Below are 62,460 nucleotides of genomic sequence, written 5' to 3'. Positions count from 1 at the left end.
GGACAAGGCTTGACGTGGTCCCAGCTGTGTGGTTGGGTTGCATTTGGTGTGATTTGGGCAAAGCCCGTTCTCTCTATAAACTGAAGCTTTCCTCTGAGGTTCTTTTAAACACGACTTACAAACTTAAGCTGGGTGTCAAAACCTGACACCTTTTGTGCCTATGAGTGCCTTTACTCCTGACCCATTTCCATTCTGCTCTTTGCTTAGGAATATGCTATGTCCAAATTGCTGCCCACATCACTTTGGGTGGAAAAAAAGGTTTAATTGCATAGCTTTTAGCTGTGGCCAAAGTAATAGTCACTGGATTCAAAAATTCTCATTTGTATGTTTAATCAAAACTATCTTTCATAATGGATAAAATTTTCATTCATTTGTAATTTGAAAAAGAAAGAGAATATTTTCAGATTGTGGAGAAACTACTATGGAATGCCTACTTTCTAAAAATGTAATTGTGTTCTTTGAACTATGTTTAAGAATGTCCAGAGAGGACAATGAGCAGTGTCATTACATGTGATCTATATTCTGCTAACAAGAAGAGATCTGAGGTCACCTTAGACAGAGAGCTCTGACTATTCACTTCTCATTTACCTATTCTTTACCTCCCTCCCACCATCCCTCCTCTCTTTCTTTCTTTTTTTCCTTCCTTCCTTCCTTTTCTCCTTCCTTCCTCCCTCTCTCCCTCCCTCCCTCCCTCCCTCTCTCTCTCTCTCTCTCTCTCTCTTTCTTTCTTTCTTTCTTTCTTTCTTTCTTTCTTTCTTTCTTTCTTTCTTTCTTTCTTTCTTTCTTTCTTTCTCTCTCTCTCTCTCTCTCTCTCTTTCTTTCTTTCTCCTTCTCTCCTCTTCTTCTGGTTCTGTTTCTTTCTCTTTTCCTTCCTTCCTTCCTTCCTTCCTTCCTTCCTTCCTTCCTTCCTTCCTTCCTTCCTTCCTCTTTTCCTCCTTCCTTCCTCCTCTTTATCCCACCTGACCCAAGGGCTCTGGGGGAAGAAGAGGCTATTTCTAAAAGGAACCTTTTATAAACCTGCCCTGATTCCTTTCACAAATAGCCTCCTATTCCCCCAGGGGCTCTGGGGTTGTTTCCTAGAATGAAGAGTTCACCATAGGTCGTTGTAGCAATCAGTGTTTTCCAGAGAAACAGAACTGATAGGATGTATATATGTATGTATGTATGTATGTATGTATGTATCTGCATATGCACAAGTATATATAAATTTATTTTAATAAATTGACTTATGCGATTGTGGGGCTAACAAGTCTGAAATGTGCAGGGCAGCCTGGCAGGCTGGCAACTCAAAGAAGAGTTGACACTGCAGTCCTGGGGTAGAATTACCTCTACTTTGGGAAACCTCAGTCTTTGCTCTTCAGGCCTCTCAGTTGATTGTGTGAGACCAACCCACATCATCGAGGATGTGTCTCTACTTTACTTCAAGTCCACTGGTTGTAGATGCCAACCACAGCTACAAAATGCCTCCACAGCAACACCTAGACTAGTGTTTGAAGGAGTCACTGGGGACTAGAACCTGGCCAGGTGACACATAAACCTGACCATCACAGTGGTCTAATCAGTAGGGAAACTGAGGGAGAAATGGGACTTAGAAGGTGCAAGGCCTGAGGCCCCTGGGAGTTCTAGTGGCTGCAGTCAGGTCCCACCTCTCTTACCCTTCTCTCCCTTTGTTCTCATGGCTCCTGCCTAGTCTGACCTACTTCAGAAAAAGGCTACCTCCCATGTCTGGGGACTCTGGATGGGGGAGGTAGGATATGCTCTCCAGAGAATCCCTTCTGAAGGTGTGGTATGGCCTGGATTGCTAGGACCTAACTCTGCTGTAGCCACTGCCTGGCTCTTGGACCCTGTGCCAATCCCTGTTTCTTCATAGAAATGATGGAGGGTAGACCCCACCCTTCCCCCCATGGGCTAAATATGGAGATTCATGAGCCAGAGCAGTTCTCACAGTCAAAGGCATGGAATTGTATCTCTTCTCCTAAGTTGCTTACAGAGTAGCAAGGAGAAGGCCACGGACCTAGCCAACAAGATACAATAGAAACAGAAAGTGCTGAGTCCAAGGCCTCAGCCTAGAGAGGGAGTCTTGCTCCACCCCCAGGTCTGACTATATCTTCCTTGAGCTCCTGTTCCAGGAAGAGGTGATTTTCTGAGTGTGACTCCTCTGTTCCTGGCACCCTGTACATCCTTAGCCATAGCTTACAAGTGAACAGCTGGTTGTGATGGCAGGAGGCCCTCCCAACACCAAGGCAGAGATGGAAATGTCCCTGACAGAAGAACTGAATCATGGACGCCAAGGGCAAAACCAAGAGCACCTGGTGATAGCGGGTGAGGATCCCCTAAAATACCCCTAGGCTACAGCCAACTGTGTAGATACATGTCTGTACCTGTGCATGTGTGTGTTGGGAAAGGTGCATGTGTGCATGGAAGTGTTTGCACATCTGTGTGTTGGGCGGGCTTTGAGGATTTGTGGGTTGATGGTAAGGGATCTAGGAGAAAAGGGATAGATGATGTGAGCATTTTGCCCTGGGAGGGAGGAGGATGGGAACAACAAGTGTGGTCCCTCTGTCTTCCCCTTGTCCAAGCCACCACAGTGTCTGTTGCAAAATACTCAGAGGGCTCAAATTATGAGACCAGAGATCAATTCTCTCTCCCAACCCTCGAATTCATTTTCCTGCCATTTGGAGGAAAATCCAGACTCCATGATCTATAAGATTGTATCAGCCTCCTCAAACATTTCATACTATGATATAGACAGAAAATACCATTTCTATAGCACACAAAGGGATCCAGATCACATTGCATTTATGTTTGTTCTTACAATGCTCCAAGCCTGCTTCTTCCCCAAAGACCTTGCATTTGCTGTTTCCTCTGTCTGGAATGCTCTTTCCCTCAATTTCCCAGGGCTGGGTCCTTTATTTTTTTCAGGTCCCTGCCTCAATTATTGTCTCCTACTTTTCTAGAAGGAGCCCTTTCCTTCCACTATGTTACCCTGTTTTGATCATTTATGGAGCCTGCATCTCTCTGTCTGCATTTGCAAGGATAGACCTTCTGTTTTACACCTGTCATTCACTCTTATACACAAAACAGATGGTCAGTTCCTTGATAGCTGGAATCTTGTTCTTGGTCATTGCTCTCTAGATTACTGGAGAGTAACCTAGTCTCGAGCTGAGCCCTCAGGAAATTCTTGTTTAACTTTTGAACAGATGAACAAACTGAGACCTGGGATCAGCTGGTGGACAGTGGTTAATGGGTGCTGAGTGATTCCCAAGAAAGCTGGGGACTCTGTCTTCTTTTTGGTGTGTTTTGTGCCCAAGAAGCCCTGGTACAACTTCTATGGGTGCTCCTGGGGTCTCTGTTCTTCTCTCTAGAAATGATGGAGCATGGATCTCGGTCCCTGGGTGCCTCCCAGAAGAGGCAGAAGTTGGAACAAAAAGCTGCTGGCTCTGCTTCAGCGAAACGAGTTTGGAATATGACTGCCACCCGATCCAAGAAAATGGTACTGCATGGGGTCCTCAGCACATGTTGGCCAGGTTGGGGTTGGGAGTACTGGTTGTAGGGACTGTAGCCTGACCAGGTCAGGCAGGGTTAGACATTGACTTGTGAGGAGGAGGAAGCTCCTGTGTTCCAAGCTGGCAAATGAGGACAGAAAGGTCAGGGTCATCCTTTCCTATGCTTGGGATGCAACCTTGGGAGTTCAGAATGCCTGAAACAAATATTGCATGGGGAGTACATAAATATTTCACTCTGTAAATCCATTGTGTGAAATAACGCTTCCTGTATTTAAAATTGTGTGTGTGGTGCGTGTGTGTGTATACACACAATAACTCAGGTGAGGCTCCTACGCTTTCTGGCTGTTAAGAAATCCAGTCAAGTCGTCTGGCATGGTGGCTCATGCCTGTAATCTGAGCACTCTGGCAGGAAGAGGTGGGCGGATCACTTGAGGCCAGGAGTTGGAGAACAGTCTGGCCAGCATGGTGAAACCTTGTCTCTACTAAAAATACAAAAATTAGCTGGGCATGGTGGCACATGCCTGTAATCACAGCTACTCAGGAGGCTGAGGCATGAGAATCGCTTGAACCTAGCAAGCAGAGGTTGCAGTGAGCTGAGATCATGCAACTGTACTCCAGTCTGGGCAACAGAGCAAGAGAAAGAAAGGAAGAGAGAGAGAGAGAGAGAGACAGAGAGAGGGAGGGAGGGAGAGAGAGAGAGAGAGAGAGAGAGAGAGAGAGAGAGAAAAGAAGGAAGGAAGGAAGGAAAAGGAAAAGAAAGGAAGGAAAGAAAGAAAGAAAGAAAGAAAGAAAGAAAGAAAGAAAGAAAGAAAGAAAGAAAGAAAGAAAGAAAGAGAAAGAAAGAGAAAGAAAGAAAAAAGAAATCCAGGAAAGTGAATCTGACCATTTTGTAGCCAGTCCTTTTAAGCTACATTCGATATGGGTGAAGGAATGTTTTAGAATAAATAGTGGCTATACTGTTGCAAATGATATTGGGAAAACACAGTCATTTTGGATGGGGAGGGAAGCCTGACTATTCTAGAGAATTAAGTGAGTCCCACAGTTCTGTAGCCAATCATTTTAGCTAGCTAAATTCACTGTGAGTAAGGGAAAGTTTTACAAAAATTGTTGTTATGCTGTTGCAAAGGCTGCTGGGAAAAGGCAACAAGATTGGAGAGGGAGGGAGGTCTGACTGCTCCAGGAAATCATGTGAGTCCCACAGTTCTGTAGCCAATTCTTTAAGCTACATTCATTGTGGGTGTTGAATCTTCTAGAAAAATGCTGGCCACATTGTTGCAAAGGATACTGAGCCATTTTGCAGAGGAGGTAGACCTGACCATTTTAGGGAATCATGAATCCCATCATTGCGTAGCCAATGTTTTTCACCACATTCAGGTGGATGAGGGAAAGCGTTAGAAAATGGTGGTTTTACTGTTACCACAGTAAAGTTTGAAAGTTATTGGGGGGCAATAAGGTTGGAGAGGGAGGGAGACTTGATTGCTGAAATGATTTATTGGGTAGCCCCAGTGAAGAATGAGAAAAAAAGCTTGCAAGTTAGAGATTTCCTGGGAATAAAAATAAGTCAAATATTGAGTTGGCTTTTTGTGTCCAAAGACAGAAGCCAAATCAAGTTGCTCCAGGAAGTCAGGCTCCTGCAAGCCACCAACGTCCCTGAGACTAGAGGACAGGCTGGGCAGGCTACTTTACTGATCATTCCTTTCTTCAGGGGTCCCAGCTGCCAATGCCCAGAATGCTGAGAGAATCAGGCCATGGGGATGCCCATCTCCAGGAGTACCCTGGCAATTTCCAAGGCATGCGTTTCCATTATGATCGGTAAGAGCTGAGGGTCTGTGGGCCCTGGCTGCTCAGACAGGGCCCAGAGTGGGGCGGAGGGGCTGGTGAGCAGCTTGGCCAGGACGGAGTCATGAGGGCCTGGAATGCCTCCCTGTCAGAGACCATGAGCACCCTGGCTCCCTGCCCATTTGGGGCATCCCAATGCTCTGTGGGCTAGCCGAGTTGGGCTGGGCCAGGCTGGGCCAGGCTGGCTCAGGCTAGCTCAGGCTGACTCCCAGTCCTCAAGGCCCTAGGCCCTCTTTACCATGGGAGAGGACTGGAGGCTCATAGTCACTGTCCAAGAAGTTCCTGACCTTACCTGCTTGACCTCATTGCCTTCTTGTGCTCACTGCCAGGTCCTGCCGGGGCCACCAGCAGCTTTGACCCTCTGTCTTTTTTCTCTCCCAGCAACCCAGGTACAGATGCAGTGGCACAGACTAGCCTGGAAGAGCTCAATGTACTGGAGATGGAAGTCATGAGAAGACAGGTGAGGAGGGACCCAATTGGTGGGTGCAAGCAGAATCACAATGCCTTGGAGTAGTCAGGGCTCAACAGCTGGGGTCTTGTAGCCCCTTACAGTCATCTTTCCCTTTAGCGCTGGAGGTAGGGCAGATTCCCTTCCTTTTCCTCCTCATCCCCATGGCTCTGACCCAGGTAGATGTCCAATCTCAAACCTACTGCTGTCCCTGAGATGCTGGCAGGGAATAGGGGCCGATAAAAGGTAAAGGAAGAGGGAACATACAAGGATAAGTGTTCTATGTCCAGAGAGAGAGTGATACCCAACAGTCTGAGAGAGGGGTCGCCTTTGTTCAAATCAAACCCAGACCTTCTCAGGAGGAGACCCTTCCTCCCTTGGCTCCCCGGAGCAGCTGGAATGGGCTGGCCTCTTCCAGAGAATGGAAGTGAGCATCAAGGGAGAAGGCAGAAGTAGGGCCTGCAGACGCAGCAGCCAAGTCTTTGGTCCAGCGGACCTGGCCCAGCCCCCTGCTTCTCACTAGGGGCACTCCCCGCTCCACCGCCAAAGGGCAATCAAGCCCCTTCTTGCTTTAACTTTATGCTTTTCCGATGGCTGAGCTGTGGGCTTCTGGAGAAGAGCCTGGCTCAGCAGTCCTGCCTTTGGCTCCTCTGCAGCTATATGCAGTCAACCGGCGTCTGCGCGCCCTGGAGGAGCAGGGCGCCACCTGGCGCCAGAGGGAGACCCTGATCATCGCCATGCTGGTGTCAGCCAGCATAGCCAACCTGTGGCTGTGGATGAACCAGTGATCGCCCCCGCGCGGCCTCCGTATTGGAGCCCTCCCTGCTTCCTCTTCTTTCTTTCCTCTTTCCCTGGGCCGCCATTGCCCATCCCCCTTTTATCTCCCAGCAGCCCTCAGGCAGCGTCAGGGTCATTTTCAATTCTGGTTAGGCCTCCTACCTGGGGAGGTCAGGTCACTGCATTGGGAGGTCCTGGCTGCTGCGAAGGTGGAGGAGGACTGCATGGGCTGAGATGCCATCCTTTGAAGGGTGAAGAGCATGGCGGCATCTGGACGCCACAGTAACACCTAGTGGCAACCTTGCCTTCCTGACCTCAGCGGCCCTTCTGTTCCATCCTCTGTGGGCAGGGGTGTGGCTTTGTTTTCCTCCCTCGTTTGCTTCCACCTCGTGCACAACGCTCTGCGCAAACATCATGCTCAATAAAAGTTCCGCCATAGCAGCAAAACTCTGTGGCTGCGGTTCCTGTGTCCAGCACTCATTTGGGGCAACAGTGGGGTTGGGGTGCACTGAGGAACAACAGCGCCTCTTCACAAAGACCTTGTGGCTGGGACTGAGCCTCTGCCATTGCCCCAGGTGCCCTGGTTTCCTCCTCCCTTTCACCTTCCCCGCCTCACTGTCCCCAGCTCCAGCTTTGCAAAGTTCTTCCTGTTGGGCTGATGCAAATGGGTGCTTGTGGGTGTGTGGTTCTGGGAGCATGTCTGGACTGTGTTGCAGGGATGCAATCAGAGGAAATCTCCTGAAAGGGACCAGAAACATTCTCATTTGCACAAGAGGAAATTGAATTCCAGAGGGAGGAAACATGTACCTGGGTCATCCAGCGAGACAGGGCCTGGGTGTGAGTTCTGTGGTTTGAGTTTTCCTGAGTCCTACGCTAGGGTTTGGCCTGCCTCCTGCAGACAGACTCACTAGAGATGAGGTCCTGCCTCAGCTCTGCAGGCTGAACAGGAGCTACACATACCCCGCACCCTACCCACCACACACTCTGGGTCCACAGCCCATGAAGCACACCTCAGACAGGGTGAATAGCCGGGTCGTCCAGTGGGGCTGAGCCTGAGAGGTGGAGAATGTTGCCTGCCATATGGGGGCCTGACCACAGTGCAGATGTGCCTGGCTGCAGGAGGCCTACGGAAGAGCTGCAACCCCTTTCCCTGGGACCAAGGGATCAACACACATGTCTCTGACCCAGAACTTTCGATTGGTTTTAGTTGCTAAGTGCACCTTCCCTAATCCCCCAAATCTGTCAAGGATTCTCCATCTATAAAGATTGGGGAATGTGTTAGTCACTAGGTATGAAATGAATGTGTGTGCCTGTGTATGTGAGACAGAGAGACAGTGAAGAGACAGGGAGAGGAGGAGGGGCGAGGAGAGAAGAAAGGATGGAGGAAGGGAGAGGCAGAGAGAGAGATAAAGTCAGAGACACAGAGCAGCAGAGGGAGGGAAGTTAGAGTAGAGGGAGAGAGAGAAGATTGAGTCCCACAGCCTGCTCTGCCCCTGCTCCCCATCTTTCTCTCTGGTCCTCATGGGCTCCTATACAATGAGGGGGTTCTTCCACACCTGACACTCTAGGGCTTGCAATACTTCTAAGATGAGGATGCAGGGCCTCCTGTCAGCTCTGTGGGACACCAGGTACGTGGCCCCTGGAGCCTGGGCCCTGCTCAAAGCAGAGAAAAGGACACCTAGGAAAGAAACAGTTGGGAGATTCTCTCTCTGGTCCCAGAGCACAGAGGTAATCAAGTGCTACAGGAAGCCCCTCTGCAGAATGGGGAAACAGCAGCACCCAGATATGAGTACTTCTGGCCAGGAGAGCCAAGAGGGCCAGGGAGTACCAGGGGTGTTCCCTGTCCTCTGCAAATGGGCCCTGGGGCCCCAGGAGTCACCCATGGGTTAGATGGAAGATGGGGGGACCTCCTTGCAGGCTGCCCCTCCTCTTCCTGCAGCCTCAGGACAGACCAGGACCCAAGATATAGAGGAATATTAAGGGAACCAGGGAGATGGAGCAGGGGCAGCACGTGCAGCTTCTTGCTGTCAGCCCAGGGCTCCCACTGCCATGAGTCCAGCCTTCACACTGTCTACCCTGGGCTGCCCCTTTCTCCTGCCCCAGTCAGGCCTCACAGGAAGCTCAGAGGAAGAGGAGGCTGCAACCGGGAAGGGCTGGGTCTGCCCTTTGGGACCTAAGTGTTTGTCAGCCTGCACAGACATGGACATAGCTGCAGAAAAAGTCTGGCTGAAAATATGTTGTGAAACAAAGGTTCACCCTTGGGAGCAATTTAGCTGAGTTGCAAACAAACAGCATGGCAGTGCCCTGGAGGAATGTCTCCTGAGCCAGATGAGCTCATAAGGAGCCCTTGACTGGGCCTCCACCCTGCCTTTCTGTGTGACCACTTGGCTGGTTCCCAGCAGGGCTGGGGGCCAGTTCCTAGATGGGCATTCTTGCTCTATCTCTAGAACTCCCTGCCCCACCTAGAAGACCTCAGGAAGCTCCTATGAGGAACTGGAGTCAGAGCTGCCCAGGCTGGGCCCCTCTGCAATGTTCCTTAAGGGGCATGGGGACCATATTGTGGGGGCTGGCACATCTGTGATTCCTGAGCCCCTGGGAGACCCACAGAGGCTCAGGGGGCAGAGTGCCAGGAGGCAAGTTGGCACCTCCTGCCTGGCCCTCTGGCTCCGACCCACCTGGAGCATTTGCTCATCTGATTGCATTTCTCTGCCAACCTGTCCTTGCCTTGCCCAACCCCTCCATCCTGAGCCCACCCCTTCCTTCAGCAAGCCATGAACTTCCCCATGGTGAAGCAGGATGCTGTGGGTGAATGAATTTGGGAAGGAACTCATTCTTACTTGGGGGTAGGGGAGGGGATTCTCCTGGCATGCTGTTTATCTCTAGTCTGTGAAGCTTCCCAGGGGCTGACCAGGCTTAGTATTAGAGGGGTACACATCAGTCCTCCACTGGATCAGTAGCTTCTTGAGGGCACAAGGTAGCCTGCATTGTCTTCTGCACTCCTGGAACAAGTAAAGGACTGGCAGGATGGCCTCTGATTTGGGTCCCCAGAGATTGATTCTAGCCCTGGTCTTCCCCTCCTGGCCTTTAGGGCGTGCCTTCTGTTGAAAACCTTTCCCTACCAAAGGAAGTCAGTTCTATTCATTGCTTCCTACGGCACATCTACTCTGTGCCATACACGTTGTATCTTAAAAATGTTTAATTACACAAGTTGTTCATGAACACATTCTCCCCCAAAAGGCAAACATTCCAGGCCTAGCTAACACAGTCCCTTGCACCCCAAGTGCCAAGTCCCTCCACCAAAGTATTTCCCATGGTTTGGTTAGTGCGTATCCTTGCAAACTCTCTATGCTGTTCCATGAAGATTATGCACACCTGTATGTACCCCAGGCTTTGCACGCAGGATGTCATTTAAGCCACTCCTAACAGCCCCCTGAGGGAGTGGCTTGTCTTCCCAGCTGGCTGCGCAGGTGGGCAAAGCTTTAATCCTCCATTTATGTAGTTTCCTGCCCTGCCAAGTGGGCCCCTGGTCCTCCGCCAGTCCTGGGCAAAAGCTGAAACTCAATATTCCAGTTCTTTTGTCTGGCTGGCTTCCTGGCAGCTGGTGGAAGGTGGGAAGAGGAAGGTGGGCGTGTGAGGAGGGGTACATGAGGGTGCATGGAGGGGACTCTGCTGTACCCAGGAGCAGCCTGAAATCCTGGTTTCTTGGAAAGGAGCCCAAAGCTCACTGCCCCAAGGGTCTTGCCGTGTTTCCCTTCCCTAACCCCAACCCTTCTTGGAGGCCAAGTCCAGGGGACCTGGCAGAGGAGGTATGGATTTTCCCCCTCAGGCCAGGCCTACCCCAGGTACCTCTTTTCTCAGATTTCTCCCTGGCTTGACCTCAGGTCAGGTGGACTGGCTGAGATTGTGCCAAGACCTGGAGGCAAGTACTCCAGAGCTGTGAGCTGATGGGGTTGAATCCCCAGACACAAAGCTCTGAGCATGCTCCGTACAAGGGAGGGCTCCTCAGGGAGCTTGGGAGGGGCTGGTTCCTGGATCTGGGCAGGCAAGCAGCTTCCACAGTCAGGCAGCCCAGCATCCAGCCCTCGCCTGCCAACAGCCTGGGGTGTACAGGGCCCACACACAGGCCAGCTTCTCCAGTGGGCAGGTGACACCCTGGGGCAGCATCTTGAGTTTGCCTTAGCTATGGGCATGAGCTCTTCTCGGCCTCTGCCACCTTCCCCTGTTGGCCTCAGGCAGGGTGGGGCAGCTTTCTGACCTGGAGGCTGCAGCTAATTTGTCAGGGGCTCAAGGGCCCCGCTGGCCTGAGGGGCAGGAATGGCAGGAGATCTCTCTTAGCTCCAGATGCTGATGAGCCCCCAGTGGTTTGTCTCTGACTGGAGGTTGTGCAGAAGGACCAACAGATGCTGACTGGTCAGGAGATCCCCTGCCTCTGAAGCCATCTGATTGGTGAGGAAAGGGGCTGACCTTGGGCTGATACCTTTCTGTGACCACAGGCCAGTTGCCTCCATGGGGGTACAGAGCTGGAGTCCGTGAAAAGTGTGTAGGCCCTAGAACCTGGCTTGACATGGGTCTTCATGTGCATGGTCTGCCGAGGGAGCTGAGGAAAGTGGCTGTGTTGGGAAACTTTGTCCCTTGTTAAAGCAGTCAAATAAATTATTTGGGGCTCTAGGAGGGTGGAAGCACTGAGTGCCACACAAAGTTTGTCCTGAAGCAGCTGGGACTTTGTCCTTTCCTAGGAGAGTGGCAGGGAAGGTTGCTGGAGAAGATTTGGAGCAGAGGGACTTAGGGCCTGCCAGACAGGCAAGCTTCAGTGGGAGGAAGTTGGGAACCCATGGGCCTTCACTGCCTGCCTGACTCTGAGCATTTCTGGGCCCCCCAGCCTCAGAACACGGGCAGTGTTCACTTGGAGCCTGTGGCTCTCTGCATATGAGTAGCAGTGGAGGTAGGGGCATGGGTTATGTGGCCTTCTCTCAGGAACCATGCTGGGATTTCAGCCTTTGCTTTTGACTGTTTGAACTGCACCCTGACTTCTTCTGGAAATCCTTAGAGGGGAGCACGCACTTCAGGCCTCTCAGGCTTGGGAGCCATCCACTCTGCCATTTGGGGAAATGCATGCGGGGTGAAGCCCTTGGAGCTTCTGGCTGAGGGAAGATTCTGGAGCCAGGCAACAGGCCTGGGGCAGAGATAGGCTTCCAGGGCTGCTTCAGGCCTGGCACCCCATTTGGGCCCTCCAGCTGAGCTTGCATCCATCTCAGCTTGAGCCCAGAGTGGCAAGTGTAGGCTCGGTCTATGTGAGACTGTGGCCACAGGAGGCAGCTAGTATTGGAGCAGCCTCATCTCTAGACATCCTGCCAGTAGCTGGGTCCCTGGGCCCCTCTTTCTTCATAGCTGGGCCCCCTCCAATTGCTCCTTAGTACCACTCATCAGTGACCACCTTCTCCAGAGGGAGGGACACTAGTGCTTAGACTGGACACATGCATGTGGCAGACAGAATATGTATCTGGTTGGTCTGCAGGTGTCATGGTGGCCACAAAACTGCCAAGACCAGCCCTGGCCACACCCCCACTAAGCTTCAACACAAAATGGCCCCATAGGAGATGAGGCTGCAGAGATGGGTCTAGTGACATCCTGAAGGAGTTTGAAAGCCTGAGTGCAGAGTTTGGAATGTATTATTTAGATGATCCTTTCATTCATCCAACAAATACCGGACATGATCCCTAATCCTGGCATGCAGCAGGGAACAAAAAAATCTGTAGTTCATTGTCAGGATATGATAAATCTATGATACAAATAAAGTCGGGGAAAAGTGAACATGAAACAAGGTAGATTTGGGAGAGTACAGAGCAAGTTCTGGGAATTCATTCATTCATTCACTTGCCAAATATGTATCAAGCACTTATTACGTGCTTACCATTGGGCTCAGCTCTGCAGATTAATGACTAAAAAAATTAGATGAGTCTTTGTCACATAAAGTTTATTTCTAGAGTGCAGTCTTCTTTCCATGGGTTTTCAGAAGAGCAACAAACAGGACCAGGTGTAGTCCTATGGAACTCACCCTGGTGGTGTGGAAGGTAAAGGAAAGGAAGAGCTGGGATCTGAAGATAGAGAAACAGTGAGACTGTGACAGAGTCTGGGCCAGGCCCAGGGCAGCAGCAGTCAGAATGAATGGAGAAGAAGGTGCTGGAGAGAGATTCCAGCAGAATAACAAATACGATTTGGGGAGCGTGTGTGAGGTATCAAGGATGACTCCTAGGTTTCTGAATTAAGCACATGTGGGGCAAGATGTGCCTTTCTCCAGATAAGGCACTGGGTACAGAGGAACTGGGGTGGAGGGACAGAAGTTCATGTCAGTTTGAACATATTGGTTCCAGGGGCCCAGTGTCTTCCTCCAGGAGATGGAGATGGCCCATGGGCACCTGAAGATGTGGAGCTCAGGAGGGGCTTCTCAGTGAGGACAGGAGCATTTAGGGAGATGAGCTACAATCACTAGGATTCAGCCTGTCTTGGGCGGCCTTCTAGGAGGAGCCTCCCCTGGGGTGTGGACTGTGTGTGGCTGATGCCAGGTATATTGCCCCAGTCCCATCTTTGTCTGTAAAGAGACGAAACCTCCCTTGGCAAAGCAGCCCAACCATGGTAAGTTGGGCATAGTGGTGTCCACACTAGAGATTGTAGCCCCCTGTCAAGGTAGTGATCAACCACGCTGGCCTGCCAAGCCTCTTGGGCAAAGCCCTGCCTCTTGTGTATCCTTCTGAAGATTTTATTCATTCAACAAGTAGTTCTCAAGGACCTAGTTCATGAAGCTGCTGTGCTGGAGCCCGAACTCAGGGAGGCTGAGGCGGCTCAGACTCAAAGGCCTACTACCTGCCTAGTGAGTGCCGGGCATGATCTCCACCTCCAGCTCCTGCAGCTCACCTTATCACAGCGGGGCCCCCTCCCACTGTCCCTCCTGAGCCTGGGCACAGGGGGTCACGGCAGCTTCAGCTCCACACTCGAAAGTCAGTCCAGGAGCCTGCTGCTTCCAGTGCAGTTCTGACCATACCTCTCTTTTTAGTACTTGTGCACTTCCTGGCTCCTTTTGCCTTCTAAACTGGCCCTGTGACTGAGTGTGCTTTTGGAGCCAAATTGCTTAGGTATGAATCTGTGCAATGGGGATAAGAATAGTGTCAACTTTGTCAGGTTGTCATGAGGATTAAATGAATTAACTTATGTCAAGTACTTAGCACAAGGTAGCTGCTCCATGAATGAGAACCTGCCCCTGAATCACCAGATTCCAGCCTCCTGTCAGGGATAACCACTGCTTCCTCTGGGACTTCGCTATTGCTGCTCACCCACATACCTCCCTGCTTCTCTGCCTGCCTGCCCTACTGCCCTGCCCCCCATGATGTCTATGACTATCCCCTGTACCGTTCTCTGCCTGCCACCCAAGACTTTTGCCACTGCAATGGAAAATATCTGATATTAAAACATAACAGATATTGACTATCTGGGGGACTAGTTTCCAGCTAAGACGTGTAGTATCTCTAGGCTGTCAACCATGAAAAAGATCCCTTCCCAGTATCAGTGGAAAAACTTTGGCTTGACCTGGTATTAACTTGAACCTGAAACCAAAATGGGCTGGATTTTTGTTACTGTTGTTGTTTTAAAATAATATTTTATTTTATTATATAGCCCTATAACCTCCCTTCCCGACTACAGACATCACATATTACAATACAGAATATTGGACACTATAAAAAATATACAAAGGAAAACAATTTCCCCACACCCTCAGAATTGAGAAATAAAGTCTTGATCTTGTGAGTTTATGTATCTGTGTGTGAATGTATATCACACATGTATGTATGGACTACATTATTAACATAACAGAACTTTCCATTTTGAAACCTGCTTTCCCCCTGACAAGAAATAGTCTTTTACAATAGCAATACCATTTTAAGGGCTGCATTGTATTCCACCCTATGGTCTTGGTTCACTCGGTTAATTGATTAATTCATTAAGATATACGTTACTGTGACTAGTATCTTTGCATCTGTGTTTTTGTGATTTTATTGTTTCTATTTTTTCAATATATTGATTTGTAATATCTCTGTTTATAAAAAAATCTTTTTCTTTCTCTGTCAATTTTTTTTCAGTTTATTGTATTCTTTTAAATGTTGGGTTTAATGTGAATTTATGTTCAATGTTTTCTTTCATGGTATTGTCTTTCTAACTCAATATCATATAAAATGTTTCCTACAGTTTCATCATCATAGTTTCGTTGTTTACATTAAATTTTTTTGTTGATACATAGAGATTATAAATATGTGGTACACGTGATATTTTGGTGCATGCATACAATGTGTAATAATCAAATATGGGGATACTCATAATCTCACACATTTATCATTTCTTGTGTTGGGACTATTTCAAATCTTCTCTTTTAGCAGTTTTGAAATATACTATGAATTATTAACCATAGTCTATTTAAAACATTTCTTTTTATTCCCAGTACCTATGCACTTCATTTATTTTTCTTGCTTATTGCACTGGCTAAGAAATCCAGCACAGTATTGTTTAGAAATGGTGAGAATTTACTTACTTTTTAAAATTCCTTTTTTTTTTTTTTGGAGAGAAAGTCTTACTCTGTCTCCTAGGCTGGAGTACGGTGGCGCCATCTCAGCTCACTGCAACCTCCACCTCCCACGTTCAAGTGATTGAAAAAAAGAGGAGTCAAGGATGATGCTATGGTTTGTGACCAGAGTAACTGGGAGTATGGCTCACAGTTATATGGCTTTGCCTTTACTGAGATGCAGATGATTATGGAAGGATAAGCTTTTGAGGGGAAGATAACTCACTTTTGGACATATGGAACCTGAGATGCCTATTCAAAATCCAAGTGGTTATGTGAGGGAGGTAAATTACTGTCTATGGGATAGGTTGAACTGGTTTTAAGAGTTTGCAAGTCACTAACATACAGATGTATTTAAAGCCATGAGACTGGAGAAGGAGGTGATGAAGAGAGAAAAGACAAGAAGTCCATTGAAGGACTGAGTTTGGGACACTCCAACATTTAGAGTTGGGGAAGAGGAGGAGGCTTCTTCAAAGAACATTGAGAAGTGGCCAGTGAGGTAGGAGGAGAACGAGGGGAGTAGAATCCATTATTTCAAGAAAGATGGAGTGGATAAACTGTTAGACGCTGCTCAGAAACAGAATAGAACATGAACAGAGAAGTGACTTGCAATAAATCGTGTTCCTATCTGTCTCTTACTCTGGGAGTACCACTGAGATCGAGACTGCCAGACTCTTCTTTCTAAACTCAGCACCCAGCAAAGGATCCGGCACATAGTAGGTGTCTTGGGTATGTGTATGAGATAGATGAGTGAATGAATGGGCCATGAACTGAAACTTCTAATCTTGGCTATATGACGAACTTGTTTCTTCTCTCTCTGACTTGACTTCTAGAGGAAGGAATTTTCCTCAAAACTCTTTCAATAAACTCCTTGACCAGACTGGTTTTTCTTTAAAGTCTTGGGCTGGCTGCTCAGCTTGTGGATAAGGAGAAAAGAAGCCTACAACTCCACCTTGACTGTGTTTGGACTTTTTATCAAATAATCATGCCTTACTGTAGGCTGTTAAACCACCCTCCTTGAGAATCCCACTGCTCATCTAAGATCTGTTGCCCATCTCTGTTCTCTTTGGTAGGTGCATGGTCTGTTGTCTTCCTTGTCAAGCCTTTTCTTGTCCTCACACTTGTTTGGTATCCCCTGTCTCTCTTTGCAACAGCTATTGCAAACGTTCTGACCTCCTCCAAAGTCTGCACCTACTGCTGCCTGGTGTCTCTGAAGATGAAAGCCCCCGCATCCTTCCCATTTCACTTAGAACACTGGGGTTTTGCAAGAGTGAATCCCTTCAACTGTCTCATGGCCTGTTTCTCAGCAGCCCCTTCCCATTGTCCTGGATCTGTCTCCTGTCACTTCCTCTGGTACCTGAACCTTCCCATTCCACCCATCTTTCATGGGCTCCAGCCTCAACTGGAGTTGCTCACAAGCACACATATTTTTATTATCTACTGAATTCCTCCTCAAAACCTTTAAGCTTGCTTTATTATCTTCTTGACATAGAATAATAACAGCAACAGCAAGACAGAGAACCTTTGTCAGCCTCACACCCTCCTCCAGTTCCCACTCTATCTTTCCTCTTTTTCTTGGTCAGTCTCTTAGAAAGACTGAGCTATGTGCTCTATCTCTTGTCTGTCCCCTCCTACTCCTCGCTTGAAACTTTGTGAAACGAGCTCTCTTTGACCACCACTCCTTGACGCTACTCTTGATAAGGTCCCCAGCGAGGCCCCTATTGTTCCACCCAGTGCCCACTCCAGCTCTCATCTTAAGGGCAAGGAGTATCTGGCACGGAGCACTTATCTTCCTGATATGGGAGGGGGGCATTGGCCTTGCAGACAGCTCCCTTCCTGAAAGTCTGCCTTCCCTGGGAACTCCCTCATGTTTCTCATACTCCCAGCCTCATTCCCCTTCACTCACTCAGCCCCTCAGCTATCTTTCATGGTTGCAGTTCCCCAGAGCTCCACCCTTAGCTTTTCTCTCTGCTGTCATGATATGGGGATGGATACATCCCCCTGAGAGCTTTACCTGCAATGTAAACTCTGGTGCTCATGTGCCCCCTCCAGTCCAGACCCCAGCGAACGCTGAGCCATCCGGAGTCCACTGCAGCAGGCCTGGAGAGCCATGTTGAAAGCCTGAGACCAGTCCAGGGCCTTGGGGATGGAGGGCAATGGGTGGACAGAACTTTGACGCTTTTTGTGGGGGCAATCAACTCAGGACAGAGGCTGCTTGGATATGATAAAGGAAACAAGGAGTTACGGTTGACACCAGGCTTCCAGCTTGAGTGACTGGGAAGAGGGCAGGCCCCTTTCAGAGGTGGGTAACTTTGAGGAGGAGCTGATTTGACGTGATGGTATCTGGAGCCTTAGGACTTGAGGTTTCCTGGAGAGGGTGTATACATGAGACCCACCAGTCCAACTGCCTTGTTTCCCGCAAGCAGCCTGAGGGGCAGTTTCTGACAAAGAGGAGGGTATGCAGGCAGTCAGGCTCAGGGACGGGTCTGTTTCCTGGTACAGAAGAAGCAGGGGTCATGGGGTGGGGGGAATCTGTCTTTGTGGCAGAACCTTAGAGAGGGTGTGAACATATGCTCTGCCCCCGGCACTGGCCTGGCCCTGGATTACAGCCCTTTTGATCTGCCAGCTTCAGCTTCAACACCAGCTTTTCCAGGAGGCCAGCCCTGAAACTCTGGTGCGAATGGCTCTGGCTTTGTTTGTGTTGCCTGAAACTTTTTGTCTCCATGGTCTGCTGTCTCCAGGGTCCAAGCAGGGACTCAGCGATGCTGGTTCCTTTCCCTCAAGTGCCCTCATTACTATCTTGGTGCCATAGTCCCACAGAGAGCACCAGGTGAGCATCTCTGAGGCTGTTTGACGTGCCTGCCATGGCCATGGTGATAGCTTCAGAGGCTGGAACAAGCTTGGGCGGGGGTTAAGGGAGCTCCCGGAACAGCTTCCGGACTGTGTGGGTCCAGCAGCATGGGCTGTGGGAAATCTGGGGGTCATGCTGACCATTTCTGGCCACACCTGGTAGGGCATGCCAACCAGCCCTGGCAGGGAAGAACTCCTCCAAGTATCTCCTGACTCTGTGGCAAGAGACACTGTGGGACACAATCTCCTGTCCCTCCTCTAGATTGCTACCTCCTGGGCTATTCCTTCTCCATCTGTTTTGTGGGCACCTCATCCTCTGCTCAACTCTTAAATATTGGGGTTCTCCACAACTCTGCTCCAGACTCTCACTTTGTCTCCTCTTTCTTTGTGATCCCACCCACTCTCTCCATTGCTCCCCACATGTACTCCTTCTCTGAGTCCCATCCATTCTCCTTCCTAGATAGTTACACACTCTGCCTTCTTGTCTTGGGCTCCATTGGTACTGTTGTCCAGCCTCCTCCCTGCCCCAACCTTCACTCTTGCTCTCCCTCTAATGCAGGCTCCACAGAGCAGCCAGAGGGATTTTTCTGGCAAAGAATGCTGCCCTTGTCCCTCTCCTGCTCTGCGCAGAGGAGAGAGCCCTCACTATCAAACTATCAAAGCTAAAACAAAACAAAATGAACAAAAACTGTTTAAGCCATCTCCCTGTGCCTTCGCTTTGCAGATATCTGGCACACGCTTAAGCTGCCGAGCAGTTCCAAGGCAGCCACTGCCCCAGAGCCCTGGCCCAAGGGAGGAGGTATGTCTCCCTGGCCCAGAGCAGCTGCTCTCTACCCCACACCTCCCCAAGCCACCCAGCTTTCTGGTTCTCCTCACTGGAGACCACCTCAGAGCTTATGCTCCTTAGGGAAGAGGGAAGCTATTCTGGGTCAGGGATATGCACTTCCTCCCTTGGGCCAGGGCTTTGGGGCAGTGACTGCCTTGGAGCTGCTTGGCAGCTTACATATGTGCCAGACATCTGCAAAGTGAACGCACAGGAAGATGGCTTAAACAGTTTTTGTTTGTTATGTTTTGTTTTAGCTTTGATAGTTTGTATGTAAAAAAAAAAAAATACTGGGGTAAAATAGAAAAGCAAACACTTTTTGTAGTCTAGCACTGTTTCCATTTGCAATTACATATTAGGGTTGGGGGAGTACCCTCATTTTCTTGGCCCCTGGTGCCTGGCACTTAGGGAATGCTGTATCCTACTGCCCTGACTGTCATAGCAGTGCCTGAGGGTGCTGAGGTTGGCGAGGTGGGCCTGGGTTCTAATCCATTCTGTTTGCTTGCCACTCTCCCACTCTCTGTGGGTGTCAGGGTCCTCTGTGACCTTCTTCTTGGCCCTCTTCCTGGCAGATAAGCGCTCTGGTTGTACATGGAGGATGACTGAAAAAGCCAATGGCGTGAAGAGCTCTGCAGTCAATAATCACAACCATCATGCACCCCCTGCCATCAAGGCCAATGGCAAAGATGACCACAGGACAAGCAGAAGGTGAGTCTGCGTGGTATCAGGGAGGGTACAGAGGCTGCTACTTCTTCCCAGCTCTGCCTCCTTGTCACAGAGCAAGCAATCTTTGTCTCCAGGACAGCCTCTAAAAAGAATATGGGATTTCTAAGCATGACCCAGGAGGGGAGACAAGTCATGCCCTGATAACCCTGGGTCAACCCTGCTCTTTTTTCCGCAGGCCACACTCTGCAACTGACGATGACACCTCTTCAGAACTGCAGAGGCTGGCAGATGTGGATGCCCCACAGCGGGGAAGGGGTGGCTTCCGCAGGTGGGTCCCACCACTACCCTGCTGCTTCCCCTTCCTACTCATGGGGCCTGTCAGGGTGGCGACCACTGCCCTCCTCTTCCCAGTCCCACTAGTCCTGTCCACCAAGACCTCCAGGGAGCACTGTCGGTGGTAGCCAAACGTAATTATTTCCTCATGAGGCCTGGGCAAACCCCAAGGCAGGCAAGCTCAGAGGGGCCAGAAGAGGCCTCCCTTCACATTTGGCTGTCTCAACATCAGAGAGTGATACCCTTCCCAGTAGAGAGGCCTAGGTAGAGGACCCAAGGCCTCTCTATCCCAGAGTCAGAGGCTCCATAGGGAAAGCAGGAAGCTCGGGGCAAGCTTTACTCCTGACAGTTCCTGCCTTAACACAACCTCCGTCTTGTCCTGAAGACCTCCTCTTTGCTATTCTCACCATCAACTGAGATGGCACTTCCTATAGGAAGTCTTCCCAGGACAGCTGTCTTCCCCTGGACTGCATTCAGGGTCACGCCTGAGCCCCAGCCCCCGGCCCTAAGTGCTGGCCTCTACCCCAGCTTTTAGCACACGGGAAATCATGGTATGGCCTGTTTGTAGGTTTCACTGTCCTTCTTTCATCTTCCTCAGCAGACAGTGAGCTCGTGGGGACAGGTGCTCTCTGAACAGCATGAGTCTTGGCTCTGGCTCATGCTCCTTTTCTCTCACCTCTAGGGTAGTTCGCCTGGTGGGGATCATCAGAGAGTGGGCCAACAAGAATTTCCGAGAGGAGGAACCTAGGCCTGACTCATTCCTCGAGCGTTTTCGTGGGCCTGAACTCCAGACTGTGACCACACAGCAGGGGGATGGCAAAGGCGACAAGGATGGCAAGGACAAAGGCACCAAGTACAGTTGTTCAGCCTGTGGGGCTCAAATGGGCTCCAAGCATGCAATGGAAGAGCTCACTGGGGTTTCTATGCTACTGCCAGGGGCTATGACAAACCCTGCTGTAGTAAGGAGAGTGGTGGGCAAGGGTGACTTGCAATGTTTTCAACTCCAGAATATTTCCATTGTTCCCCCAACAGCCAGTGGCTTACTTGCCATGAGAACCTCTGGTGTCTTTTCTTGCCTTAGTTGCCTCTTGCCAGATGTCCTCTTGCTGCACGTGAATGTACAGCCCAGTTCCAGTGGCCAGGAAATACTGAGATGGTGCATTCAGGGATTGCCCTGGAGGGGATGACAATCTCAGCTCCACTGTGGGCGAGGAAATGGGTCTTTGAAGAGATCATGTAGAGGGCTGGAGGAGAAGGGCTGGATGATGGAACAGGATAGCGTGGGGAGGGCAGAGAAGGCAGAGCTGGAGGATCTGTCCTTTGAGGAATGAGAAGACAACTGCAGATGTCTGGCCAAGCTGACATTCCCCACCTCTGACCAGTAGAGGGAAAGCAGGACACAACATCCCTTGCCAAAGCAGGACACAACATCTGGGAAAGTGATTTGGAGGCTGGAGGCCAATGACTGAAAAGGGAGGGTGAGGTGAGCAGGAAGCTTGTGGTGCTCACTCACCTGGCGCACCTGTCTTTAGGGAGGGATGTGGGAATAGGCATAAGCCCCAATTACCATCCTGTGGAAATCCCTTCCCAGGCCCTGAGACCCACCGCTACTGAAAGCTCTGCCCTCTGGGCAAGGGGCCTGTAAGGTGCATGGGAATCAATGGACCTATCTAGGTTCAGAAGGGGAAGATGGGTGCCCCTGCCCATCTGAGTTCCACTCAGATGCCCAGTACCAGGTTGTAGGTCTCTGAAAAATGGGGCCCTCAGCCAACCTATCTTTCACCCCACATATCCCCTTTGGCAGTGCTTTCTCAGGCACCTCTGGTTTCTGGGAGCTGGGGTGCTATCACACTGGGGGACCTGATCCCCAAGCTTTGCCTTTGTCTGTCTTCTCAGGAAGAAATTTGAATTATTTGTCTTGGACCCAGCTGGGGATTGGTACTACTGCTGGCTGTTTGTCATTGCCATGCCTGTCCTTTACAACTGGTGCCTGCTGGTGGCCAGGTGAGCAGGGTGGGGCCCAGGAGGGGTGGCCAAAGCAACCCAGTCTTCAGACCCTGGGATTGATAGCGCAGCAGTCCCTGGATACCAATGGCACCTCCAACTTCTCTGTTAACCCCAACCCTCTCTCCATTTAATATGCCATGAAGATTTCTTGTCTGTCCTGTGTCTGGGACAACTACAGTGGTGCCACACACCTAGCGTGCATCTTCCACTTTTGCAACAAACATGCTTGACAGAAAACTAGGATTTGGTGATGCCATTCCCTCCTCACAAACCCTTAAGTGGCTCCCCATTGTCCACGGGATGAAGTTCAAGTCCTAAGCATGGCCTTCAAACTCCTCTGAACCTGACCTTTTTCTCTTGCTACACCTTCTGGACACACCCTAGCCCCAGCATTCACCACTCTTGGATCAGAACACGCTGTTTCCTCTAGAGAAAATTCCCTTTCCCTTCCGTTTTCCACCTATGGAGATTCTTCTCCTTGCAGGCTCAGTTCAAAAGCCACTATCTACCTGTAGCTTTCCTTGGCAGCATTCCCCAACCTACTCCGTCCCAATCCCAGTCATTCATTCAGCAAGGATTTGACTGAGCACCTCATGTGTGCTCAGTGCTGGGGATAACGTGGTGAGCACAACCACCATGGTCTCTGCTCTCCTGGAACTCCCAGGCTAGTGGCAGACAATGACTGTAAACCTGAAATGAAACAAATGACCAGGATGATGCCAGGGACTGGTGGCAGAGAGCTGCTACAGAAAGGGCAGTTGGGATCATGCTCTCTGAGGAGGTGATGCCTTAGCTGGTGGGAGGGAGACAGCTAATTAGATACCTGAGGATGGTGGAGGGAGCATTCTGGCCAGAAGAAACAGCAAGTATGAAAACCCTGTCTCGGGATGGCCTAGTGTGGCTGGAGGCTGTGAATGAGCCATCATTGGCATGGGCCAGCTCTGCAGACTCAGTGGGAAGGGCAGGGGGCTGGAGTTTCAGTTTAAATGTGACCAAGTAGGCAGAATTAATGGCTCTCCCCTTTGACTAGTACACTCACTGGACAATCATCCTGGGCTCTGTCCTTGACTCTGCTCTCTCCCCAACCCTCTCCCAACTCAGTTGCCAAATCCTGCCACTTCCTTTTAAAACGTTCCTGCAACCTCCAACCTTTCTCCATTCCCACTACTACCCTCTCTCTCACATGTATTGGCTAGTGCTGTTTGTTGGGTGCTGAATAAGATGTATGTTGAAGAGATGAGCATGGAGGCGGTTCAGTTGTGTTCTGTAGTTTGTTCTTCCAATGACTTGTTCATTCATTCAACTCACAGCCTTTGAGCACTCAAATCCTGTTGCCCTAGGTCAGGCATGGGGCATGCCGTAATGACTAAGAGGGGTGCCTGCCTTCCTGGACCTCACAGTTCAGAGGGTGAGACAGAAAATTAATGGTCAGTGGTGCTGTCTATGTAGTGATGTTATGTCATGAGGAGGGGTGGGGCAGAAGTTACTTGTAGATAAGTGTCTCTTGGCGTCAGGCTGACTGTGACTAAATGATGCCCCTGGTAGCCATCCCAAGCCCTGCACACAGTGAACACTCATTTTGGGACCTTTGGCTGGCTTTGAGGGTGAAGCTTAGCCCTGTCCTCCTGCAGAGCCTGCTTCAGTGACCTACAGAAAGACTACTACCTGGTGTGGCTGGTGCTGGACTATGTCTCAGATGTGGTCTATATCGCAGACATCTTCATCCGATTGCGCACAGGTCAGTGAGCAACTGGGATGTAGGTAAATCCGAAGGCCTGAGTCCAGATCTTTAGGAAACCCACTGGACATGGTGTTGGACTAAATTACTTGGGTGGGACTCTGGTAGGTGAGTGCCCCTCTTTGAACCTCATGGTCCCACATGCATAGAGAGGTTTCAATCTGGGGGTGTTCTCTTAGAGTCCTTCTGGCCAGCCCTGGTATGTGAGCTATATCCTTCCTTGGGAAGGAAGTTTCAGTGACCGGTATTTTCCTTGCCTAGAGATATTAGCCTATAGGGAAGGACACACACACACACACACACACACACACACACACACACACACACATCCTGAGGGCAGAGGTGACATGCTGGCTTGCATCTCTACTAGGTTTCCTGGAGCAGGGGCTGCTGGTCAAAGATACCAAGAAACTACGAGACAACTACATCCACACCCTGCAGTTCAAGCTAGATGTGTCTTCCATCATCCCCACTGACCTGATCTATTTTGCTGTGGGCATCCACAGCCCTGAGGTGCGCTTCAACCGCCTGCTGCACTTTGCCCGCATGTTTGAGTTCTTTGACCGGACAGAGACACGCACCAGCTACCCTAACATCTTCCGCATCAGCAACCTTGTCCTCTACATCTTGGTCATCATCCACTGGAATGCCTGCGTCTATTATGCCATCTCCAAATCCATAGGCTTTGGGGTTGACACCTGGGTTTACCCAAATATCACTGACCCTGAGTATGGCTACCTGGCTAGGGAATACATCTATTGCCTTTACTGGTCCACACTGACCCTCACTACCATTGGGGAGACACCACCCCCTGTAAAGGATGAGGAGTACCTATTTGTCATCTTTGACTTCCTGATTGGCGTCCTCATCTTTGCCACCATTGTGGGAAATGTGGGCTCCATGATCTCCAACATGAATGCCACCCGGGCAGAGTTCCAGGCTAAGATCGATGCCGTGAAACACTACATGCAGTTCCGAAAGGTCAGCAAGGAGATGGAAGCCAAGGTCATTAGGTGGTTTGACTACTTGTGGACCAATAAGAAGACAGTGGATGAGCGAGAAGTTCTCAAGAATCTGCCAGCCAAGCTCAGGGCTGAGATAGCCATCAATGTCCACTTGTCCACACTTAAGAAAGTACGCATCTTCCATGATTGTGAGGCTGGCCTGCTGGTAGAGCTGGTATTGAAACTCCGTCCTCAAGTCTTCAGTCCTGGGGATTACATTTGTCGCAAAGGGGACATCGGCAAGGAGATGTACATCATTAAGGAGGGCAGGCTGGCAGTGGTGGCTGATGACGGGGTGACTCAGTATGCCCTGCTCTCGGCTGGAAGCTGCTTTGGTGAGATCAGTATCCTTAACATTAAGGGAAGTAAAATGGGCAATCGACGCACGGCTAATATCCGCAGCCTGGGCTATTCAGACCTCTTCTGCTTGTCCAAGGATGATCTTATGGAAGCAGTGACTGAATACCCTGATGCCAAGAAAGTCCTAGAAGAGAGGGGTCGGGAGATCCTCATGAAGGAGGGGCTGCTGGATGAGAATGAAGTGGCAACCAGCATGGAGGTGGACGTGCAGGAGAAGCTAGGGCAGCTGGAGACCAACATGGAAACCTTATACACTCGCTTTGGCCGCCTGCTGGCTGAGTACACAGGGGCCCAGCAGAAGCTCAAGCAGCGCATCACGATTCTGGAAACCAAGATGAAACAGAACAATGAAGATGACTACCTGTCTGATGGGATGAGCAGCCCCGAGCTGTCTGCTGCTGACAAGCCATAAGACCTGGGGCCCAACTGCTTTTCCAGCCTTGGCCTTGATCCCAGGAGCTAGAGGAGCTATTTAGATCTCCAGATTTACATGCATTACCCTCATGTTCCCTGAATTCTCCCAAAAGCCTCTCTGACCCCTGGTTTTTGGCCTAAACATCCAAGATTCCACCTCCAAGTTTAGCCCATTTTGTGGAGAGTACAGACTGTGTTGGCTGGGCTTCCGAGAGTTTCAGCCTGTCTAAGTCTGAGGAAGGGAGAAGGGAGCAGCTGTCTCCGAGGGGTCTGTCCTGGGACTGGGAGCCTGGGCAATGATCTGCTCTGAAGAAGGCCATTTGCAAAATGACATACACCTTGCTGCAGTACTGCCCCCCTCTGGCTGTTTTGCATATAGTCACTTCTGCCTTGGTTCTGGCTGCCACTTTTTCTAACATGTGTTCTGAATACTCCCTTTTCCCTGCACATGCATGTGCTTTTAAGCACCTACTATAGACATTTAGACCAGGTACCCAGTGTCTGTCTCCCAAGACAGGCCAAGGGATGTGATAGTGTTGTTGGGAGGGGGTAGAAGGGTGCCCACTCAGGGCTATTCCTCCCCATCAGATACTCTAGCTCCTGCTCTGTAGATTGATCTGTCTGCTAGCCAGGATGGGGTCTCTGCAATCTTCTGCGGACCAAGGAGATAGACCCGGCTTCTGGTCCATTTCAGGGCAGGGAGTGAGGAGCAAGGCAACGAGCGTTTGTCCACCTGGAGACAGAGGTAGCTGGCAGCTCTGGCCATCCCTCCCCTATGAAGAGCATTTCTGAAGAGGCCTGAAAACTGCTGTTGGTGGGGAGACTCTTCAAGTGAATATCTGTATTAGAGGCACCTACGAGTTAACAAATTCCTTCAAACTGTCTGTGGTTATTGCTCAACTCTGCTATTCACATTCTCTCCCTCCCTCCATTAATCCCTCTCTTTTCCCTATATGGTTGTCCTTCAGTATTCATGAGGGATTGCTTTCAGGAGTCCCCATGGATACCTAAATTTGTGGATGTTCAAGTCCCTGATACAAAATGACGTAGTATTTGAATATAACCTATGCATATCCTCCCATACTTTAAGTCATCTCTCGATTATTTGTAATACCTAATACAATGTCAGTGATATGTAAATAGCTGTTATATTGTATCTTTTCTTTGTATTATTTTGATCTGTTATTTTTTTCCTGAATATTTTTAATCCACCGCTGGTTGAACCTGCAAATGTGAAACGCAAGGATATGAAGGACAGACTACTTTTCTTCACCCCTATCCAGAACTCTTCTGGTCTAAAATACACTCTCCCACCTTTCCCTGTCTGCCTAAACCTTACGGGTCCTTCAGGGCTTAGCTCAGGCACTACCTTCTCTCAGAAGGCCCACTTGACTGCAACGACTCGCACACTTGTCAGTTATCTCCTCTCTATACTCCCACAGTGCATAAGAACCTCTCTGTCCTGGTTTTGTAATGTGGGATCAGTTTTAGTGGACTTCGTTTCCCCTCCTGACTGTGGACGAGGCCAAGACAGTCTCCCTCATGGGTCTCTTTGCAGCCTCAGTGACATAGCTGGCACTGAGGAGCATCCAGAGAACATTTATTCAATGGGGGAGTAAGTGAACACATGAATGAGTGAATGAATGAATGAATGAATGAATGAGGAAAGACACACAGCTGACCAAAACTCCTATGCTTCTCCCTGCCAGCAGTCATGCCTTGACAGAAGCATTGGCTCTGCTGGGGGAGTTGGGAAAGGTCTCCTGGAGTATCATGTCTTTCAGCTGGGCATTATAACCTGATTAGGAGCCTGAAGGAAAAGTATTAATTAGTGAGCAAGAAAATCTAGGTGCAGACTCAGAGGCCTTCCTGTTCACATGCACACCACTTATTTATGCATGTACTTCTTGTGGTGAAATACACATAAAATTTACCATCATAATCACTTTTAAGTGTACAGTTCGGTAGTGTTAAGTATATTCACATTGTTGTGAAAACAATCTTGAGAATTTTTCATCTTGCAAAACTGAAACTTTGTCCCCAATAAAAATTCCTCATTGCTTCTACCCAGCCCCTGGAAGCCACCATTCTACTTTCTGTCTCTATAAATTTAACTTCTCTGGGGACCTCGTATAAGTGCTATCGTACAGTATTTGTCCTTTGTGTCCGGCTTATTTTACTCAGCATAATATTTTTAAGACTCATCGATGTTGTAGCATGTGTCAGAATTTCTTTCCTTTTTAAGGCCAAATAATATTTGATTGTATAGATCACCACATTTTGCTTAGTCATTCGTTTCTCGATGAACATCTGGGTTGTCTCCACCATTTGGCTATGGTGAATATTCCTGTATACATGCGTATACAAATAGCTCTTTGAGATCCCATTTTCAGTTTTTTGGGTATATACTCAGAAATGAAATTGCTGGATCACATAGTAATTCTATTTTAAATTTTTTGAGGAATGATTTTCTTTTTTGTATGTCACCAAAACAGTGACATCATTTTACATTCCTACCAACAGTGCACAAGGGTTCCAATTTCTCTACATTCTCACCATCACTTAGTTTCTGTGTTTTTGTAGCTATCCTAATGGGTGTGAGGTGAAGCTTATTGTAGTTTTGATTTTCATTTCTCTAATGACAGGTGATTTTGAGCATATTTTCACAAGCTTGTTGGCCATTTGTATATCTTTTTTGGAGAAATGTCTATTCAAGTTCTTTGGCCATTTTTTAATTGGAGTGTCAAGTTGTAGAAGTTCTTTAAATATTCTGGATATTAAACCCTTATCAGATATGATTTGCAACTATTTTCCTTATTCTCTAGGTTGCCTTTTTACTGTGTGACCATGGGGATTGTGTCCTTTGGTATGCAGAAATGTTTAATTTTGTTGTAATTCAATTAATCTACTTTTGCTTCTGTTGCCTGTGCCTTTGGCATTACCATTCCTTTTTAACTGAATTCATCCTTCTGGCCAGGCTTCTTTTACACTTAGTGTAGTTTCTTGACTTCTTCCCTAGCTTAGAGGAAGAAATCTTAACCAGGGGAAGACTCACCGGGAGGGATCTGCAACATGACACATGCCTAGGTCCTGGTCCCTGAAAGTTGCAGCAGGAAGGAGATGCATTCATGATGGAGCAGTGCTTTGTGTACACCCTCCCTTTGGGTACTGGGCTTGGAGAAAAGGCTCTAAACCCCTTTGCCTCAAGAGAACCCTACACAACAGGAGGAGTCTTTGGAGACCCAGCCAGCTCCTTGCCAATACCTTCATTACTAAGGTTGCACTCAGTTCAGTTTTTACAGTGTCTTGGAACCAGGACAATGTGTAACTTTTGCAGGCGTAAGATGGTACTGGGACCAGAAGCAGGGGGATGACTGCATTGAAATTTTTTGCCTTGATTTCAGCAAGAAATCTGCAGTGTTCTCCCTGGAGCCTGGCTCACTATCAGCCCAGCCCCAACAGGTGCCTGATTTCCAGCCCACATCATGGGATGGACATTGTGTCTTGCATTTGGTTTTCCCCAGGGCAAGGCAGTCACCTTCTCTGGATCACATGGGGAGCTCAGTGGTTCAAGACACAGACTCCAGGGCTCAGCTCCCACCCTCTTCCAGTTTTCTTTTCCCCAGATATCCTGGGGTCCAGTCTCTCACAACTTTTTGCCATGTCTCGAATGTCTATGTTCTCTTAAGCTTTCAGGTATTTTCTTTATTTATTTTTTTAAATAAAATTAAATACAAATTTTATTAAGGATTTCAAGTTACATACTTCAAATTTCTAGAATGGAATGGAGTGATTTTGGAACTGGAAAAGTGGCATAAACGCTGACATCCCTTGAAACTTCAATTTTATAAAGACAATTATGCAAACCACATCCGCATTATGTAACAAGACTAGGCATTATCTACACCTTCACTTTGGCAATAGCTATTTCCTAAAAGAATGAAAAAGGTGATTTTGCTACTTCAGTTCATTAAAAATGGGATTCTATCTTTAAAGTTCAGAAAAAGATGCATTTAGATGAACTATGATTACTGGCTCCCGCTCAAAAAAAAAAAAAAAAAAAAAAAAAAAAAAAAAAAAAAAAAAAAAAAGCACAGTGTCTAATCAAAGCAAAGGAAAACGTTTTGAAAATAAAGAGAAAAAAACTATTATCATTGGTTAAGAATTTCCAGTAGTAAGTTAAAATCTCAGGAGAGGAATGGATAGCACTACAAACAATGTGTTCACATTCCAAGACCTTAACACTAACTTTATCTGTTCTGGATCTGGGCAGGCAGCATTCTTTTAGATCTTTGTGTGGCTCCTATTTTTATAGAAGTGGATGGATGCACTATTTCACAATGTCTAAGAACTTTTTTCAGATATTTTTGATGACTGTATTGTAGTAAATACTATAGGGATAGCACTATAGTATTGTAGTCATGAGACTAAAGTGGAAATAAGACTATTTTTGACAAAAGATGCCATTAAATTTCAGACTGTAGAGCCACATTTACAATATCTCAGGCTAATTACTGTTTATTTTGGGGTTGAACTTTTTGTTTCTTTTGACGACAGCGAGGGTGGACTATTGGATTGTCATTAGAGGAAGGTCTAGATTTCCTGCTCTTTTTTATTTTTCTTTTAAAAACTTCATTTAAAAACATTTTTATTACTTAATTTTTGGTATTTTTTTGCTCAAGGGAATATTCTTTGATTTAGTTAGCTACTGAGTGCTTCTAAAATTGCGATTAAAAAAAGTTAAAATTTCAAGTTACTTTTATTTCTTTATTATTATTATTATTATTACTATTATACTTTAAGTTCTAGGGTACATGTGCATAACGTGCAGGTTTGTTACATATGCATACTTGTGCCATGTTGGTGTGCTGCACCCATCAACTCGTCAGCACCCATCAACTCGATTTCCTGCTCTTAATAAAATGACATTGAATTCATTTTTAGAGTTGATGAAAACTTCCTTTTTGAGAAGTTAGGGTTAAGGTCTTGGAATGCTTTCAGGTATTTTCTCACGCTGTTCCCTCTGCCTGGATTACCGTTTTCTGCCTCTTTTTCTTCTGAGATTAAATTCACAGGCCCCTTCTCTGAGTCCCACCACAGCTTTCTATGTGAGACTCCCTTGCACATTGGTCTGCAAGTGTCTGTTTAGCAATAATATCTTCTCATCTAAAGACAGCTTGTTCATTGAGAAAAGGATGAAGGAACAACAGAAGGAATATCTGTGCAGCTTGTCGTGTGTGTGTGTGTGTGTGTGTGTGTGTGTGTGTGTGTGCCTGTGTGAGGACCTGGATGTCAGCCTAGGCAGTGTCTGTCTCTGGTCAACCCCTCACCCACCCTCTCTCGGGTTGCTTTCTCTGTAAGAGCCTGACTCTCCTGTCTGTTGCTGGCCGCCGCCCCCGCTTCTCTCCTATAACTGGCTGTAATATAGGAACTGAAGTACATTTTCCATTATGTGTTGGATTTATTCAGCACAGCCTGTTGTTTCCTGCTCTTGATTTTAAAATGTTTAAATTGGAATGTTTTTTATTTTCCTTTGAAAATATCCATTGAAGGTAAATTGCTCTAGTTGAATATGGCCATCAATTTGCTTTTCTCTGCATTGGTGACCTTCTATAGAAAAAAATGTCCCCTTTCCTGCACACCACACTCCCTCTTCTTTTGGTGTGACCTGTGGTGGCCCTTGTCTGGCCAGCCCAACCTGAGTCCAAGCCTCGGAAGCATCTATTCCTTGGTCTGGAGCTTAAAGTTAGGTTGACCATTTATCCCTTCCCTTCGGTGAATCCGAGGCAGAGGGTCTCTGTTTTCTGTTTAACCCGGGAACAAGGAAGCCCCCAGTGCACAGAGATGGGGAACCCTACCACCAGAGGGCGCATGAACCTCAGGAAAGGGTGGTGGGCTCCACTCTGTGAACCCTCCACACAGCAGAGAACTGAGCAGGGCCGGTTGAGGCAGTTAGGTGGCTGCCTCCCGGGGCCTTGCAGAGCTATTGGACCAGGTCTCTTTTCCACTGTGCCCCACTGTGGTCCCTTTGAAGGCCCTCAGAGGTTCCTGGGTGTCAAGGCCAATATCCAGTACAAGTTTGTTCATGCTAGGTACCCAGACTCTGCTGGAGATTGGGGAAGGAGAGAATGTCAGGGTGGAATTACAGGGAGACTTGAGCACTGTGGTTGTCATTACTTATTGTATTCAGAAAAAAAAATACTAGAAATCTGAAAAACCCTCGATGTTATGGATAAGATTGGTTAGCATGGAGCTAATGTCAGCCTACTTAAAATTGACATAAATAAAATTATTATAAAAATAATTGTTCCAGTGTCACATGAAAGTAGTACACAGGTGATTGTATACATATAGCCAAATACCTACTCGATGCCACCATGCTATTTGAAAAGTAACACCACCATAACTCACCCCTTGGAGTTTCCTAGAGAACCTGCTTATCTTCCCATGTTGGTAATGGCACGTCTGTCCTTCTAGTTGCTCAGGCCAAAGCCCCTGATGTAAGCCTGGATCCCTCTCTTTTCTTCATCCACTGCATCCAATAAGCCAGAAAATATCCACTGCATCCAATAAGCCAGAAAATACCCTGTCTGCATAACTTTTCAAAGTCCAGTCAGAATCCATGCACCTCTCTCACCTCCGCCACTCCTGCCCTCGTGCAGGGCTCTCTCCTGGATGACTACAGTCGCCTCTAGACTGGTGTCCCTGTTTCCACCTTTGCTCCTTCCACTCCAACCCACTCCCCATCTAGCCAGCAGAGTAGTCAAAAGCAATGAAAGTCATGTCTCATCCTGCTTACATTCTTTTGGGGTCTTCCATTACTCTTATAATAAAATTCAAACTCACGGCTTCGTCTCCAGGTCCTGTTGCACAGCCCCCACCAGCATCCTTGGCCTCACCTGCTTTCTCTCCCGGCCTCTTCTGGAGCCAGGTCCTCCAGTCTCCTCTGAGTTCCTCAAACACACCCAGCTTCTCTGTCCCTTGGCAGCTTTGCACTTGTTGTCTTTCTGTGTTGCTCTCTTTCCTCTGGACCTTCTGTGGCTGGCTTCCTGTCCTCAGGACTCCACAACGAAAAGAGTCCCCAGTCTCCCAGTCATGCTGGTCTCAGCACCCTGTGAAGTTTTCCTAACAGCACTTAGCACCCTCCACAATCTTCTTGTTCATTGGTTTCCTTGTTTATTGCTTGTTTCCCCAGTTAGAATGTCAGCTCCCTGAGATAGACCTTTGTGCTGGCCCCCACTGCATCTGCAGCACCTAGAGCAGCTACTGGTACCTCAGTGTTCTGTACACGCCCAATACTGGGAACTTCTTAGGGGCTGGCTTCCTCCTTTGTCTCTAATGGACTAAACCCCGTATCCTCAGCTGCTTCTCTCTGCCCATCCTCATAGCCCTACAGGTTTTACTCACACAAAACTCCTTGGTATTCCATAACCCAACTGGAGCTGTCCCACGAGGAACTCGGCTTACACCTACTTCTATCCCTACATCTGTCTGCAACATTCCCCTAATCCTTCAAAGTCACCTCTAATGTCACCTCCCTCCCAAAGCCTTCTTTGATCCCCTACAAACAAGTGTGACTCCAGCTATCATCTGTATTTGTGGCTTTCCCCCTCCCTTGCTCCCAGAGGATGGGGCTGTGTGAGATTCATACTGCCCTCCTATAGCCAAAGCTACTTGCAGGAGGGTATGTGTGTGGAGGAGGAGAGTGGGTGTGGACTTGGTTCCCAGAGGGCTCTGCTAAGGTAGAGCTTCCCAGTTGAACAGGGAGCTGAGGTAGGCAGGCATGGGGTACCAGCTGGCCCCAGCAGGAGGAGTACTGTGCCATACTGGCTATGGGTTCAGTGGCAGGTCACCTTCCCCCTGGCAGGGACTGAGCTGCCAAGAACTAAGTGATTTTGCTTCTCTCCGAGGCAGACATTTCCCTGGAAGGACAATCTAGCCCTGATTCAGGGCCTGACACCAAGCCAGCTACAGTTAGCCTGACAGGGAGGGTGATGAAGATGCCTTTCTAGATAAAATGTTTGCTAAGCCCAGGTCAAAAAGGGACTCAATGCTGTGGCTCAGACCAAGGCCATGCTTAGGGAGGGCCCGTAGGAACAGTGGCCTAGGAGCCCTGTAACCTAAGCTTGGTCCTGTTCCACTCCCATTTTCTGGGGACTTGGACAATTCTATTCCTGGAAATCTGGAACATAGCACAGTAGGGTAGATGGGGGAAGAGGACAGTATGCAATAGAGCCTCTTTCCTTGGCTCCCCTAGGCTTGAGGAAGACCCTGCTCTTTCCCAGTGCTGCCAGCCTAACTGCATATTCACATGACTCAAACTGGGCAGTGCTAAAGGGGCCTCAGCAAGCTGCTGTCTTGTCTTCTATGGACAGATTTGTCCCTGGAACCTGATATTTGCCCAGGGTCTTGAAAGATGCAGAAGAGCTGGATGGGCAAGCAGGATGAGATGTGAGGTCCCACAAGCCAAATGAGCAAGAGTGTTGAAGAGCAAGACCAATGGCCCCAGTCTGTGGCCAGGAGGGGGTTCAGTGGAGCATGAACCTAACTCTCTCCTGGGCTCTACAGATCCTGGAGTTAACGTGATCTCAGTGGTTGAACTGAAAAAATTTCTTTCCCTTTCGGGCTCAGTTTCCCACTTATTTTAAGAAAGGAAGTTTGCAGGCCCTTTGCAGCCCTCCTGGGGACAGTCAGAGGTAGATTTGTCTTACCTCAGCTCCTACCCTTGTATCACTCAAGTTTGTCTAAGTTCAAACTTCCAGTCAGGCCTTTGGAGTTGCCGGTTTCTATGGATCAATGTTTTTAATTAGATGGGTTTTCTTGTTTCTCCTTTATTGAATCGGGTAAGCAAATTAAATTGAGCAATTTGTTGTTAGGTCATTTAAATACCAATTGGGTTTCATAGCCTGGGTTTGTGCCATATCCAAGTCCCTCCAACTTCTTCCCGAAGTGGTGGAGTCAGAGACCAGCTGGAGGAGTAGGCATACCTGGGAACCATAGGTGTGGCTCTCTGGCTCTTGAGGGTCTGAGTCCCTGCGGCATAGACCCACTCTCTTTGTTGGTCTAGAATGGCAAGGTGGATGGTCACAGGGGCTCGGAACTCAAGCTGGATGGGAACAGTACTGAGATAATAATCAGGAGTCCCTAGCGTTGCCTGTGGACAAGGCACTTCCTTGAACCTGTAGCCTCTGTTTTGTTATCTATATAATTGGTAAGGTCTCTGGAGACCCTTCTGTTCTGGCATTCTGTTGCACTCTGACTCTGGGAAGGTGGAATCTATTCCACCAAGATATAACTTGTTTGTCTGGTGCTGGAGGGGACACAGCTTTCGGGATCCGAGTCTTGGAAGGCTGACCCAAGTGGGCTGGGCAAGAGGCCTGGGTTGGGCAGCAGCCTGGGCCAGGTCTGGGCAGCACCCAGCTGACCAAGCTAAGGCTGCCTCAGGCTCCAGACAGCTCGCCCTGCTGCTGTTCCACCTCCGGCCATAAAGAATGGTGGAGACGCTCTTGCACCGCGATTTGAGCGCGCAGCTGGGCTTGCCAAGCCCTTTCTCAATCTCCACGTAGCGGGAGTTTTTTTGCACGACCTGTACTCTAGGAGTGGGAGTGCCCCAAGATCCTCTGGTGAAAGAATTTGAGCAGGGCAGCTGCAGGCACAGGGCATGGCAGGAGGAAGCTCTTCAGTGCCTGCCCCAGATCTCCTCATCTCCACATCTCCCTTGGAGCGTTTGCCCTCACCCTCTCCTCTCAATGGCCACATTTGCCAGTGACACAGTGCCACCCTGCAGGGTTTTTGTTGGCAACCCATTCCATTTCTTGCCCAAAGAAAGGGAGGAGGGGTGCAGCTGTAGGCCATTCACCTCTGGGACCTGTTCTGAGAGAGGGTAAGGTTGGGACTGCTAGGCCATCTTCCTAGCTCCTGGAGACACAAGAGTGATGAGGCAGGTCTGTAGACAGGCTGCCCAAACCTGTTGAATTCAAGGAGGTAGTGACAAGATGTGACAGGCGAACAGGGACAATGGCCAGAGGGCTCCAGCAGGGGCTGGGGACAGGTATTCAGGGCATCGGGCTTGGTAAATAACATTAACAAGGCAGCAACCTGAGCAGGCAAATTGGGAATGCAGACAGAGCTCCGTGACTGTGCTGGCTGTCTGCCTGTGAGTCACCTCTGTGGATCGATTTAATTGCTGAGCACTTGGATATGCAATGTGCTTAGAGAGGCTGAGTTGGAGTCCCCGCCTCAAAACCAGTGCAACAATTCGGATGTACCACCAGTGGCCCAAGAGTATTGCCTCCTCAGGCCAGGCCCCGAAGCCTTAGCTCATGTCTCTCCCCCTTTCTGTCTCTTTTGTAAGCACTGGGTCCCTCAGGTTTCAAGGTGAAACAAACTTTTCTATAGCCACCCTGATTTGGGGAGTCTCTAGAGATCTCCCCAGCCCCACTCAATCAAATCACCTCTTGTTGCTTGATTACATTGTCTCTGTTCAGTGCCTGACCCAGAGTAGATGCCAACAAATATTTTTTGAAAGAATGAGAAAACCAGTGTATTTCTTGTTTTTTTTCAGGTGCTTGGTGTTTTCTATTATGCCTATGAAATAAAAATACAGCCCTTTAGGAAACAATGTTGTGTCCAGCATGTCCATAGTATAGCAGTCATTTCAGAGAATAGACCAGTTTTGTGCAGATGTGGACTGAGGGGTAGGTGGGGGAGTAAAGAATCTGAGAAACAGGAACTCTGTCAGCAAACAGAGTCCCAGGAATGCATCTCATTTTACAGGCACGGTCTTGTTCTTCCTTTTCTGTTCTGACCATGTGGAACAGAAAACAGTTTTCCTTGGCTCAAAGACAAGGCAGGCGAGGCAGTGACTGTGTTCAAACGTGCCGAGAGCTAACTACCTGTTATGGAACAGTTTCAGGTACTGTGTACAGAAAGGAGTGGAGTGTGCAGTTCAAAATACTGGCTGCTGTGGTCATGCCAGCCCAAAGTTGCTCCTGAACCTCAAAGTGATAGCACCCCCAGACTGAGCCACTGTGGGCCAGAAACCCAGGTTTCTGGTAGGTTGTTTACCCAGTTGTAGAGATAACATCATAGCCAGATGGGGTAAGTCCTGATTGGTGATATTTGAGGATTTTGAGATGAAGCTAGCTAAAACTTGATTTTTCTATTTTCAAATCTTGTCATGTATTGAATCATTTTTGAATGGCATGAAAATCTTATTTATTAGTTAATATCTGTCCATTATTTTAAGAGTAGTTTTCATAACCAGTGACCATCACTAGATCCAGGAAGTACTTTGAATTAGTGGCCCTACAAAGCCACAGCTTAGAGTTGGAAGCAGCTTTTCTCTACTACTCAAAGGGGTGGTGACTGTACTGAGTGGCCAGCTGTGAGATTACTGCCCTACACACTCTTGGGTTCTACCTGGCTTCCACTATGGGGATTCAACCTAGACCTGGGGCTTGGCCCAGACCTCCGCCTCCCCCATTGTGGGATTGAGGGGTGTGGAGGTGAGGTAAGGCTGCAGCCTGCTCTGAATGGAGAAAAGAATAAGAAAGGAATGAGGGAGGGAGAGAAGGAAGGCAAGAAGAAAGGAAAGAGGAAAGATGAAAGGAAGGGAGGAAATGAGGGAGGAAGAGAAGAAGAAGAGAGGGAGGGAGACATCTGGGACCCTATCCTGGCAACTCATGGCGGCAGAGTGATGACAGGTGGAAAAGCTTAGCTGACTCTCATGCCAGGCAAACACAAAGAGCTTGATGTTCAGCTTTGCTGGGTGGCAGGGCTCACTTGGAGGGAGCATGAAAGGGTCACTGGTGGAGTGGAAGGGGTCTTGGCAGATCATGAGCTGGCTCCCCTCTGCCGGGGAAATGCCACAAGGACTCTTGAGAGACAAGCGGCAGGCCATTGTCATGTTCCTTTTGAAATGGGTCTTCCCAGGCTTGGATTTGGTCACCCCTCACAATCGGGTCACAGATGCCATCTGCAGTGGCATTCCTTGCCTTTACCTTTCTTTGCTCCCTTTCCAGCTCCTTTCTTTTTGTGCTTCTCTCTCCTCTCTTTGCTCTCCTGCTCCTCTTCCTTCTGCCTCTCCTCCTTCCTTGCTTCTTTCTCCCTCTGTGGCTCTCTCAGCTACTTTCCCTCCTCCTCGCCCTTTCTTCTGTTCCTCCTTTTGCCTCTGAGATCACTCTTCCCTCCTCTCCCCATTTTGCCTCCCCTTTTCTCCTCCCTGCTTAATCTTCCCCTCTAAAGCTCGCTTTTTCCTTCCCTCATGTCATTCTTTGTCCCCTCCCCAGGCACTTTTTTCTCTGCCCTCCCAAATCCTCCCATTCTCCTCTGCTCTGTCTTTCAGGATGGCTCAGCCATCTTTTCCTGCTGCACCCCTCTCTCCTCCCCGTGGCTTTGTCTTTTCCAGCAGCCTAGTCCCTGCTTCTGCCTTGCCTCTCATCATCCCTCTTCCCTTCTCACAGTTCTTGCTGCAGCTGATCCTCCAAGCCCCTTCTCCTCCCTTTCCTTCTCAGTATCTCTCCTCCCTATGTCTCAGGCTTCTAGCCCACCCTTCTCCCTCCCAGCTCCCAGCATTCCAAGCAGCAGACTCCTGGGACCAGCCTCTGGATCTAGTGGTACATGGAGCGGGAGAAAGGAAGGCAATAGAAGGATATGGCTTTGACAGACTTTGCACTGAGCTGAAGACATTGGACCCAGAAAAGCCACCAATCCTCCCCAGTCATATTCCCAGGCCCAGGGCAGCTCCTAGGGATGTTACACACAGATCATCATTTCTGCCATTGCACCAAAGCCTGCTAGAGGATGCTGGCAATGGCTTTCTGGGGACTAGCAGAATCTCAAGGGAGTGGAGATGGTGGTGGCTGCACAAACACTGTCTCAAGTGTCCCATTGTACAGCTGGGGACTCTGAGCCCTACATTCAGAAAGTCAAAGAACAGGGATCATAAGTCAAAGGTAAGAATAACAGAACGAGATTCTTTGCCTGTGGAGTCTGCACACATGTATCAGAGATGTGGGAACACATGTGTATTTGTGTGTTAAGTGACTTTCTTAGCATGGTTCACACCCATGTCCACACACCCCCACACTCACTGCCACTCCTCAACCTTGTGGTACAAGTGGAAAGTGAATTTGTGCTATTTCTGAAAGACAAATTTAATATTCAGGGAAGTACAAGCTCCAGGAGATTTATGTTGGAGTCCTGAATGGGAGTGATATTGGGCAAGACTAGGCCACAGTGTCCCCATTTTCAACAGAGGACTGGACTAAATGGTCTCCAAGGGTCTTCTAGCTGTGGTGATTTTGGCTCACCACAGGCCCATTTTGCTCCAGACACTATACATATGTGGTTTCCTTTAAGCCTGGCATTAAGTCAACAAGCTAGATTTCTCCATTTGTACATGCAACAGCCAAGGCACAGGGAGCTTAACGAATGGGCCCTAGATTCCCAGTAAATAAGTGAAAGATCTGGGATTGGAACATGGGTCTGCTTGGCTTCAGACCTCCTTCATCCTGTGCATCAAGGCAATTTCTGACAGAGTTGGTCCAGGGATCTGGGACTCAGGGCTCTTGTTAGGCAGCAGCAGTTTGACCAGTGGAAAGGCAAATCAGATAGGGACAAAGCTGCTCAAGGGAGATGGTTGGAGCTGTTTTTCTTCTGTCCCTGCTACAAGCTGGGGAGTAGGGAGCCTTCACCCAAGATAGCATGTGTTTAATCACTGTTTCAATGATAGCAGAGGCTCTTAACTTTCGGTTAATCACTCGCTGTTCCTACTGCCTGAATGCTCTGTCCCCTGATCTCTGCATTACTGTCTCCTTCTGGACACTCAATCATCCACCTGAATGTCTGGCCACCCAGTCTGAAATGTCCATGCAACTACTCTCTGCTACATCACCGTTTGTTAAATCTCTGGCTAGCACTACTCACTCATATTGTCTTCCTTTATTTCTGTGTTTGTTCAAATTCCCCCCTTTCTCTCTCCACTGAATAGTGTCAGATCATGTTTATCTTGTGTCTGGTTGTACCCCCAAGGCCTGGCACTGTGCTCGGCACCCAGCAAGGAATCAGTGAAGGTTTATTGTATGAATGATGATGCTCCAGTGGCAAATAGTGACAAGAACCCAGCACCAGCAAAGTGCTTGGTTATTCTGTGCTGGGTGATGGGGACACCAATGACAGTTCCACCAACTTCCTGCCTTCCAGGATTTCCAGTATAGTGGAAAGACAGACCTGGTCACAGGTCTCTGGGGCCCTTTGCCGTGCTGTGTACTGTGAGAGCCAGACTTATAAAAGGTGCTGCCAAGTCTAGGGCACATTGTAACTGTCTCTGTCTGGGAGAATTAGGGAAGATATTGAAGACTGAGTAGTTTTTCAGCAGAGAACCAGGATAGGACATTTCTAGAAAGGGAAACAGTATGAGAGGAGGGAAGAGGTAAACAGGTTTCCTGCTAAGACAGGAGTCCGTGCAAAGGGCTCCATTAGACAGGAAGGCACACCTAGACTGTGTGGGATGACCTGGCTTACAAAGGAAATGTTAGCAATACCAGCTTCAGCCTGGATCATAAACCCTGAGCAGAGCAAAGGTGCTGGACTTGGACACCAAGACCTTGGGGAGGACTGCCTTTTTAAGCATACCAAGAGTGAGTGGCACCAACTAGGTAATGCAGGGGCCTCCGAGCAAAGAAAGCTGCTGGCACCTCTTCCAAAGAAAGAAAATGTCCAATGCCTCCCCTAAGCTTGTCATCCAGCCTGGAAGTGTCCCACCCTTGCCAGAGTTGGACCCTCTGAAGACATTTCTGTGCCAAGTAAGGATCAAGGCCCCAGGGCATGTGGTGTAGTGGGAGCATGGACACGAACCTCCACGCATGTGTGTGGGGCTCTGGGATGAAGTAAATCTTGAGTAGCCATCGTGTGTCTGAGTGATGGGCTCTGAACTCCCGCCCTTGCCAACCCTCTACCCTGCAGGGCTCTCAGTTGTTTTATTTGACATCACGAGGAATGACCAAATTTTTGGCAAACCCTGGGAAATAAGGGAAGGTTTGCAATATTGCCTCCTTAAAGTCCCAAGTCACTGAAATGGAGATTGGTTGCCATGTCAGGAAGGAATAAGGGAGACAAAACTGCCTCGTGAGCAATACAGCTTGGTCATAAATATCACCCATAATCCCTCACACCACGCTGTGCTTTGTCAGGCACTGAGCTCTTTCCCATATGTCAGCCCACTCGATCATCACAATGAGTCTGTGAGGTAAACAGGACCAGGACTAGCTCCCCAAGGTGGGGTGGGCAGAGCTCCTGGGGCTGGAAGCCAGGCCTCCTGCCCTCAGCCCTGAGCACTGCCATCTATGCCAAGGGGTCCTTGTGTTACAGTGGGGAACCTAGCCTCAAAGGGCCAATAGCCCGGAGCCAGGCTGGGGATGAGCAGATGATCACTCAAATGGAAACCCCATACCCATTAAGCAGCCACTCTATTCTTGTTGCTTCTATTTTCCTTTAAAGCCTATATTATTAAAATGTATTTGTGAACCTCAGGTGCAGAAAGTTGAATTGAATCTGCCCCTTACTTCAGGACTGGGCCACGAGCATCACCTACGGTATGTGGAAGGTCCCTCTTGCATTTTAGTTATTTCCTCCCCATTCTCTCAGGTCCCCACACCCTTTTCCCCCTCCACGAGCACCCACTTTAATGCATTTGAGATGAGTCCCTGAATGTGTTTTCGTTCTTATAAAATATAGTGTTGTTTCGTGTATGTGTTTTTAATTTGCATAAATATTATTGTGCTATAAATCTTGTTCTGTTTCTTACTTAAAAAAAGAAATCAGCCTGTAATTTTGAGATCAGCCCATGTTGTGCATACACCTAGTTACTTCAAACTGCTGCTTAGTTTTGTATTTAGCCTGTCTATTCTCCTGGGGATGAAAAGATAACCTGTCCCGAGTTCCATTCAGTGCCACAGTGGCCACCCCTGGACATGTCCCAAAAGGACCTGCATTGGAGTAGAGCCCCAGATGTGGGCCCACTAGATCACAGAATACACGTGTGCTTCATTCTAAGCCCTGCTAGATTGCTTTCCAGTACAGTAGAGCAGTTTGCACTCCGTACCAGGAGAGCACTGGGATTCAGTGTCACCTTGTCCTTGCTGACAAATAGTAATACTATTATTACCCAGCTTTCTAATGCCTGCCAAACTGATAGGGGCAAAGCGAATCTCATTTTTTAAATTTGCATTTCCTTGATTACTACTGAGTTTAGGTATCTTTTCACAGGTTTATTGGCCATTAGATTTCCTTTTATGTAAATTGCCTATTCAAAATATTTCTCTGTTTTTTAAATTTAGACTCCTGTTTTCTTGTTGATCAATTCCTTTTTTTTTTTTTTTTTTTGGTTTTAAACATCACAAAACTATTCATCTCTGTAATTTATCTTTGCTTTTAAATGTCATTTTGTAAACAGTAATCTGTAATTTTGTGTGGTCAAATCTATCAATCCTTATGGCTTACAGATTTTAGTTTTAGATCTGATCCTTTTCCACTCCAAGGCCAAAAGGTTTTCTCTTACAGTTTCTTGCAGTTTATTTTATGTTTTTACCTTTTATATTTAAGTTTTGAATCCATTGAAAATCAATGTTTAAATATGGTGTGAGGTGGGAATCTAGCCACTTTTCTCAGCATTATTTACTCAAAAACCCTTCCTTTCTCCATTGATTTGTGGTTCTAACTTTAACATATATATTAACTCTTCAGTGTTTTCCTTCGGGTTTTTTTTTTTTTTTTTTTTTCCCTGTACAAAAACCTATTACTATTTCCTAAATGACTATAGATTTGTATTAGGTCTCAATATCTAGTGGGACAAGCCTTCCTCTTTGCTCTTTGTCTATACGAATCAACTTAGCTGTTTCAAGGCCTTTATTATTTCAGTATCCTCTTATTTTCTTAATTCTTACATATCAAACGCATGGCATTGGCACTGAGTTGGCAACCCCCCTTTCTCTGGGGTCTTGAGCAGACAGAGCTATTACTTCAAGAGAGCTAGTGCCATTACAAATTCCTTTCAGGTCCTATGCTTCATTTCAAGACCCACAAGAGGCCTCTCAGGAAGGCATGTTAATTTTATGGATGAGGATCTACAGGCTCAGAGAGAGAGGGATTCTCAGAGATGCACAATGATTTAGTAACAGAGGTTTGAGCCCATGTTCCCTGAGTCTCTGTCCTTGGCTCTTGTCTCCACACTATGCTAGCACACATTGTTCTAAGAAAGTTGAGAACTCATCCTCCAAAGCACTAGTACTCGCGTTGCCCACTCTCCACCCAGATGAACAAGGTAGAGGAACAATGTGGCCAAATAGCTTTGAAGAGGCAAAAGCTGAGGCCAACTGGCATTTTCAAGGCAGGTTTTCAAGCAAAGTTGGGAAGCCGTGGTCAAAGCAAGGGAAGTCCAGGAGGCCCAGGCCCTGCTAAGCAGGTGGGAGCAGCCTGAAGTGAGATGGGGACGCTGCAGGGGTGAATATAGAAGCAGTTGAATGGGTCTCAACAAATCAAGTCCTTCTACACTCCTTCTGACAAGAGTTGGGGGATACTGGTAGAAAGGGGAAGAATGGCACTGGTAACTGCACTTAGGAAGTCAGAGATGGGCTGGGTGTACCTCTTTCAGGAGCCTCTATGAGAGGGGGTGATGCACACAGCAAGGTTTTTTCAGATGTCTCACAGAGAGGCTGGGAGTCTAAATAGCCTCTGCTTGAGGAGTGGGTCAGTGGGAACTTGGGTCCACAGACCTTGCCCTTGTGGGGTCTCAGAGGGGCCTAGTTGCCACTCAGCACTCCAGCTCCAGCTAAGCAAGCACTTTTTTGAGGTCAGAGCCACTGCCTTAGGATGGGGGCACCCCTCAACCAGCCCTGGAGGTATGCAAGGAGTGGGTTCATGGCCACTGAAACCAGGTATGAAAGTGTCTCCTGCACATGTGTCTCCTGTTTGTGGTGTAGGCCATTGCATACCAATAGTCCACCGGTTCCCAAGCCTGCTTGGGAATCACCTTGGGAGGGCATTAAAAACACAGATGCCAACCTCTGTGCTGGTGACTCACTGCTAGGCTGGGAAGCCTATACTTAAGAGCAGTTCTTAAACTTCATGTGAAGGAAGGACTTGTTTTTCAATTTTCATTCTGTCATAATCTACACTTTTGTAAAATACACAATTCACACTTCTGCGTTGCAGCCATGTCAAATTGCCAAAACAGTACTTAAATACCTACTCTAATTGCTGCATTTATCTTGTCTTGCACCTGGAACAAACTGCTGCCAACCAGCACTAGACTGCGAACCATACTCTGTGTAGCTTGTGTTAAATGACCCTTCCTCTAGAGGCCATTTCTAGCCTTGAAGTTCTTTGTCTCCGTGCTGCTCCTGGTCAGAAAAGGCTGTCCTGCCTCTATTCCAGCATGTAAGGCTCCATGTGGTACTAGGCCCTTAGGCCTGGTTCACCAACTAAGATTTCATTTTGCCCTGTGACTGTCTTAGCTCCCCAGTTTCCTGCTGTCTGTGAAGGTGGCAACTTATGCAATTTTCTCACAGAACCCAAAGACCAATGGAGTTATGATGCATGTACAGTCTTTTTCTTTTCCTTTCTTTTCTTTTGTTTTCTTTTTTCTTTCTCTTTCTCCCTTCCTTCCTTCCTTCCTTCCTTCCTTCCTTCCTTCCTTCCTTCCTTCCTTCCTTCCTTCCTTCTCTCCTTTTCTTTTCTTTCTTTCCTTCTTTCTTTTTTTTTGATGGAGTCTCACTCTGTCACCCAGGCTGGAGTGCAGTAGGGTGATCTCAGCTAACTGCAATCTCTGTCTCCCCAGTTTAAGTGATTCTCCTGCCTCAGCCTCCTGAGTAGCTGGGATTACTGCCCCCCTCCCCACCACGCCCAGCTAATTTTTGTTGTTTTAGTAAAGACCAGGTTACAACATGTTGGCCAGGCTGTCCTTGAACTCCTGACCTCAGGTGATCCATCCACCTTGGCCTCCAAAAGTGCTGGGAGTACAGGCGTGAGCCACCAAGCCCTGCCCAGTTGTTTTCATTTAGTGGGCCCAGGCCTTCCCATTTTGTGCCATACGTGCTAAACAAAGCATGCATTAATTTAGTAAAGATCTGGCCTGGGCCAAAGGGGTCACTTGTTGTCCCCAAAGTGTAATTCTCAAAGCAGAGACCCAACTTCCCTGACTACACTCGATGGGCTGTACTTTTGAGTGGGTCTGACTCCAGAGTAACAGCTGCACAAACGCTCCCAGGGCAGGCTAAGGAAAGGTGGTGCTAAGGGAAATGGAACATTTAAAATTAAAGGAATGGAATGTACCACAGTGATTGCTGAGGTCTTGTCCCCCTTGAAAGTTCTATAGTTCAGATGCCTAGTATGACTGAGCTGCTTGAAGCCAGGCAGTTTTCTATCATGGTCACAAACACTTCCATTCATTGCAGCAACACTTTCTTAGCATCTTCTAACTGCAGGTTCCTGTGCTGAGCCCTGGGAGAGGGAGATCAGCAAAGAGTCACACATGGTCCCAACTCTGGAGATGCGTGGAACTCACAGTCCAGTGGGGAACAAGAAGGAAAAAACTCCTAATAGGACAAAATCGCTGAAGCATGACCAAGCTGGATTGTTAGCTACATGAGCATAGGGATTATTATATGGCTTGTTTACTATGGTATACTCAGTGCCTGGTACCCACTCAATATTTGTTGAGTGAAAGCTCTTTAATATTCCTATCCTGGGTGCCTGTGATCAATGATCAGTCTTATGTGCCTACTTGGCTAGCTATAGTCCCCAAGTGTTCAATTAAACACTAATCTATGTGTTGTTGTGAGAGTATTTTGTAGCTGTGCTTAACATCTACAATCAATTGACTTTAAGTAAGGGAGATTATCCTAGATAATCTGGGTAGGTCTCAGTCAATCAGTTGAAAGCCCTTTAGTGCAAAACTGAGGTTTCCATTAAAAAAAAAAATTCTGCCTGTGGACTGCAGCATCAGCTTCTGCCTGAGGGGTTCCAGCCTGTCCTTCCTGATGACCTGTCCTATGGATTTTGGACTTGCCTGGCCAGCTCCACAATTGATTAAGCCAATTCTTTGCAATAAATCTATTTATATATCTGTGTAATTATTTATCCATGTGTTCATTTATGTCTCTCTCTCTCTCTGTTGCTCTTATCTATCTATCTATCTATCTATCTATCTATCTATCTATCTATCATCTATCTATCAGGTTTCACCAGAGAAAGAGTACCAGTATCTAAACCTATATCTATATCTCCTGGGCTCACACCTTAACTCCACACCAGCACCCAGGGCTGTCACCCAACTAGCACTGCTCATGCTGTCTGTGAGTTCTGCTGTCTTCTCCAATAGTCTGTGAGCTTGCTGAGGGGAGAGACCTTGTTGCCTCCATGTCTGTAGCCCCAGTGCCTAGCCAGGGCTTTGCAAGGAGTGATCTTTCTGAATGATTGTTGGATTAATGGATGTAAAAAGGACAGGAAGCAGATAAGGTCACATGGGTGACCTCTTAGGTCAGTTCATCCACCTGGCACAGCTTTAGTAATGACCTCTGCACCTGTGATTGCTAAGCCACCAGCTGTAGTGCAGACCTCTCCTCTGAGCACCAGACCCATAACTACTGACACCTACTGCCTGTGGTAGAACCTCAAACTCAATATGAGAGGCAGCTGAATGTAGTGCTTAAAGAGTCTGGACTAATGAGCCCTACTGCCTGCATTGAAATACTTGCTTCTTCACTGATTAGCTGTGATATCTCAGGAAAATTACTTTTATCTTTCTAGAACTCAGTTACCTCACTTATAAATTAAAATCATCATCATCATCCTCCTCCTCCTCTACTTGATAGGGTTGGAGGAGGAGTGAGGTAACACATGTAAAATGCAGGGATGGGGTCCTGTAATACCGTATGCTCTCAACAGCATTGAAGACCTGTTAACTAATATTATAATGTTCCATTCAAATTGCTTTAAAACTAAACTCAAGATCTTCTCTGAGATGTTCCTCCTTCCCTGTATTCTGCACTATATACAAATTTCTCTACATCCACACCCCTTCCCAATATATTTTTAAATTGTGTCAACTCTAATTCTTAAAAATATTTTTTCTCCATCCTCCCTGCCATCACTATGATCCCAGCCACCACCATCTCTCACCTGGATGACTGTGACAGCCTCCTATATGGTCTATCCACTTCTGTTCATGGCCCCTCCTAAAAGTCTATCCCCTGCACAGCTGCCAAGGGGATCTCTACAAAGGTTGTAACTCCTGCTTAGAACTTTTCAGTGACTTTCCATCTCATGATGAATAAAATGCAAACTCTTCCCCTGGCCCTGGCCTCCAATTCCTGGGCACCTTCTGATCTGATGTTCTGCCTCTTTCTCTATCCTCCGCTATGTTCTGGCTATACCAACTCCCTTGCTGTTCTTCAAACACATATGCACCTACTGCAAGGTATTTGCACATATTGATCTATCTGGCTTAACCCCAAGTAATCCTTCCTATTTACATCTCATTTCACACACTACCTCTGCAAGGAATAATTTCCTGACCTTCCAGACCAGGTCAGGTTCTCCATTGCATGCTTTCATTGCATCAAAGCTCTTAGCTCAGATGCCAATATTCCTTTATTGGTGTGCTTCTCTGATTAATATCTTTCTCTTTCACTAAAGCTAAAAGCTCCATGAGGGCAGGGATTTTATCTGCCTTGTTCAAAACCGTCCTTCTGGTAGCTAGAAGAGTATTTGGTATATAGCAGATGATCAATAAACAGTTGTTAAATGGCTGGATCATGGAAATAACATTCAAATTGGGCTTAAGATATAGGCAGACATTTAAAACAAAAGTTATAGACACTTGGTGCCTGAGTGGTATAAAAGGAGAAAAACAGATTTCAGTAGTAAAAACTACATGAGCAAAGGCACAAAGGCACATACATAGAGGGCAGGTGGAGAGACTGCTGAGGATTCTGGCATAGCAGGAAAGAAGGTTTCTGTGGTGAGAGGTGAGGCTGGGGTGACAGTGGGGGGCTCTGTAGCCTGGAGTCTCATCTTTGTCTGGAGGGCAACGGAGAGCTTGAAACGGTTCTGCTTTGGGGAAGGCTGGCCAGAAGTGAAGACTGCCTTTTTAAAATTTATTTGTTTATTTTTTTTATGCAACAAGGTCTCACTCTGTCTCCCAGGCTTGAGTGCAGTGGTGTGATCGTAGCTCACTGCAGCCTCCAACTCCTGGGTTAAAGCAATCCTCCTGCCTCAGCCTCCTGAGTAGCTGGGGACTACAGGTATGTACCACCACACCCATCTAATTTTTAAAAAATACTTTTTTTTTTTTTTTTTTTGTAGAGATGGGGTCTTGCTACGGTGCTTAGGCTGGTCTTGAACTCTTGGTTTCAGGCAATCCTCCTGCTTTGCCTTCCCAAAGTGCTGGGATTATAGGTGTGAGACACAATTCTGCTGCTCTGTCATCTTCATCTGACCTCAGGCATCTTTCAAATGCTTCACCTTCAAATAAGCCACCTTCAAATGCTCAGGTTGCGTTTTCACATGCTGGAACAAGCCCCAGGGAGTCCCAGTGGTTCTCCTTTCCTGTTCTATATTTTCTGAAGACTTGGAGCACTTTTTGTGGGCTCCAAGAAAAGCTTACCCTAAATTCTCAACACCAAGTGTTCAAATAACAGTCATGACTTAAAGTTAGATAACTGCAGGAAAGGTCAGAGCTACAAGTTTGAAGGAAAACTGTTGGGCCTTCTGGGAGGGGTTAGAATCACTGTGAGCTCCAGAGTCTAGGGCTTGGAAGATGAACCCGAGGCCAGAGTGAAAAGAAACTCTGTGTGTGTGTGTGTGTGTGTGTGTGTGTGTGTGTGTGTTGAGAGAGAGAGAGACAGAGAGATAAATGAAGAGAGATAGAGAGACACAGAAACAAAGAGACACAGAGAGCAAGCCAGAGAGAGAAAGACAACCATGGTAATTAGAAAAGACAGAGGCACAGAGACATGGAGATCTAGGGAGACTCAGGCAGAGACCCTGAAGACCTAGGAGACAGAGAGAGATGCTGCCCATGAGAAAGGCTCAGAGGCACAGTCAGAAGCATGGATGTGCGGAGCTGGTGGGCTGGCTTGCTCAGCTTCTGATAAATGACTTCTTCCTTCCAGTGAAAAAGGATGTATGAGCTCTGGAGTTGGAAGTTATGTGGAGAAAAAAAACAAAAACAAAAACAAAAACAAAACACCAAGGGAAGACAAGCGAAAAATAAGCTGGTCAGCTGGTTAAGAAATTTACTGGTAAAATTTTTATATCCACCCATTTTCTTCTTTTTGAGCCCAGTCTGTGCAAGAAAGTAAGTGCAGAGGCTTCTCACCCTCAGAGAGGAGGTCAACATAACTAATGGCTTTTTCAGCACCCTGTTGAGAGTTTTTTCCTCAACCTGCCCATGGTCTAGCCCCAGTCAAGGCTACTGGGGGTTCCATGTAGATCCCATCACCAGCACTTAACTCCATTCATTGTGTATCTCACCCCAGCCTGTGTCCTCAGGGCCACCGATGTGGTAACCATGGGTGACATTCGGAGAGAAGGATGCTTTTTGGCTTCTTACTGCTGTACTGGAAAAGGGGCTGTGGTATGACATGTCTCTTGTTTTTATTTTCAACATCAGTTACAAGGAAGCGTCATATATTCTGCATAATTGTGTCAGTGCCCATTGTCCTCTTGTGAATAGAGCCTGCAGCAAGGTGCAGAGGGCTTGATCCAGATTGTATGGAACTAGAGCTTCATTCTGTTCTACTACACTGGTGACTCTGGGCACTCTCTTCCTTTCTCTGGGCTTTTGATTTCCCTGTCTAACAAAGAAAAGGAACAGGCATTTACTAAGAGGACTTCCATTTGTGACATTCTAGAAGTCTTGGTGTTTTCAAAATCCCTAATTGGTAGCCACCCACTAGTCTATCACGACTTTCTTAGAAATATGAGTTGAATGGTTGTACCACTGGGTGGACTCACGAGTACCTGAGCAACTATAGCAAAATGGTGTACATTAAAAGTTGGTGTTCCATCAAAAAGCTTATCTACCATGATCAAGTAGGCTTCATCCCTGGGATCCAAGGCTGGTTCAACATACACAGATCAATAAATGTGATTAGTCACACAAACAGAACTAAAGAAAAAACATGATTATCTCAATAGATGAAGAAAACGCCTTCAATAAAATTCAACATTCCTTCATGTTAAAACCCTCAATAAACCACATATTGAAGGAACATACCTCAAAATAATAAGACCCATATATGACAAACCCACAGACAACATCATACTGAATGGGCAAAAGCTGGAAGCATTCTCCTTGAAAACCACCACAAGACAAGGTTGCCCTCTCTCATCACTTCTATTCGATATAGTATGGAAGTTTTGGCCAGGGAAATCAGGCAAAAGAAAGAAATAAAGGGTATTCAAATGGGAAGCGAGAAAGCCAAACTATCTTTGTTTGTAGATGACATGATCCTATATCTAGAAAACCCCATCATCTCATCCCAAAAGCTTCTTAAGCTGATAAGCAACTTCAGCAAAGTCTCAGGATATAAAATCAATGTGCAAAAATCGCTAGCATTCCTATACACCAACTGGCAAGCAGAGAGCCCAGTCACAAATGAGCTCCCATTTACAATTGTCACAAAAAGAATAAAATACCTAGGAATACAGCTAACAAGGGAAGTGAAGGACCTCTTCAAGGAGAACTACAAACCACTGCTCAGAGAAATCAGAGATGACACAAACAAATGGAAAAACATTCCATGCTCATGGATAGGAAGAATCAATATCGTTAAAATGGCCATACTGCCCAAAGTAATTTATAGATTCATTAAACGACTATTGCCATTCTTCACAAAATTAGGAAAAATCTATTTTAAAATTCATGTGGAGCCAAAAAAGAGCCCAAATAGCCAAGGCAATTCTAAGCCAAAAGAACAAAGCTGGAGGCATCACGCTGCCTGACTCAAACTATACTAGAGGGCTATAGCAACCATAACAGCATGGTACTGGTACAAGAACACACATATAGACCAATGAAACAGAAAAGAGAACCCAGAAATAAGACTGCACACTTAAAACTATCTGATCTTCAATAAACCTGACAAAAACAAGCAATGGGGAAAGGATTCCATATGTAATAAATGTTGCTGGGAGAACTGGCTAGCCATATGCAAAAAATTGAAACTGGACCCCTTCCTTACATCATATATAAAAATCAACTCAAGATGGACTAAAGACTGAAACATAAAACCAAAGCCTATAAAAACCTTAGAAGAAAATCTATGCAATACCATTCAGGACATAGGCACGGGCAAAGATTTCATGATAAAGACGCCAAAGGCAATCACAACAAAAGCAAAAATTGACAAATGAGATCTAAATAAACAAAAGAGCTTCTGCATAGTAAAAGAAACTATCAACAGAGTAAACAGATAACTTACAGAATGGAAGAACATTTTTGCAATCTATCCACCTGACAAAGGTCTAATAGACAGTATCTATAAGGAACTTAAATTTACAACAAAAAAATTCCATTAAAAAGTGGTCAAAGGTCATGAACAGACACTTCTCAAAAGAAGACATACTTATGGCCAACAAACATGTAAAAAAGCTAAACATCACTGAACATTAGAAAAATGCTAATAAAAACCACAATGAGATACCACGTCACACCAGTCAGAATGGCTATTACTAAAAAGTCAAAAGACAACAACTACTGGTGAGGTCGTGGAGAAAAAGGAATGCTTCTACACTATTGGTGGGAATGTAAATTAGTTCAACCATTGTGGAAGACAGTGTGGTGATTCCTCAAAGATCTAGAGGCAGAAATACCATTTGACCCAGTAACCCCATTACTGGGTATATACCTAAAGGAATATAAATCATTCTATTATAAAGATACATGCATGCATATCTTCACTGTAGCACTATTTGCAATAGCAAAGACATGGTATCAACTGAAATGTCCATCAATAATAGACTGGATAAAGAAAATGTGGTACATATACACCATGGAATACTATGCAGTCATAAAAAGAAACCCTATCATGTCTTTTGCAGGAACATGGATGGAGCTGGAGGCCATCATTCTCAGCAAACTAACACAGAACAGAAAACCAAATAATGTGAGGTGCCACTTATAAGTGAAAGCTGAATGATGAGAACACATGGGCACACAGAGGGGAACAACACACACTGAGGCCTGTCAGAGGGTGGGGAGGGGTGAGGGGAGGGAAAGCATCAGGAAGAACAGCTAATGGAAGCTGGGCTTAATACCTGGGTGACGAGATGATCTGTGCATCAAACCACCATGGCACACATTTACCTATGTAACAAACCTGCACATCCTGCACATGTATCCCTGAACTTAAAATAAAAGCTGGAAAAGAAAGTTGGTGTGCAACATGGCATAGAGGTCTAATGTGACATGTCTCAGAACTCTGATCTTGATCTTGATCATTCTCAAATTTACAGAAGTGATTCAGTTAAAGGCATATAAGGCCTTTATATGTTGTGCCAAACTTGCCAGTGCTCCAAGGTTTGGAGAAAAGGATGGAACTAGCTATAACACCCTAGCCCAACTCAACACAATGACTTCTGAAAGAGTCATTAAAAAAGTCATCATCTTTTAAAAATAAATTGTATGACCCTGATTAAAGAGCTCAGGCTCTGAAGAAACTCAGAAGAGAAATACCTAGTTCGGTTAACCACAAAGTTCCAAAGGGGCCCACAGTGCAATGTGACCATAGAACCAGCTGCCACAGTAGTTGGCTGTACAGTGTAGAATGAAGGGAATAATGACTCCCCTCTGGTCAGACAATATTCACACACTTGAGCTCAGTTCTGGGCTCCTCACTTGAATTGGACTGGGTACAACCTGGTGTATATAGAAGAAAATTACTAGGATGGATGGAGAGGAGAAAATGTGAAGGAACAGTTCAGCATGGAGAAGAGCAGATTCCTGGTGGAGCATGGCCATCCTCTTGAGGTCTCTGAAAGTCTGTCCAGTGGAGGAGGACCCACAGCTTGGGCCCTAGAAGGAAGCCCTAAGATGAATCATCAGGATGCAAGTTGGAGGAAACAGTTGGCTGCCTGTGGGGTGGGTTTTGTCAACATAAAAATGTGTCTTCCGTGCTTCCTGCTCCCAATAACACAATGGACTTCACAAAGGCATTCTAGCTGTGAGTACGAAGAAGCATTTCCAGGTGACTGGAGGAGCAGGTGTCAAGGATCCTGCAGCTGGAGACCCAGGGTTTGAGAAGCCTTTTTCTTACACTCCTGTTCATTTACTTTTCAAGTTGGTCATTCATTCACTCATTCATTCACTCACAACCCATTCCTAAGAACTGAAGAAGACCCAGGCCCTATCAACAAGTGGCTTCAGGGTTAGAGGGCTTCCTGCAGCCACAGATGATTCCTGAGGTATGCATTCATTAAGATGCACACTGGAAGCAGAGAAGCCTTTGAGCAGAGTGCTGTCCCTCTGCTACTAGTCCCTTGTCCTGGAGGTGGAGGTCATGCTCAGTAGAGCTGACCCAGCCTTAGAAGGTCATAGAGCCCCAAGGTAACTATGCTCAACATTGTGCCTGGAACTGAGCCATAGCTTAAGCATCATTCAGACTGTGGTGTTTGCTGCATCTCCTTCCTGCCTGTGGCCAGAATTGCAGTGGCATTTGGTGGCACCACAGGCAGCAGAAACATCAAGGATCCCTCCCTCAAGGAGGTGTGATTCACCAAAGGTGAGAATAGCCAGATTGCAATGCTGCAAAAGCCTTAGAGATAAACTTGCCAATTAGTATGGAAAAGAATGAGGTCCCAGGGGCTTCAGAACTCTGTATTTGTCTCTTCTCTTTTAGAGCAGCATAAATTTTGGAGGCAGCCTGGAGTCCCTCCTGAAGCAGAAGAGCCACAACAGGCCCCTTGGGATGGAGCTGTCGAACCACAGCATAAGCCCCCGCATGCACCATTCAACTGGCAAATTCATCCACTGTGGTAGAGGTGGATTTGGTTCCCAGGGACACTAGAGGAATGCACAAATATGAAGCCTGCATGTCAGTCCCCCTCCCCACAGGGTTCTAGAGTCAGTCACAACTCCTTACCACATATTTTTCATTTGCTAGCCATTGCCTCACCCAGGTTGCAAGCCCAGTCTTTTGTCTCTTGTAGCTGGGGTCTCAATTTTAGTATGGGGATAACAAGAGAGGAATTGTGGGAGGTTGCTCTCCTAGAGCTACTGGCTAGCCCAGGTAACAACAAGCTTCCCTGGCATCCTTTCTCCTGAGCTGACCTGTGGAACTGATGAGCCACAGGTGAGCTTTGGCATATCGAAACAGAGGCAAAGCTGATTTCTCCATGGCTGGGGTGCCTATATTGGGATGGGATGCCCTGGCTGGATTAGCTGCCACCAGCTGCTGTAAGGTGGATTTGCATTTCTGCCCCTACTGCAGAGGCCATTTAACAGCATGATGGTAGATATTTAATCTGTAGCCTGAGCTGCAAGCACAGTGATAACTGTAGACAGGCAAGGCGAGATTCGTAGCCTGTGTTAATTGGGCTGCCTTTATCATGGCCAAATAAATAACGAAGGGAGGTGATAACAATGGTGCCTTTATGATCACCATGAAAAGCTCGTACTGCTTCAGGGTTCTGCACTGTGCTGTGCTGCATTTAAAAAGAAGGTAGGCAGAAAGCAAGCAGGCAAGGGGTTGGGGAGGGCATCAGGCCAGGAACAGGGCGGAGGTCCCCCTATTGGCCTTAGTAAGTATGGCTGCAGGCAACCCTCCATTCTTACCAGTGCCATTGCTACCACCTTTACCACCAGGGCCTTTCTGGGCTCCCCACACCCAAGAACACGTACCTGGGGTTTCAGGGTCTTCCTAAAGGACTCCCAAATCTCCTATTGACAAAGGAAAAGAGAATGGCCACCAATAAATGTTCAGATGATTTAATGGGTTTTCTTGGGATTATTGGAGACAAAACAAACTGGGTGGGGTATGAGTCATGGGGCCAATCAGGTTCTGCCTTTCATAGTAGATGTGGGGGAGACAGACTCAAAGCTGCTTCTGGAGCACCGGAGTTCTCTTCACATAGTACACCTGTCTAAAGTTTTAGAAGCTAGCTGAGTGGGGTGACCACTTCAGGACATTTACTATGAGCTCCAACATTTCTTCTCCTCTCTTTACTGCTTTAGAACAAGAGAGGCAAGAGAGCAAGGAGTCATGGCAAAGAACCCCTAGATGTAAAGGGCTCTTGGGGATGCCAAATAAAGTTATCCCCTGAATTACCCAGCCAGCTGCTAAAGGGAGGGCAAATGTTGGCAGGTTGTCTGGGAATATAACTTGATACAAAACTTCTGGAAGGCCTTAAGGCTACCAGAGGCAACTCCACAGGATGTTCTACTCAAGCCCGGCTATATAATTTGCTTGGTGGAAAATAGGAGGTTTGTGAATGGAGCACTACCTTTATTTGTCCACTTGCATTTGGAAAACTCTCTCTTTAGAAACAGTAAGACTAATATATATTTGTGTTAACCTGTTTAAATCAGGGTCGTAATGACTCTGGAGTAGGTGGCTTTCAAATTCCAGTTCAATCTTGAAATTCTTGCATTGTATTTTGTGATAATAAAGTCTTATGGCTAAATGGAAATGCAGGCTACATTTTCTTCAATGCAGTTAATAACATTTTTGAGAAGCCAAGCTATTTGGACCATGAGGCAGCAACCCAAGCACCATGATTCCCTACAAGTTTATTTAACTTGGGACAAATTACTGGGCAATACTCCACTGTTTCTGATATGTGCATCTTGCAAATTGAAATTTTGGCTGAGAGGGTCAAGAGCTTGGCTGACACCCTCACACAGGGCTTGCCTCTCAGTGGGCCCATGGAGACACTTCGTGAATATATAGGTGAATGAATGCCCACATCCTTCTCCCCAACCATCTTCCTTCCTAAGAAGTCTGACGATTTCTCTAAACATCTTCACCTCTATTTGCCATCATGTTCAGATTAGTTTGGGACTTTCATGAACAAGGCTGGTGGAGACGGCAGGAAGATCTGAACTCCGTGTTTAGGTCATCATCTTACTCTTTTTACCGTATTTCTTTTTATCCAAATCGCTTTCTTACTGGGGCTTCTGCTCCTTCTCTCTCATTCAAGGTTCTTTGAATCCTTTACCCTCAGATTTGTGCCATGCTTGCAATTAAGATGGTGAACGTAGGCTCCTGGCTGTAGCCTTCCTTGATCCTACAGACTGCCATCTCAGCTTGACCAGCAAGGCCAGATGGCAGGTCTGAGACCTCACACCTGGATGAGCAAGAGCTGGCACTGTCCCCTGCTCATCTTTCAACTGCCACTCTCTACATGACAAGCTCACAAACACTCTCTGCTTAGGACCCATCTTAGATCCAAAGGGCCTTCAATGTAAAGGATTCCAGGTATCTGATGTCTGGTCCTAGCTGCATCTCCCATGGACATTTCTCACATCCTCAAGCCTACAGAGGCTCTCCCCTAAGGACAGCTTGTATCTTCCAGCCTTTTGGTTTTTGCATCTGCCTTCTCTTCCACTTAGAATGCTATCTTCCAAATCTGTTAACAGAGTTAACTTAGAATACCCTCTTCCAAACCTATTAACAAAGCTTTTAAAATCTCAGCTCAAGTAACAATTTCTCCTTGAAGCTTTCCCTACTCCTTGATGAATTCAAAAAATCATCAAGCTGGAAGAAGCCTCTGAACTTATCTAATCCAATACCCCATTACATAGATGGGAAAACTGAAGCCCAGGGAGGGTCAGTGCATGCTCAACCTTGCAGAGCACATCAGTAGTGCAGCTGGGACCTAAATGCCGCTCTCCTGACATTTACATTGTCTCATTCTGCTCCCTCCTCCTCACCTGGCTGTCAGTTGTCGCTAGGCAGCAGAAATAAAGCAAACACACAGAAACCCTCACTTCTCAGAAAGATTAGAGGAAATATTGGAATAAAACATTTGAAAATATTAACCATGGCTATCTTTGGGTTGTTGAAAATTAGATGACATTTTCTACTTCTTTTTTTTATTTGGAATAATTCAAATGTTCCTAATGAGCATATATTTCTGGTAAAATGGAGAAAGTCAATACACATGCAAAGAAAGGTGAGGAGGAAGAGGAGGAGGAGAAGAATGAAAAAAGAAAGACAATGCCTTGCAAAGCCAGTGTGGTATGTGGGCATTTTGGAGAGCCCAGTGCTTCCTTAGAAGGCCCTGTACATCCCTTGTGGATGGAGGAAGTAAGCCAACTCTTCTCCTTTGGATTAAGAAGCACATAGCTCTCACATGGGCCCTAGCTCCAGCAGCAGCATAAAACAAACAAAACAAAACAAAACACAACAAACAAAAAAACTGTGTCCCATGGGAGAGGTTGCCTATCCAAGAATTACTGATCTCCTGACCTACATGTACAATGGTGACTTCATACTTCATCTTCATAGGTTTCTGGTATTACTGGGATCCCTTGCTGACACTGAGCCATCTCATACTCATTGCTAGGTTCTAGGGTGTGGGCTGTGGAGCGAGTGTGATAGAAACAGGAATCAGATGCATTTGCTGGCCTGAAGGGGCTCTCAGCTACGTGAAGGACACAGACGTGCATGTAGATAAGGCAAAGGCCGGATGGAGGGGGCTCTTGAATCCCATACCAGATGCCTGTGGGATGACATCAAGCCCTGCATGGGAAACACAACTGTCTTCATGGGACAGTATTGCAGCAGCTGCTTTCATGGCTGCTAAAATCAGCTCAGCTCCTGCCTGCTGAGCTTTGCTTGGCTGGGGTGGACCCTTACAGCCAAATGTAGGCCCTCTGCAGAAGAGGCCTGCATTCTGGGGCCGAGGCCTCATCTCCCCAGCAGTCTACTCCCATTGTCAATGATGAAAAGAGGGCCTGGGTCTGCAGAACAGCCTTTGTATAAAAAGCTCACATAAACAAGCTGAGTGGCCTCAGGAAGCCTAAAGTGGCCTTGGCCCAGCTCTAGTGCTCATTTGTGCCCCTTCTTTCCAGTCTGTGCACTCCACCCACTGTCTGCTCCCACAGGCATGTCTGCTACAAAGCTGAGTTCACATTCCTTTCCTCCCGTCCTCTCTCCTCTTGCTGCCAGAGTGGCTCTTACAGCCTTGCCACCCTTCTCCCACTCCCAAGAGTGAGGCCCTCTAGCAGGCTGGCAAGCAGTGTGCACAAGCCCACATTCTGCTTCTGGAAACCATGGCAGAGTAGCTCTTTGAAACTTCTCTGCACTGTTCTGCACTTCCTTGGCTGTGCCATATTCCTGGGCCACCTGAATGCTCAGGGCTAGTGCATACATATGCCTTTAGGTCCAAGAGCATCGGGAAATGGGACTGTCAGGACAGCATCCCTGGGCAACCAGAAAGTGGACTGGAGGGAGGGTAGTCGCAGTCTGATTTCATGAGCTATCAGAACTGCCCCTGCCCAGGGACTGTCTCAGAGCAAAGGGTGTGTTTCCCACTGAGACTGAACTCCCTGCCTGGGAGTCAAAGGGAGTAGAGAAATGGAGAGTCTCTATGCCAGAGGCTGAGTTTAGGGGAGAGGGCACTAAAGCTCCATGGGAAGCTAGTATTGTAGCTGTCTCTTGGAGAGTGCTTGGGCTTTCCAGAGAGGGTGAAGGGCCTTGGAGAGCAAAGGTTTCTGGGTCCAAGGGCTTCAGCGCAGCTAGCTTGTCAGGTACATCTGTAGGAGGAGCACTAAAATGGCCTGTTAGGTTGAGTATTTGCAGCTTCCATTGCCAGGCCTTGTAGGCAAAACTGGGGTGCTCCATATGCCACCACCCCTCCCATAACTGTGGCCTGAAAACACAGGATGCACAGATGAGGGGCCATCCCTATGCATTCCTCCTAGACATCATCTTTGTTCTCTGATATCTTTAGCTGGCATGAAATGATAAGCCCTGATAGTTTCATTCAGGTTCCATGAGCTTGTCAGCTTCAGGGCACAAAACACAATATTTACTGTGCAGGCACTGAGCCAGAGTGGTGGGTGTGTGTTTTCTGCCTCTGGAAGTGTACCTTCCACTTGGTTTTGGATTAATTAGGCTCTTAAAGACGTGCAGATGGAGCTGATTTGCACACCTGAGGGCAGGGTTTTTCTTCACAAGCCACTGTGCCACGTGGCACACCCACCATCATGGATGGGAGGGAAAGCCCCAGCTTCCCGAGGGTCCCCAAAGGCATCAGTGAGGCTTAGGACTATAGAAACAGGGAGCAGGGCCTCCCGGCTTGGCTCACCTGGAGCCAGCACTCTGAAACATGTTGCTCTTTTTAGAGTACTGAGATGTGGGAGGAAGAGGGAGAAAAAGAGAAATGACTTGCTCTTCACTAGGGGTGGGACTTGGGGATCACATTTTCAATCGAGGCTTCTATTATGAATTTTGTCCTTGCAAAATTTATAAGTTGAAGTCCTAACTTCCAGGACCTCAGAATGTTGACTGTATTTGGAGGTAGGTCTTTACAGAGGTAATTAAATTAAAAGAGGGTCATATGGGTGGGCCCTAATCCAAAAGGACTGGTGTCTTTATAAGAAGAGATTAGGACATAGACACACACACAGAGATGACCATCTGAGGACACAGGGAGAAGACTCCATCTTATAAGCCAAGGAGAGATGCTTCAGGAGAAACCAACCCTGCCCACACCTTGCTCTCAGACTTCTAGCCTCCAAAACTATGAGAATACACTTCTGTTCTTTAAGACCCGTCTTCATTATGGCAGCCAGAGTAAACTAAACCAGCTTCTCTACTGTTAGGAAGCCTAAGACTCACAGGGCAACTGGCTAAAATGCAGATTCATGAGCTCACCCTCAGATGATGTTAATTAGGAAGACTGATAAGCCACCAATTCCTCTTGCTCAAGAAACTCTGCAGAGTATTCCAAAGGATGTGGGCCCTGGACTATGCTTTGAGGAACCAGGACTCGAATATTGGACTTAGACTCAGAAGTACTGGGTTTGAGACCCAACGCTGGGCTTATTCACTCCGGGACCTTGGTCAAGTGAGGTTGCTTTTTGGGCTTCAATTTCTTCTCATATGGAATGGGGTTGATAATATCTTTCATGCCTCGCTCACAGGGCTGCTGATTAACATGTATATATGTGAAGGGAAAGGCTTTGGCTTCCTCTCAGGGGTCCAGGAATGGTTTAGTTGTCAGCTTGAGCTGCTGAGCTACCATAACAAAATACAATAAACTTAGGGGCTTAAAGAACAGCTGCCTTCTTGCTGTGTGCTCACATGCTTCGGGGGTCGGGGAAGAGGGAAGGGGGGCGGGAAGAGAGAGAGAGAGAAATACAAACTCCCTGTCTTGTAAGGACACTAATCCCATCATGAGGGCCCACACTCTTGGGACCTCATCTAACCCTAATTACCTCCCAAAGGCCCCACCTCCAAATACCATCACGTTGGTGGGTAAGACTTCAACATAGGAATTTGGGCGGTGGTGGCAGGGGGGACACTATTCAGTCCATCCCAGGTGGCAGTGATGCCAATATGTTTGCAAGTCAAACTTAGACCCTATATGCGACTCCCTAGATCTCTGAGACCCAGGGCCCTGCATTTCAAGTTACCGAACTGTGAAATAAACCTTGAGGCCTTGTTTCTTCTTTGAGGATTCTCACCCTTTCTGAGCAGAGGTGCTCTGTGGCCTAGTGGCCCCAGGATGAGGGAAAAGGAGATGGGGGCAGGGGAGTAGCTGGGGGACCATCAGGCCTTCCTCCTGTAAACAGGCCAGGCTAGTAAAACTCTTCTGGATATACTCAAAGGTGCCGGGGCCTCTTTGGGCCCTCCCTGCTCTGGCACCATGCCCTTGTAGAGGGCAGTCTCAGCATAATGCTTAATCTTCAAAAAGAACAAATCCAACAGCAAATGCATTGACAGTTAATGTGGCATTTTACTGAAGGTTTCAAGGAGAGACAGGGAGATATATATCACCAAGCAAAATTTATTAAATGGACTCTTTCAACATCTTGGCTTTTTTCTTAAAATTTATCTTCAATGGCAGCTGCCTGAATTCTTCTCTCTCCCCCAACCCTGTCCTCCCCTCAAGATGGGGTTCAGATCAAGGCTTGGAACAGAGTAAGTTCTCAGAGACTGCTTTGCTTTCCCTGGGAAATCTAGGACTCTTGTCTTCCCACGTTGACCACTCACTCATTACAGCAGTCTCACGCCTCACAGAGTTGGCAGAGCAGCATTACTAGAAGGTTCTCAGTCAGAGATCATTTAGGCCAGCTTTTCATGTTACAGAGGGGAGAATTGAGGCCCAGGAGTGAGAAGGCAGTTTCCTCATAACAAGGAGAACAGAGATATGTAGCAGAGTGAAGTAGGTGTTTGGCTCCCTTTTGTCTCTGCTTAACTTTTGGTCTTGAATGAAGTCCTCATCCATCTGCAGATCACTGTGAAGATGGTGAGTGATGCCATCTGGGCTTTCATTGTCAGTTCAGAGGCCCAAATGTGTTGGTCATGAGTTGTTCATCTCCAGTGTGGAATTAGCTCTGCCTCTGCTGCCGCTCCCCGATCCAGTGCTGACCAGATTTCCAATGGTCTCTGAGTGAAATCTGGATAGGCAGGCAGGAGGGAGGAACACTGCTGAGGTGGCAGGAGAATTAAAGGGGTTTGTTCTGATGGGAAAGTGGACTTGGCAAGAGAGTTGTGGTTTCCTGCTCCAAAACCATTCTCAGACTCTTGGTTTCTCTCTTGGAATGGGCTGGCGGCATAGTGGGGTAGAAAAAGGCATGGGGCTAGGAGTCTGGAAACCTGGACTCAGGTCCTGGCTTGGCTTCCACCTCTGAACACAGTCTTGGTCATAGCCCAGCCTCTGCCTGGGCCTCTTTCCTGCCTTACCAGTGGGGAGAGTCAGACAGAGGCCCTGCATAGACTGGGGGTGGCAATCAATCACAGGTCCTGCCCCTGTGGGCACTAGTGGCCAATCTGCCAGGCCATGCTCTTCTAGACTGCAGTCAGGAGGCAAGATGAGGAGGGACCGAGGCCTTCCTGCCGGGAAGGGATTTGGGAAAGAAGTTGCCTGATTGGTGCATCTGTAGTCCAACAACACTGAAATGGAATTGATATGGCAGAAATAGGCAGAGATTCTGGCAAACACCAAGGGGTGGGGGGCAGAAGTCAAGACCAGAGTGACTGTGGGAGGAGGGACTTCTGGCTCTTAGCTTCCAATCTCAGTTATTTTCTTGCTTCCAGAGGAGCCTTCTTGGCTCTTGGAGGAGGGGAGAAACTGTCACAGCAAGCAGCTCACTTTCTACATGCACAGAACTCTAGCAGCAGGCCTGGCAGAAGGCGGGAATCAGAGAGGAGGCCTCTCACAGGGCTCACATTACTGAGCTGAGCAATAGGAGAGCATCACTGACAAAGCCACAGTCGACTCCCACTCTGTAATTGGTCTCCCTGCCTCCACTCTTGCTGTGCCCTCAACCCACTCTTGGCTCAGGAGCTAGAGTGATTTTAAAATGCAAATCACTTTACTTCCCTGCTCAAACTTCCCGTGGCTGCCCATTGCAGGGAGAATAAAATTCACCTTTCTTATCCTGATCTCCAAGGCCCCAATGACCCAGCCCCACTTACCATGCTAACCTAATCTGGTGCTGTCCTCCCCTCATTCTCCATATGCCAACCTCATGTGCTTTCTTTTCTTCTTGTCCTTAAACAGACCAAGCTCAGTCCCACTTTAAGGCCTTGGCACTTGCTTTTCTGCTTGTGAGAAAACTCTGCCTCCCAGATTATTATGTGACTGGCTCTTTGTTTGTTAACCGGTCTCAATTAAAATGTCATTTCCTCATAAATGCCTTCTTGAAATCAGTCAAACTGAAGAAGCTACAGGGCTATAAGCCCTGTGTGTTTGTTTACTTGCTTATTGTTCATCTTTTCCACTTGAACGTAAGCTCCCCAGGGCCAGGTCATTGTTTTTTTTAACTTCACTGTATTTCCAGTGTCCGACACTTAGCAGGCACTCACAGAATGCTTGGGGGAGTAAATGAATAATGAATGAATGATGTGCA

The 62,460-nt window shown here is 47.4% G+C and overlaps 2 protein-coding genes across 2 annotated transcripts; both read left to right on the top strand.

Annotated features, from left to right (window-relative positions):
- The first annotated feature begins 2,109 nt into the window (after positions 1–2,109).
- On the top strand, positions 2,110–7,017 carry FATE1 (fetal and adult testis expressed 1). The gene is made up of 5 exons (XM_003918417.4): positions 2,110–2,322; positions 3,366–3,493; positions 5,212–5,318; positions 5,727–5,805; positions 6,450–7,017. The coding sequence occupies exons 1-5, from the start codon at positions 2,217–2,219 to the stop codon at positions 6,579–6,581; spliced, it is 552 nt and encodes a 183-aa protein (XP_003918466.1). The 5' UTR covers positions 2,110–2,216; the 3' UTR covers positions 6,582–7,017.
- Positions 7,018–15,190: 8,173 nt separating this feature from the next.
- CNGA2 (cyclic nucleotide gated channel subunit alpha 2) lies at positions 15,191–27,856 on the top strand. The gene is made up of 6 exons (XM_021932796.2): positions 15,191–19,559; positions 19,753–19,845; positions 20,533–20,703; positions 21,747–21,854; positions 23,489–23,595; positions 23,966–27,856. Exons 1-6 carry the CDS (start codon positions 19,450–19,452, stop codon positions 25,369–25,371), a joined length of 1,995 nt encoding a protein of 664 aa, XP_021788488.1. The 5' UTR covers positions 15,191–19,449; the 3' UTR covers positions 25,372–27,856.
- Positions 27,857–62,460: the final 34,604 nt, after the last annotated feature.

The sequence above is a fragment of the Papio anubis genome, chromosome X (assembly GCF_008728515.1).
Source record: "Papio anubis isolate 15944 chromosome X, Panubis1.0, whole genome shotgun sequence".
Lineage (NCBI taxonomy): Eukaryota > Metazoa > Chordata > Mammalia > Primates > Cercopithecidae > Papio > Papio anubis.
The sequence above is the reverse complement of the archived record's forward strand: the minus strand, read 5'-3'. Positions and strand labels throughout refer to the sequence as shown.

Excerpts from the sequence above, each read along its gene's own strand:
- FATE1 (XM_003918417.4), top strand. The coding sequence starts at position 2,217 with ATGGCAGGAGGCCCTCCCAACACCAAGGCAGAGATGGAAATGTCCCTG. Across the intron at positions 2,323-3,365 it reads AGAGCACCTGGTGATAGCGG|AAATGATGGAGCATGGATCT; the intron begins GTGAGGATCCCC and ends TCTTCTCTCTAG. Across the intron at positions 5,319-5,726 it reads ATGCGTTTCCATTATGATCG|CAACCCAGGTACAGATGCAG; the intron begins GTAAGAGCTGAG and ends TTTCTCTCCCAG.
- CNGA2 (XM_021932796.2), top strand. The coding sequence starts at position 19,450 with ATGACTGAAAAAGCCAATGGCGTGAAGAGCTCTGCAGTCAATAATCAC. Across the intron at positions 20,704-21,746 it reads GGCAAGGACAAAGGCACCAA|GAAGAAATTTGAATTATTTG; the intron begins GTACAGTTGTTC and ends CTGTCTTCTCAG. Across the intron at positions 21,855-23,488 it reads TGGTGCCTGCTGGTGGCCAG|AGCCTGCTTCAGTGACCTAC; the intron begins GTGAGCAGGGTG and ends GTCCTCCTGCAG.